Source organism: Leguminivora glycinivorella, chromosome 9 (genome assembly GCF_023078275.1).
Source record: "Leguminivora glycinivorella isolate SPB_JAAS2020 chromosome 9, LegGlyc_1.1, whole genome shotgun sequence".
Lineage (NCBI taxonomy): Eukaryota > Metazoa > Arthropoda > Insecta > Lepidoptera > Tortricidae > Leguminivora > Leguminivora glycinivorella.
Window position 1 is genome coordinate 21,193,740 of NC_062979.1, and position 72,089 is coordinate 21,265,828.

The 72,089-nt window shown below is 37.8% G+C and overlaps 2 protein-coding genes across 3 annotated transcripts; one reads left to right on the forward strand and one right to left on the reverse strand.

Annotated features, from left to right (window-relative positions):
• Positions 1–25,242: 25,242 nt before the first annotated feature.
• LOC125229660 lies at positions 25,243–27,924 on the reverse strand. Of its 2 annotated transcripts, XM_048134551.1 has the most exons (3): positions 27,862–27,924; positions 26,926–27,652; positions 25,243–25,671 (listed from the first exon to the last, which is right to left on the reverse strand). In XM_048134551.1, coding segments are annotated over exons 2-3 (723 nt in total). In that variant the 5' UTR covers positions 27,647–27,652; positions 27,862–27,924; the 3' UTR covers positions 25,243–25,669. The 2 variants fall into 2 exon arrangements, with proteins under 2 accessions (XP_047990508.1, XP_047990507.1); XM_048134550.1 differs by having other exon boundaries at positions 26,926–27,896.
• A 1,187-nt stretch (positions 27,925–29,111) lies between these two features.
• On the forward strand, positions 29,112–45,489 carry LOC125229344. The gene is made up of 3 exons (XM_048134163.1): positions 29,112–29,119; positions 29,652–30,841; positions 45,311–45,489. The coding sequence occupies exons 1-3, from the start codon at positions 29,112–29,114 to the stop codon at positions 45,487–45,489; spliced, it is 1,377 nt and encodes a 458-aa protein (XP_047990120.1).
• The last annotated feature ends 26,600 nt before the right edge of the window (positions 45,490–72,089 follow it).

A 72,089-nucleotide genomic window follows, 5' to 3' on the forward strand; every position in this document is an offset into this window, starting at 1 on the left:
GACTATAAGTCGTATAAAATAGGAGTTCCTTCGGAAATGTACGACAGATGCATGTCTGCGGAATGTTGGCCCGATAACGCTCGAGTTAAGGCGTGGTTATTTCGGGGGCCACAGCAAAACCAGAAAGCAGGGTATAAAGCGGGCGCCTAAACCTTTTTCCCTCAATATATATTACCAAAACGTAAGATGGCTAAAGACAAAACTGCAATCCTGGCGTAATAATCTCATGTCTTCTGACGAGATAAACCTGGTGGCCGTTACTGAGTCTAATTTAGACGAGTCGGTGTATGATGCAGAAGTGTGCGGCGCAGGTTCAGATTGGAACATGCTTCGGCGGGACCGTATTGGACGAGGAGGCGGCGGGGTTCTACTGATATCGCGTGCGCCATTGTGTCTAGAAAGGTTGACATCCTATGAAACCGATCAGGGCGAAGACCTATGGGTGAGATTTTCTGTATCCGGACAATATATGTATGTGTGTGTAGTGTACATACCTCCTGGATCTAATGACGAAGTGTACTTTCAATGGTTTGATTCGGTAGAGAGAGTGTGTTCGATTCACGGCAGTTCAAAAGTTATGGTACTGGGAGACCTAAATCTGTACAGTGCTAGTGCAAGTGTAGAAAGATATTTCAACTGTTTCACTAATATTTGTAATATGTATCAGTACAACACAGTAACCAATGTAAATGGCCGAATGTTGGATGTAGTGTTAGCAAGCAAGGAGGTGAGGGGTGCGTTGCGTGTGCGGCAGGCAGATTCTCATGAAGTGCTATCTAAAATCGACGGGCACCATCCGCCCATCATAATCCAAGCCCAATATGTGCTGGTATCCGGTGGGGTATTAGTGGAACCGTCCAATATAGCTTCTACCAATTATATTGTGAAATTAGAGATGCTAATTGGGAGCAACTATACAGTTATGGTTGCACCGATGATGCTGTCCAGTTCTTTAAAGAGACCTTGTATAATGCCTTCCAACACTGCGTCCCAAAGAAAATAAGAAGGCGCGTATGTAGCCGTACCTATCCAGTGTTCTATACGACAACAATCATTAGGGACATAGAACGTAAAGCACGCCTTCACAAACAATGGAAACGTTCAAGAAATAAAGTATTTTATGAACAGTTTAGTCAGCTTCGTTCAAAAATAAAAAATGAGATAGTCGAAGCCCAACGTGATTATATGGAGCAAGTGTCTGAGCGCGTATATCGTAACCCAACTCAATTCTGGTCCCACGTCAATTCCTTGCGTTGCAAAGGCGGCGTGGAGCCGAGAGTTACGCGTGGCGATGTAGAGCACTCGGGCGCTGACGCGGCCGCGGCGTTTGCATCTCACTTCGCCTCCGTTTTTCTACGCGAGGAACCAGTTCTGGATCCAAAGGTCGCCAGTGAAAGCCTACCTGTCGATGCTAGGAGCATTGACATTCGAGGCTTTACAGAGAGCGACGTGAGGAGAGCAGTAAAGAAATTAAAACCTAGATCGGCGCCTGGACCTGATGCGATACCGGCTTATGTGATAAAGGGGTGTATCGATAGTCTTGTGGGTCCGATAGAGTTTATTTTCAACCTCATTCTTCATTCGGGGGTGTACCCAACAGACTGGAAAGAATCTAGAGTGACGCCGATCCCGAAGAAGGGATCTAGACTTAAGGTTGAGAACTATCGTCCCGTTGCAATTCTGAACGTCTTGGCTAAAGTCTTTGAGTCGGCGACACATTGCAAACTACTACCGCAATGTCAGTCGTACATCACCAGTACACAGCATGCATTTCTTCCCAGAAGATCAGTAGCTACAAACCTGCTAACTTTGACCCACACTCTGTCAAGAGAGCTAGACGGGAAAGCTCAGGTGGACGTAGTTTACCTGGACTTTCAAAAAGCATTCGATCGGGTAGATAATGACGTTCTGCTGTTAAAACTTGGAGCCATGGGGTTCACACCCAGGCTCCTAAATCTTTTCGTGAATTATCTATCCGGTCGGAAGCAGTACGTAAAGTATGGTCCGTACGTTTCTGAAAGTTACTCCACGAGATCTGGCATTAGTCAAGGATCTAACTTGGGGCCTTTTCTTTTCGTGCTGCTGATAAATGATCTTCCGGATGACGTGCATCACTGCACAGTACTAATGTTCGCGGATGATGTAAAGCTGATTAAATCGATTCGGAGGCGGGGGGATTGTGAAGAGCTGCAACGGGACTTAGAGGCAGTCCATCGCTGGAGTGTTGAAAATAAGCTCTATTTTAATGCCAGTAAATGCGAAATGATGTCATTCACCCGGGCTCGCACAGTACAAATGTTTAATTATACCATAGGCGGCGTTGACGTGTCGCGTTCAGAACAGGTACGCGATTTAGGGGTTCTTTTTGACTATCACGTTTATCACGTTTCGTGAGCATGTCCAGGCCGTGACCAACACTGCGTACAGAAGATTGGGCTTCGTCCTGCGCAATTCCGCGCCTCTGACAGTGGAAGCCACACGCGTGTTATATGCGGCACTCGTGCGTAGTATACTCGAAACGAACGCAGTGGTGTGGAGTCCGCATGAGAGTAAATATATCCTCATGCTGGAACAAGTTCAAAAGGCGTATCTCAGAGCATTATACAAAAAAATACACACGTGCTATCCGTATATGTACCCCACGTTGTTTTTGCAGGGACATCTGGGATACGACTCGCTTCAGTTACGGAGGTTACTCTCTCTGGCGAAATTTACGATCGGGGTTATAAGAAGCACAATAGATAGCGTGGATCTGGTCGAAGCCTTCATGCGCTTATTTGTGCCTAACCAGTACACTCGCGCGCGGCGCCATCCGCTGCTGGCGGAGGGCGCCACGCGCACACGGGCGCACGCGCAGGCGCCGGTCGCGCGCGCGCACGCACTGCTCAACTCCGTGCTAGAAGCATACCCGGAGTGTGATTTGTTCGCTAGTGCAATTGGACGATTGATGATTGAATGTAAGAAGGTGATTGAGAGAGAGATGCCTGTAAGTAGTATCACTATTAATTAAGATAATTTTGTAAAATATACTTGTGTACTGGATGTATAAGTATTATCGATAACAATTTGTGCCGCTGTGGCCTTAGCTGTTAAGGTACAATTGTATACTGTAAGTAAATAAATAAATAAATAAATGTCAGAGTGAAAACGACGTTTTGGTTTATAGAAACTTTTTAGCATTTATAAAGCACAAGCTTTTGCCCGCGGCTTCGCTCGCGTTAGAAAGAGACAAAAAGTAGCCTATATCACTCTCCACCCCATCAATTATCTCCAATTAAAAAATCACGTCAATTCGTCGCTCCGTTTTGCAGTGAAAGACGGACAAAAAAACAGACACACACACTTTCCCGTTTATAATATTAGTATGGATGTATATTTTTAACTAATTACACGTAACCAGATTTCATGTAACATAATGAGCTGAAAACAAACGGCAGCATGTCGGTTAATTAAAAACTGAGCTGATTATGTTGGATCAACGTTTATCTGACGGACGCAGAACATACGTACCAAATGACTGACATAATTAACTTGATTTTGTGCAATGTTGCCTGAAACCGAATTAAATTTAAATTAAACGACTGCTTAATAAAAAAAAAGATATTTTAACACATTCGACGAAGCATCTTTCCTGATTTTTCACGTTTTGGAACCAATACGTAGGATAGGTTCGTTAGCTTATTTAGATAAATAAAATAACGAAGCATAGAGAAATAGAAGCCCCGCGTAGAGGGGCTCCTTTGACTCCGGTAACGTTCTATACAATGATTTTCACAATTCACGTTATGCTTAGGAATGTCATGATCTTATGATCTTCTTGATTTTATGATTTTACCTTCACAGTACATTATTTGAGAAGTAGTCGAATTTTCCCTGAGTTTAAAACTATATCTATAGATCCATAATACCCAACCTCTTCATAATCGCTTCAATGGTTTGAGCGGATTCAGCGGATAAATATGCTTAGGAAATTACAAAATATCTTTTTTTAAATAATTTTAGAGTACCTACAAAGGAAGATTATTTTCCTAACCAGAAAACAAAAATATTATTTCAAACGTGTCTCAAGAGTCACGGCGCTGCCTCGTCAACCGATACAATACATATTTTACGAGAGAACATTAAAAAGGCTCTAAATTTTGATTTACGGCTGCCAAAGTGATTGCAGCATCCGATTTTCGAGCTAAAATTGTAGTGCCATTCAATAAACAGTGGTTCATTTGTTAATTTCGTCCGCGACCCGATATTTACGGCTGACTTTAAACTTTAGCAGTAAAATATTCTTGGCTTCTTGGCTCCCGAGTTTTATCTTAAGAGCTTCAATATGGCCCTTAAATCATCGGTTGATGAACTATGACGTTTGCAGGGTGGCATTAAACGCAATTTCTTGTTTTGAAGTGGAACATTCACAACATTCGAACATCATCGTTCAGATGCGCGTGATTAAGACATTGAGACTTGTGACTGGACAATGATGAACCAATGCAGCTAAACATCGTGCTACGAGTAGGCTGACCAGCCGTATCGTGGTCGTGTTTTGGTCACTTGTCATATCATGCGTCACTTTCGCACTTATATACTTGTTAGAAAGTGACAGATATTGTGACAAATGATAGACATCCGACCGTCTTTGCTCTGCTGGCGCTGTAGACCTAGATAGACTATTTACAATATGGAGTAATGATCCTAAGAATATGATAAAAAGGCTGCAATATACTAAATATAGAAATAAGTGTACAAAAGCAATAACTAAATCTAAAAATGAATACGATAGAGAGTCAATAATAAGTTGTAATAATAATATTAAAAAAATATGGGATAGGTTAAATAGTATGATGGGTAAGGAAAAACAGTCACTAGATAATATTATATTAAGTAATATGGAGGAAAATAATGATAAAGATATCTGTGATAATTTCGCAACTACTTTTAAGACAGAAATTGATAACATAAAACATTCCTGTAATGACAAATGGCTTGTGAGAGAAAATTATGTACAAGGGTCGGACAGATGCATGAGATGGCAACCGGTCTCAAATGATTACGTAAGACGCGTTATTATTAAAATGAACAGTAATAAATCCCCGGGTAGCGACCTCATCCGCATGTCCGACCTGAAACTAGTCGTTAACCAAGTAAGCCCTGTCATAGCAAAAATAATCAACTTATCAGTCAGGCACCATACATTTCCCGAAAAACTTAAAGAAGCTATAGTACGACCTGTATATAAGAAAGGTGACCGAAAATCATACTTAAATTATAGGCCCATATCTATTTTATCCAGCATAGACAAAGTTGTAGAGAAATGTATAGTCAACCAACTAGGAAATTACCTCCAAAAAAATCAGGTGTTAAATTGTCGTCAACATGGATTTCAGAAAGAGAAGAGCACTAATACACTTCTGTCGGAATTTACCAATGAAATAAATACCTACTTATCCGAGAAGAAATTTGTAGTAGCCATATTTTTTGATTTTAAAAAAGCATTCGATACGCTCGAGACTTGCACACTTTTAAGAGCCATGGAGGAGTGCGGAGTGGGGCGGCCATTGAACCAGTGGTTCAGTGACTACCTCACGGCGCGATCCTTCCGCGTGAAGGTCGGCGCTGGCTTAAGCGACGAACAGGCCGTCTCCTGCGGCGTGCCACAGGGCTCGGGCTGCGGGCCCGTATGCTACCTGATGCACGTAAACAGCCTGTGCGGCGTGCTGCGACACTGTTCCCCGCATATGTTCGCGGACGACCTGTGCGCGCTGCGCTCCGGCACCGACCTTAATGAAACATGTCGGATGGTTCAGGAGGATGTTGATGCCGTAGTCAAGTGGTCACATGATAATGGAATTGTTCTGAACGCTGAAAAGACCAAACTTATGATAATCCATTCTCCCTACCTGGTACCTACTAATGTCACTCCATCCATTTTCACTCACAGTTTTCATTGCTTACATATTAATAATAATAACTTAGTAAATTGCAACTGTCAGCCCATAGAAACAGTTAAAAGTGTTATGTATCTTGGCATGAAAATAGATCAACACTTCTCCTGGACCAGCCATGTAGACTTTATATGTAGTAAGCTTAGGATTCTATTAAGTAAATTCTATCATCTAAGTTTTAAAGTTCCTATCCGAACGCTAAAATGTATATACAATTCTCTAATAGACTCTATTATCAGCTATGGTCTTGACTGCTATGGCCTCACTTTTAAAACTAATATAGATAAGCTAGAAAATTTACAAACCCGTTTTTTAAAATTGCTAGTCAGTAAAAAAGTTAAAAACAGTTGCAATAAAGACTACAAACAATTATTTAAAATATGTAAAATTCTACCCATATCATCCAAACTTAAATATATGTTGGCCTTGAAAAACCATGGCAGACAGTACCATCTTGAACTAGTCAACCATAGCCACAACACCAGGACGATATCTGCGGGCAAATATGTAGTACCCAGAGTGTCAAATTATTATGGCGACAGAACGCTTCAAAAACGAATACCTTATCTCTTGAACTCTTTGCCCGGAGATATAGTACTGGAATCCAAAAAAAGTACTTTTAAAAGGCTCTTAAAAAAACATCTCTTGGATACTCTATAATAAGCGATCCTGCCTACTTCAAACTGAGTACATAACATGTTTAGAAGTTATATATATTAATTTGTATATTTAATTATATTTAATAAGAAAACTGTATAAAAGAGACTGAAACGACTCCACAGTCAAACTAATTGTAGTTTTGTGGAGCATTGTATTTAAGTTATGTTTTGTAATTCTGAGTATAATAAATAAATAAATAAATAAATAAATTATCAAGATGAAAATCGTTCGTTGAAAAATGCCAATCGAAATTCAAACGATTTTTTATATGTCTTCCCGACAATCCCGATACCATTTTTCGTTTAGCGGCTGTCTATGTACAGTCAACCAATTGGAACCCTAGGCCACTGTAGAACTAAGTCATAGTGACGTTATGAATCAGATTATAATAAATCTCTTACTGCTTGTCATTTTGACATGGTTGTAGAGTGGCCTAGGGTTCCAATTTTTTGACTGTACGATTGGCATACCTAAATAGACAATCATATAAAAATAATTTCGTGATATATTGTAGTAAATAAAGGTGTTATTTTATTGGCCGGTATTGTTGATATCCCTCCGATATAGCGAGCGACAATGGACTAGAAATTCGAGCCAATTCGTTAAGTGAAGGAATGTGTCGCTATTGTCTGGCGACACTAAGAATATTATTCCAATGGTTCATCCACGTTGGCGAGTTGGTCTGTTGAGGGAAACTGAATAAGAAGCTCTTTGAAGACTCACATAAATAATATCACAATTGAAAAATTTCCCCTTACTGCAAATACCGACTATGTGCAAAAAAGTGATTTTGAGATAATGCGATTTTAATGTTTGAAGGTACGATTTCTTATGAAAACATGAAAAAAATTACTATTTGTATACAGCATTCTACAGCCCGTACTGTCTTGTTTAATACTTAATCGTAAAAAATATCCAGGCTGTGTTTGATTGCCGATAAAACTACGATTTAAAAAAAATAGTAGCAAACTTAGTTGGTTTTTCCTGTAGAAATAAAAATGTGTATATTTCTTTTATTAATATATGTAAGGCAGTGTTTCCCTTTGATTAAGCTTTGCTTTTCATACACTTTACTAATGATTTGCAAATAAAGAAAAAATATACAAAAGTTTTGAACTTATTTCAAAATATATTAAATATTCTCAATGATATAGGTGGTTTTAGCTGCAGGAAGTATAGCTGCTCTAATTTTATGTTACAAAACTTCACTTATCATTGTTAACTAAAGTGGTACATTTGTAATAAAAAGTTTTTTAACATTACTAACCATTAATAATACTTTATTTGAGGTTTTGAAGGATTATTCTCAAAAAAAAATTTTTGAAAAAAATCCTCTTCAACCGGTTTTAGGAGATTTTTCACAAAATACTTTAACCGATTTCAGTAAAATTTAACAAGAAGTAACGCAATAGCATTCTCTTGAAATCACAAAAAGAATTTTACAAATCGGTTAATGCGTTTTTGGGTAATAGCATAATATGCATAGGTACTTACTACATACTAGTTCACTGTCTCAGCAATCCGAAGTCCGCCATAATTTATGTTCAAAATTTCACTATCTACACTGTTACATTTAATGTGTAACGGTAATCACATAGGTTTCTGGGGCGATTTAAAGCAATCATGTTTGCAATATTCTTACACCCCCAGTTACACGCAGTGTTTTTCATCACACTTGCAATAAAAAGATAAAAAAGTATTTATGGTAGTCCAAAATACAAATTTAAACACTCTCTTGGGAAAAAGTTTTTTCTTTTACTCCTGATACGCCTGCGTGCGATTGCACACTTACTGCGCAAGAGTGATAAAAAGTTATTAAACAACATCTTCATCGCTGGTGGAATTCGATACAAACACATCCGTAACACGGCTGACAATGCTAGACTAACTAGGTATTAAGTGATTGGAAGCACTCATGGTACTATTTAGTTATGATACCTTTGTCAAAACGTCTGCATAAGTCCATTTTCTGGAACGCAGAGATAGCTAGTTGTTTATCGAGCTTTAGACCGAGATAGAAATATGGTATGATACGTTACGAGGTTTGAGGTGGTTCTACTGAACTGGAGTTCAATTTGTGGCATTGATTTCCTTGCCTTGTGCTACATCCAGATCTCGACATGAACTTAACCGCCTTCTGAATTTCTTATAAAACTACGTCCATTAGCGACGCGTCGAATCGGATTCACCGTTCATTGTAAATGTATGCAGGGCTCGATTCGACGCTCACCTGGTAAGGCGTTAAAAATAGATGCTAGATGTCGCTGTATGGGAATCAACAGCGATGAAGATGACGTTTAATAACTTTATTACTATTTTATTAATAATAAGAATATCATCTACCTACGTCTACAATACAGGGACTTTGGCGCAGTGAATTTAGTTTCGTAGGCCAATTCCACTTCGAGTTGTTAAAACAACTATACATGTTATGCGATTACTCACAGACGTCTGAACCGATTTGTATTATTTATCGTAATTCAAAGGTTAATTTAAGGTTATTTGCCAACCAGCTTAGGTTACCAAATTAAAATTAGTATGAAATAACCTTGCACTAATGCAAACCACAAGATTTTGTCGATAAGATGCAACTCTCTCGTCCGTTTTCGAAGAACTAAGAGAGCATTTACCAGTCGGTGAAGTGGCAAAAAAGATTTGATTTAAATGTAACACTGAAATTAGTAACGGTCATCGAAGTTATGAAACATAAAATTACACTAAATTCGATTCCTTCAGCTTAAACCGTTTGTGTTAGTGTATTTTTAACCGATTTAAAAAAAACGGAGGAGGTTCTCAACGCACTTTTTGCTAATCACGAAAACATCATATAAAAAACGAAGCTTAATTTAAGACAAACAATGGGTTATATGTATAAAGAAGAGAAATATGCAAACATTTATTTCTACAGGAAAAACCAACTAAGTAGGTATTCGACTGTTTCATTAAATCGTATTTTATCGTCAACTAAATACATTCTGAATATATATACGACAAAGTAATAAACAAAAAAATATAGGTTTTAAAATGCCATACACATAACGTACATTTCTTCATGTTTTCATATAAAACGTACCTTCAAACTTTAAAACCGCATTATCTCAAAATCGCCTATTTACACATAGTCGGTATTTGCAGTAATAGACCGTTATCCTTTCCTTCGTCACATCACATGCAAAACCAATTATAGTCCCTATACAACTTTTTGGTAGTATGACATTGCTGATGTTTGTAAACAAACATCTTCTGGAAAAACATCTTAAAGACATTTGGTGTATTTAGCCTGGCTTAAAATAAATAATTTTGTTGATAGTTTTATTTGCAAAAATCAAATATGTACACATTAAACTTTTTTGTAGAACATAAGATGGCTTCTTTAACAAAATGTTTAAATGCAAAAAAACACTATACACCATTAAAATGTTCTACTTGGCGGATAAAGCATAAAAGTTTATATTAAATATTCATATCACATTCTGGCAGTTTATAATGCAAAAAATTGACCATTAAGTAACTTTATGCGACAGCTATCTTTTGAATGCAGCGTCGTATCAATACATGGGTTTTAACATATTGTAGCCCTTGAAAACCTTATTCTATAGGTGCTAAAAACTCGATTTCGTCAAAAAGTCACTTAGTCGGTATTTGCATTAATGGGACGATTAATATCAACTGAAACGTAGACTCCGGGGATAAACATAGGCAAATTTGTTTATCATCATGCTTGATTTATACCATCTTATCATTAATTCCCTTATTTATGCCATTGCCTTACTTAAGCTTACTTAACTGCCAAAATGTTTCCCAAGTTTTTGGAATATAATATCGTGAATAAGCCAGGAGAAACTTATACAGTTGCAGGTTGTCATATCCACTTCTGATTGTATACACATCACCTATCATCATGCATTTCTGATTCCAGATTCCACCAAATATGTTAGTGCGAAAAAGACAAGTATAGCCTAGAGTAAGTGCAATAGGGACGGGCTATAAACGATAAAATATCAGGCCGTCCTTATCGCACTTACAAATGCGAAAGGGACGGCTTGATATTTTATCGTTTATCGCGCGACCATGCTATCGGCGCAGAAGGAAACAATATTTATCTCCTTGATGTCCAGCGCATTACGGAGGTATAGTGATAACTTGATAAGTGATCAAAATACCCCACTGATTACCACAGGTCGTATTCTGGTTTGTTAGGAACTGGACTATCATGCGCCAGCGTGCAGCGCTTGCGCAATGATAACCCTGAGCCAGGATCGCGCGCGCAGATTTCTGCTCGGGATAAACGGACGATCTGTCGTGCTTTGTACTAGCCCTGCGGATCTGTCCTAACTTATGAAGTGTTCGCACAATTAGGGTGTATTGTTTTGTATAATATTTCTTTTTTTACACAGTTTCTTTTGCGGTTTCTGGCCAGTTGTTATGGAAGACTCGCAGGTCGCCATGCATAGGTACCAGTGGCGTAGCGTCGATACAACTCGATTCCCAACGGGTTCCCTAAAATTCTGCAGTGTCTGTAGAAGTCCATACAAAACAGATCCCAAAAACCCCTTCGGCTTTACCAACTAAAATCTTCACGCGTCGCCACTGATAGGTACTTCTGTTATCGAGGGTTTATCTTCTTCTATTGCCATTGGAGTAGTGTCTGCGTCTAGTCTACCCTATGTATCATATGTATGGCTACTACTCGATGCTGCGTTGGCGCGATTTGGGGCGTAATTAAGATGATAATCATATATTTATCTTTTTATTGCACTAACATGGAAGATCTAGGCTGAACCCTTTTGTGTTCCGTTTTTTCTACCACCAAAATCCTACTACCGCGTCGTCATATATTTCCTACAACCAGAAATATATGACCACGCGCCATGTTGCGGATATTTATTAGAACTATTTTCTTCATACTAAACTGAACTGTCATTCCATACATCAGAATAACAGCGCCCTCCTGACAATAATCACATATGTTTGGTCAGGATTTACCTACCTACTTCTTAATAAACGAGTTGTATTAATAACCTAACCACAAAATTAAAATTTTTAAAAAACCCCCGACCGCGACATAGTAGACCGATTTTCATGAAACATGGCTAAGAACACTCCCGACTAACTCAGCTTTTAGACAAAAAAAACTAAATCTAAATCGGTTCATCCGTTCGGGAGCTACGATGCCACAGACAGACACACACACACAGACAGACAGACAGATAGACAGACGGACAGACACACACACAGACAGACACGTCGTTTTTGCGTCGGGGGTTAAAAATATTGAATAAAACGCGTTTGAAATTGACATCCTCAATAAATGTTATCTCAATAATTGAATCTTCAAAACTTAAAAACAATAAATATAAAGCTGACAAAACACCTCGAACTCACCGCAAACTAATATCCGTCTTCACAGCTAACCGTGCAATAATTACGCAGTTCACACTGTCGCGAGTTGAAGGAACTCATCAGATTGAATTTATGAGATGCGGTATCACTAGATCACCACTCTTCTTGCGGTTATCAATGAATGTTTGTCAACTAGTTTGGAAGTTTAAAATTATTGGGTAGGAACACGCTGGACTAGAGTAAACTGGATTTTTGCAAGACTGTGTGCCTAACTTACACTGTTTTTAGGTATTAGAGGAAATTATAAATAAATAAATATTATAGGACATTCTTACACAGATTGACTGAGGCCCACGGTAAGCTCAAGAAGGCTTGTGTTGTGGGTACTCAGATAACGATATATATAATATGTAAATACTTATATGTAAACATAGAAAACATCCATGAATCAGGAACAAATATCTGTACTCATCACACAAATAAATACCCTTACCGGGATTCGAACCCGGGACCGCGGCGTAGCAGGCAGGGTCACTACCGACTGCGCCAGACCGGTCGTCAAAATCACAATCGGTCGGTAATTATGACAATTAATATTGAATTACTAATTTAACTCTTTTGGTGTAAAGTAAGTAGTTTCTACAAAATATGTGGGTGTGTTTGGTAAAACGTTTCACTTTGTCGCTTACCATTAAGACGAGATTTGCTTTTTTTATATGAATAAACTGACAAAGCGGCTTTACAGCAATCGACAAAGTGGGACGTTTTACTAAAAAAATCACTCTCATAAGTCTGGGGTATGTAAACTGGAGATAAATTTGCGCTTTGTGTTGCAAGACTAAAAGTTTGATGCTATGGGGGGTTAATATAAATAATATAGAAACTATAAATATACATAGATAAGTATTGAGTCGTAAAATCAATAAAATAACACAATAAAATATATAAAAAAAACCAACAGACTTGAACTTAACTTTTTTTGAGGCATGAATGTTAAAAGTGTTAAAACATGCACTCAAGTACAGCGAATGCATTGTAATAAAAGGGATCGAATAAGATTTTAAAATTTAGGTGATTTCTGCTGCATGTAGCGACCGCGTGTAGGCGTAAATTGTGTCCGATTCTCAAACGACTAAGATATGCGCAAGAGCAACAAAAAGTGATCACGTTGTATATAAACTAGTGTATAAATTGACCCGTTTTGTCGGGTATTTAGTGTACAATGGGGAATAAGAAAGCTTTGTTTGAGATCTAGTATTGGATTGAATAACAGGAGGATTTTGGCTTATTTTATGTTTGTAATTATTTTGAACATTGGAAAATGGCGCTCGCTTTTATATCTTATGAACAGATTTGAATATACGTACGTTATATGAACCAAATAGTAATTAATTTAAATAAAAATACATTCATAAGTTCTTATTAATCAATTTTAATTAATTTTAATGAGTACGTACGTATGTACAGTCAGCTGCAGAGTAAAGTAGACCCCCTTGCATACAAATTGGTATGCAAGGCGGTCTACTTTTCTCTGTAGCTGACTGTACTTCAAAGATTTCGAAAATCCTGAAATTAAATGTTATGTAATTTATGTGAAAAATGTTGTATTTAATTAATGTACATACATACATACAATACATACAATCACGCCTGTATCCCATAAAGGGCTAGGCAGAGCACATGAAACTACTAAAGTCTCAGTGCCACTCTTGGCAATTAAGGGGTTGAAAGAAAACGAAAATTGTGACATATGTGGTTGTGTTAATTAATGTATTTTTAACTATTTAGAGTACGATGGTAATAATTACTTGACATTTGTATATTATGCGTCAATTCTGCTTGTTTGTTTTCTATAGCAATCATAAAAAATCACCGTGTCTTTTGCGCGTTGCTGGACTGGTATGAAATACCTTAGCTTTTTGTACGTATTTCTTTTATTTGTTTAAGATCAAATAATATAATACATATTTCAATCTAGATAAACGCCCCGGTAGGTGTAAATCCTTGTACTACAAACCGTTTATGCTCGCAGAAGTCACTAATGCCATTATACAAAAATGCCAGAGTCGTGGGCGTAATGTCAAAATACATCGTTTTGTTCCATAATAGCCTATAAATCAGATCAGCGTGCGCAAGAGTGCTAAAAAGACAAAGTTTACATAAGGCGGACATTATTCATATGGTAATAGTGTCTTCATGTAAATTAAATGTTGGCTACCTGCCTCGATGAGTGTTTGTGTAGCTTGGCTAGTTTTGGTAGAAGAAATAAAAGAGAACTAAGATTATAGTGTGGTTATGAGTTTTGCAGTACTCTACCAATAAGTGTTACAAAAAAATCAAGTCCATAAAAAAAAAAATATTCGCGGCTATTCACCTTTTTGTGGACATCACGAAATCGGCTTTATGCCTAATTAATAATTTCTTGCCAGGCACTTAAACTTTTGTCTAATAGCTGTAATTATTTATCAATATTAGTTTCAGTTTAGTGTTAGTTTAGTTGGGTTAAATTGTGGTGTAGGCGAGAGGCTGGCAACCTTTCACTGCAATGCCACAGTTTCGTTTTCTTCTAACCCCTTATTTGCCAAGAGTGGCCCTGAAGCTTTAGTGGTTTCATGTGTTCTGCCTACCCCTTTACGGGATACAGGCGTGATTGTATGTATGTATGTATGTAATATTAGTTTCAGTAAAATCTACCCAAATCGTGAACTTCCGCACTTTCCACAGAAAAGATGTCAATTATTATAGACTGTTAAATTTATTATATTTGTAATCAGAACCATCAGTTGCTTTTGAACGTTGTTGCAACGTTATAATGTCAATACAAACATTTGGGAAGGCGAGTAGGTACAGATGTAGTACGAAAGGGGTTTCCTTCGGAAACGTTCGTATTTGTCATGCTAGTTCAGTCAATGTCAGTACATCTTTTAACTTCTGATTAGCAGAAACGTCTGCAAACGATGCCACTAGGCTTAGAATAAATGTAAAAGTGGAAAAATGTCTGCCTTGGGTGAGACTTGAACGCACGGCATCTGGATCAATATTCCAGCGCTCTGCCAACTGAGCCACCAAGACTTCAACCAAGCCAGCGAAATTTTCCACTACTAAGGTCAATGGGACCCGTACATCTTGTACTGAGACTGACTGAAATAGCATGACACGTTCGCACGTTTCCGTAACAATACGAAGGCAAATCTTTTCTCACTACATCTGTACCTACTTCTCACATTACTCTAAATTATGAAGGGTTTTGCTACTGACCAATAAATAATAAAATTATCATGATATTACCAGACATTCCAGATTGCAAAGTGACTACTGTCACTACAGAATCCAAATTAAGAATAACTAAAATAGTACATTACATCAGAGGCCGGGAAAATGAGGATTTCCGGCCAAGTGGGTATATACGACCGAGCGAGCGTGCGAGCGAGGCCGGATAGGGATACGAGGCCGGGAATCCGTTTTCACGCCGAGGCATGTATAGTGCTTTTCTCAAACATACAATGAAATAAAAAAAATGCTCTAAAGGACAATATTTTATAAAAAAAAGTTACTTTGCAGGCCTAGGCCTAAAAAAAATATGAAATCCCTTTACAGTCCTCTCGAGTTGTTGCGCCCAAAAAGCGATAGTTCCCAGCCCATTTTAAGGAACGTAAAGACAATATTTCATTGCATGTTTGAGAGAAAGTAATATATGTATGTACTCGTAAGGAAACATTTTTTCTGTGCCATAAGTTAAAATATCTTTGGCTGCTCGGCTACTTGTAAGAGAATTTTACTAGTCAAGAGATTGGAATAACATAGACAGACGGTTTTTAGCGGCCCCCAACCGAGTCGGCGAAATAATTTGTCAAAACTAGTCTCGTTTAATTATTAGACTTGCAGATGCTTATCTGATTCTGTTTTGTACTATTATACCTGTATTCTTAATGTTTGCATAAAAAGTGGTTGGTTTGAAATCCTAGTAAAATTAAATTTCACAAGAGCTTTTTAGTTTCTGCATTTATAAGTGAATTAGCTTATGCTAATGCTACCTGTTTTTTTCTCATTAGAAATAATGTCAAGTAATTTTATAGAATAATATCTTTTTGTATCTATTTAGTTTTAGTGCATGAAGGCTCGTTGAACAAATAAACTACTTGTTTTGAAAACGGCAGCTCGAAATAGGCAAGCCAATAGATACCAACTTACCAAGTCCCTTCTATGAACGTTGGTGTATGGTAAGAACCAAATCATTAGTCATATTGAATTTTTCCTTGAGACAACCATGATGAAACTACTTAAACCTATAAATAAATAAAGTGGCCTAAATCGCCGGCAATGGACATGTAGAAGGCTGGCAACATTGACGATTAAGTTTGAGATTTAGTTTCCTGCTATACAAGATTTGACAGAGACACACACAATTTTTGACTACCTCACACAGAAAGGCGAACGAACTAATATATTTAGACCAATTTGTTACTCAACTCGTATTCATTAGAAAATAATGCCAAAAATGCACAACACTGTTTGAATAACAGACTATTCCGGAATGCAGAGCATCCCATCAGCTGTTTCACAAAAACCATTAACATTATTTACGTCCTCTTACGTGTTCCAGAACGTTTCAAATAAGTCCTTCCGTTAACGTTAACGGTTGCTTTACGACTTTTGCTTATCGAAAACCTTAAATAAGTTTTAAGTACCCACTAGAGTCGATTAAAGGAAAAACCATTAGTTTTAAAATAAAAGTTTACGGTAAACGCACAATCTATCTTGACTTTTTATTTATAATGTTGTCTCAAGCAGTATTAAAAGGACTTGAACTTGGCCGCTATAAAAGTCTATAATGAGGTTATTGTAATAACTTGTTATACTGTTTTAAATAATGATGTTGGGAACAGGAGGTTATCTGTACAACAACTTACAAGTCGTAATTGGCGTTTTTTAGATAAACAAGAATGTGATATGATGACAAGTGGTAAAGGTCATGGTGACTAGACCGACAAAAACACACTCTTTTTTAGGCTGTCGTGTAAAAAATACTAAAGCATCACGTAAATTTCGTTTAAGAACAGTTGAGGTAGACGATACATAACTACTTACTTATAAAATATATCGAATAGGCCCAAAAAGTGATGCATAGATCGTCTGAATGAAGATATTCGTTCTAGACACGTAGCAAACTAAGAACAAACGGGACGCTCGCTCGTTTTTGCCCAGAAAATGCAAGTTGTGGAATGAGCACAGCTACCTTCTGAGGTGTTCCCTTTGCGCTATGACATGGGGTTCTTCAAAAATCAGGTATTTAGGGTTCTCAAAGGTCGGCAACGCATAACTGTCTCCCCTGATGTTGCTTATGTTTATAGGGGGAAGGAAAAGGAATGAATGCTGAAAAATATTGGAGAATGAAAAAGAAGAACATGTGCCAATCCCGACAACGTGGGATAAAGGTAAAACGAAGAAGAAGAATATTCATCTCAACAAAAGGTAAAGTTGCTGGTGGTTTGAAAGGTAGCCACGTCCAAAATCTAGTGCATACCGAAGAGTTTTATGGAGTTCGTTTTACCGGCCACTTTTTCGGCGGAGGAATAACCTCATTTTATAATCCTGCTGTCATTATATATAAATGGGTTAAATATGTCACTTCATATATCATAAATATCACACAAATATACTCAACTCCCTATCAACCTTTAAGATTGACCTTATACTATTTATCTTCATTGTTTGGTGCTTATTTTATTATTGTTTCTGTCATACGACAATTCTGAATTGCAAATTATCGACATTTCATTTTATGTATGTAATTCTGAATATTACATAAGATTCGAAGAATCAGAATTCGACGAGGCATTATTTAACAGATACTGTTGAAATACTAGTATACATTTTCGTTTAATTTATGAATGTGAATGGCACTTGAAAAGAATAGACAATGCCTCAATAAAGACTAACTAACATCCTCAATCCTTTTAATATTTTGCAAAATCTATAGAGTAATCCATAAACCTTTTGTTCATTTCACACTGACAACTTGAAAAACAAGAAGTCTGGTTGGGTTGATACAATCGAATAACTATGTATCAATCTCTAGCCATAATAATATATGTATTTAAAGGTCTAGAAATTAATTTAATTTACAATATGTAATTCTTATTTGTCTTTATCAAATTTAGACGAGTGGCTAGAGATGATGATCAACTGTTTATATCACTAGCTCGTCTTTGATCTCATGCAATAAACATCTGAATATCAAAACCTTATGATTGCGGCTCGGGATCAATTTTGAATAATAAATATCGACATTAATGTATCACTCGACATTGCGAGGACAATGCGAAATTACATATCAGAGTGACCGAACTGACATTTTATTTTTTATGTCGCTAAGACAAAGGCGATTCCCACCCACCGAAAGTTGGACGAAATTACCCGAACATTCCCGAGCTAATGATTTTGAGAGATACCCTCCCCTTGAATGTAAAGTGACCCCGCCCCTTAAATGAATTGAAACACTGCCGGCTCTTTTTGTATTTATTTATTAATTGTTGTTTTTCGGTGGCCCGGTTAGGGCAAAAACTTTTTTAGGTTAGATGGGATATATGAGTTATTGCCAATCGTAAATTTTCGGTAGGCGGGGTTGCATTGAAACTAAATATAAATGTGGATTTAATTTATACGAATAATCTAAGTTTATCGAGTCTGATTCATAATGGTTCGCCTACGCTTTATAATACAAATAAATTGACACTAGTTACAACCAAAAAAGGAATAAGTGCCAATAAATTTCCTAGTATTTGTGCCCTTTATCGAAAGTAACTAAATAATTTAATAACATCATTAAATGATGCATTGGCTATGGCTGCCAATAGATACACAATGATTGTATTAATTAGCTTATTCGTGACTGGATGCCGGAATGAATTTCCGCAATGATATTATTGATGGGAAAGAGTACTGTGCTGTAAAGATGGATATTACGTAGTAGATGCATTCTGTTTTATCGTGGACCCGTAGATAATAAGGACTGGTAGTTTCCATTAACGCAATGTTCACAAATATACAGCAAAATTACCAGCTCATTATGTTTTTGTTAAAGTGACACTCTTGACTAATTGATCTGATCAATAAAATCCAAACGCAATTTTATTTCTAAAGCTATGTATTCTATAATATGTCAGTGAGTGAACATATAATTATTAAAGTGAAGATAAAGTTTTATTAAAAATGGAAAGAACTTTGTTGTCAACCGAAGGGGACTCACGTGGTTGGTCAGTTTTGTGTTAGTTTCAGTCACAGTTAGGAACCTAGTTTAAGCGAGAGCTAATACTTCTAGAGATGACACATTTTTTTAAGATACACGTATGGATAAAGATATAGGTACGCTACAATTGACAATCCATATTATTAGTTTGTCTATGGTTTAATATACGATATCCTATTCTCAGGTGCGTCATCCACTGCTTTATTACCGAACTCCCAGCAATATGTCTAAGAGAATGGATTGCCAAATCTGAATAACCCTTGCTTCGAGCATTGGGTTAGCTTGGTTTCCATCCTCAAAGGAAAATTTCTATTTTGTCTGTGTATTCTATATGATTTGACTTTGGTCAGTGTGACGTGAATCATTCTATTCGAGAATAGCTTTTGTACTTGCAACCCAAGCCCACTAAAGAATATTGAGTTTAGTTCAGTTTCTTTCACTGAGAAAATTTACCTATGTATGTATAGCTGTAAAAGTGCATGGCGAATTTAATCATTTTCCTTCATAATATCTCCATGCAATTTCACAGCTCATTGTACATATATCTAATCAATAAGTTCCGAAAAGCTCATTGGTACGTACTGGGGTTTTGTTTGTGTCGCAAAATGTCCATTTGGTATAATTCTGATAATTTTCTTATTTCTGTTTTATTCTGCCATTTGTCAACAGGCCTTTGTTCTCTAACCTATAACCAATTGTGACATAGTATTTAAGATAATATACATTGTGTTCATATTATAAAAAACTTGTAGATTGCCTAATTATAACACAAAACGCTAATCAACTGACCCCTGCATGTCTTACACCACACGTAAAAAAAGGGAACACAAAAACTTTTTAACAAAAAATAAAACCGCCTTCAAAAATAAGCGCGTTACAAAACACGGAGAAACTAAAAAGCCAAAAATAATAAACCTTTCAATTCAGATTTCTTATCGTATTGCAATAAGCTAAACATCCAAATTATAAACAAATCAATTATTTTTGTAGTCGGTACCAGACCTGTTCGTCGCCTTGCTATTGCCTGTTTGCCCCACCCAACCATACACAGGCTGGTACCGACTCCAAAAATAATTGATTTGTTTATAATTTGGATGTTTAGCTTATTGCAATACGATAAGAAATCTGAATTGAAAGGTTTATTATTTTTGGCTTTTTAGTTTCTCCGTGTTTTGTAACGCGCTTATTTTTGAAGGCGGTTTTATTTTTTGTTAAAAAGTTTATTTATTTGTTGATTTTTAGTAGTTCCTAGTGATATTATATATATCAGTCCGAATACATGTACAGTAGTGAAAGAATTATCCTTTAACTCCTAACCATTGAGGAGTTGACCTTCCATCATCAGCTCAGCCACATAAAATTATTTACCATCAGACGTAAATACTGGTGTACCTTTGAAAAATAGACTAAAAACATTACATGTGCCTATAACATTTGAAGAGTTCCCTCGATTTCTCCAGGATCCCATCATCAGACCCTGACTTGGTGCCAATGGGACCATCTCGGGGTTATACCGGTTCGATCAAAAAAAAAATTTTGAAAATCGGTCCACGATTCTCGGAGATATCGAATAACATACATACAAAAAAAAATAAATAAAAAAAATAAAAAACATTCAGTCGAATTGAGAACCTCCTCCTTTTTTGAAGTCGGTTAAAAATGCTTGCAACTTCGGATGCATGTCGGTCAATCATGCCAAAGGTCGTTCCGCATTACATTACTTATATATTACACAATGTACAGAATTCACGCCTTTGGTTACGATATCTGTGAGAAAGCTAATCTTAGATTTGCGTAATCAAATCAACCTTTCATATTGTCTTGCTTAGACAAAAAGTCGCAACTTTCTATGAATCCCATAGTGTTATAAGTTATAAGACTTTTTGATCTGGTCGGATTAAATTGTACCTACAATGAGTTTAGAATCAGATAATCAAAACATGGACAAATTAAGATCGGTCAGACAATAGCTGGTAAATAATGATTCCTGTTTGCGATTCTGATTTCATACGACAATTAATCATGCGATTTCTGCGGCGACCGGTTTTATTAATCGTGTGTAATCGCGACGCCTACGGTGTAAGTGTTGAAGTGATTAATGCACGTGCGAAATTTGATTATCTGGTAAAGGGCGGTCGCGCGGTTGCGATTCGGCGATGCGATTTGCGATTGCGCGACTTGCATTAAGCGTTAATGCGATATATCACGCGATCGTGAAATTATAAGATTTATAAGTAGCTTTTGTAAAACATTAAAAATTACAAACATTGGTAAGTACTATGAAAATGTCTTTGTAGTTTTTTAGTAGGTACTCGTACCCAAGTGTAAAAGTAGATATGGATGACATCTTATCCAAAAATATGTCAGTAACTAATAAGCATCTTGATCCGGTGTGCGTGGTAAGAAGAAGGTACGGAAGGTACCTATGTAAGTATTCCATATATTTTTATGGAGACGATTTTTCGATACATATTTCTTCACTCGACTGAACAAGTGTATTTATAATTTACAACGCCTATCTCAGTTTATGCCATCATTTTATACTAGCTTTGCCCGTGACTTCGCTCGCGTTAAATTCGAAAATTGCGGAATGCTCCATACAAACTTCCACCCCCCTTTCATGGAAGTGGGGGATTAGAAAGAGACAAAAAGTAGCCTATGTCACTCTCCATTCCTTCAACTACCTCCACTTAAAATATCACGTCAATTCGTCGCTCCGTTTTGCCGTGAAAGACGGACATACATACTATCCCATTTATAATATTAAGTAGGTACGGATTTCCTAATATGTCGTTCGTGTACACACAGCCTAACCCTCACGCAGCGATGCGTCTGCGCATGCGAAATACAATAATCGCGAATATGAGCCCGCATTGTAATGAACATGTCAGGGAAGACAGGCTTTATTAACTTTTGACTGACTTGGGACTTCTCAATCAAGGGCCCTTAAAAAAGTTCCGAAAATAAATCTAAATGTTCAGTAAAAAAAAAAAGTTGTGTATGTAGGTATGTAGTTGTCATGTGTGCAACATGGGAATGTTGATTATAAGTTGTGGCAGGGGCGGCTCACTCCACGATTCTTTCGGCAAGCTACTAGTACATACCGGCGGCCACGCATTCGCGGCCAATTCAGTGGTGACGACCTTCGCGCGATGTAATAGAACTCGATGTCGGCTGCTCGCGTGCGGTCCGTTTGTTAATGTAGGTAAGAATTTATGGAAGTCGGCATTTTGTTGACATCAAAGCAGTGAGCCTTCTGTACTTGTACTATTATATATTCTAAGCTTGTGTTTCCGTAACGTCTAAGGACACAGAGGTAATACAGACAAAGACACAGAACACACAGACACAGAGACAAAAGTGACACAGAGTTGTAAGGTCACAGAAGGACTGCAACCAAACTGTAAATTGTATTGGAACTTGGAATTCCACGAAAATGTCCCTTAGAAAACACAATTCTTCTATTACTTCTAAAAATGCTAAACAAGGGTTTTCTTGTCTGACAATATTTTATGACTTGGCTTACAAATTTGCAGTATTTTCTCCAGCTTTACAGATTTGATTTTAGTAGCGGCATTGCATTTCGTAAAAAAAAATCTGGTGGAATGCACCAAAGGTGGTGGCTTGGCAGATGGTATGGGACTTTGACATTGACTTAGTTTTGACGGCTGCCAATGTTACTCAACGGGAAATTCAGGGGAAATAAACCTTTTTATAATGCCAAATTGCCAATGTTGTTCAAATTTTTATTATTCTTCAGCTGTTTAACAGAAATTCAAAATGCTTTGCTTTCGTCTACTTAACAAGAAACAACTGTTTAATAAATAAATCTTACACTCAGTAGTAATAAATGCAACTTATTTCAAAATTACACGTGTATTCTAACGGTAAGCATAATTACACTGATAATAGAGACATGTTCTGTCTATAACCCTATTAAAACAAAAAAAGCCGTAAGTTTGTTTAACTTCTCAGATTCAAACCTCTTTAAGTGTTCTCTTACTTTATTGTCCTAATCAAAAGGGAATTTATTATTGTTATAAATACATTAACGCTTTTCATTTCATCTTTTCTCATGACGCCCTAACTAAGCAGTCAATGTATGACTAGCACTGAAGATATTGAGCTAGGTGTAACGGTAAGTGGACTCCGGCGTTCCGGGATTATAGTTCGGACGGAAACGAAGGAAAAAATAATAATTACATAGAGTTGGGAGCAATAATAACCGCTCATTATGATCATTTACCGGCCGGACTCTACTAATGAGGGCGTGCTTTGGAGTAATGTGGATCTTCCGTTAATGTACTGACTTATTAGTTCTGAAATATTTTATGGATATGGAGAATGATAATTACTATATAGATAAAATCATATACTGTAAATAAAATTATGTGCGCTCGTACATACAAGTATTTCATTTGATCGTCATTTGAATATCATTTAATAACCCTGCAGGTTTAACCTCGTGGCTTCATAGAAGTGTTGTAAATTGTTACTGTAAAATTAAATAATTTTGCATCATATTTAATATAGTCCTGTTATGCATATTACGTAGGTAGAAAAATTCAAAGATATACAGCCTTAAATTATTGAAAGAAGAAAGAGTTGTTAGAGCCTTTCTTAAAAAACTCCACATTTTGTTGTAATACTCCAGTCAGCGCATAGTTAGCTTAGACAGACCCTATATGTCGTCTAACTTTGGATGTATCAACGTTAATATTTTCTAAACCACAATTACCGCAAGCACACATTACACCAATCAGTAGCCTGATTATAACCAATAAACCCAAATACCAAACTTAATGACAGCTGCGTCGGAACCAAAAATTATCAAAAGGAAGCCTACAAAAACTATTGCGTTTCACATGCAACTTAAATCTCCTAATTGTACTAAATCCAATTCAAGAAGGCTAGCAGAGGAGAAACTTCTTTTCCAGATGAGGGAGCAACAAAAAGACCGCATCCACAAATAGTAATCGTATAACGAGACCGAAACAACTAATAACAAATAATAATTTAATGCGGGGTACTTCGTGTTTTGGGGGTCCGTATAGACAAAGTTGTTCAGTAATGAAGTTGAGAATTTTTCCCTGGAAGTATTGTCAACATCGAACTTAAAATATGGAAGATACGATGGTCTCATCGGAAGACCAGTGCTGGAAATCGTCAGCAATATGCTGAGGTGAGGCCATTTCGTGGCCACATATTGCTTAAATAATTGCCTACATTGCATACTTGCCTAGGTAGTATAAGCAGGGCTCCTAGGTAGATAATTAAGGCAAAAATAAAAGTCAAAAATTTAAACAATTGCTAGAATTTAAAACGTTGAATTAGGTACCTATCTTTTACTGCTAGTCTTACAAACGCAAACATGTACCTTATATTAAATTACCCATATTATAGGTTATCTCTGCCATAATCGGCTAATTTTAGGCGTGAGCTCTGAAAATACATTATATAAATACTTTAAGGTGCAATGCCTACAAATGATAAATACAAAAATCATTGTCAAGTCTAGCATGATCAATCGACTTCATTAAGTATTTTTCTAACTTTTTGTATCTACCACTTAAGTATGCTAAGTTGCTAAGTTATGCCTTTGTGCAGAACCCAACTCGTTTAGACCCATTCCCATCTATTTAACCACTTTTTTAGAGCATAAAACAACATATGGATGTCGTCATATTTCTCAAACCTTATTATAATCAGTGTCAGGTAAGATCTGTTCTGTCTATTGTTAATTTTTTTTCGGAAATACAAACAGTTTTAAAATTCGATAGCTACCTGAGCATAAGGGCGGATTTTCGGAATTTTGGTTTTGAAAAAAAAAGTTGATCCTCACCGCAAACATTGTTTTTATACAGTTACAAACTTTGAAGTAGAAGCGCGCAGGGGTTGGAAACCTTAAGACAGAAATCTCTTTAAAATAAATTAAACCAATTTTTTTTTCTCTCTGCTCCCATATTCGCGAATATCAGTTTTGCTTGTATTTGACTGGTAGATAATGCTTTCAAACATTAAGTCTGCCATTTGTACTTTCTATTTCATAATTACCGTAAAATGGTCCTACTTTGCTCCAAAATTGGCTCCACTTTTACGAATCGCATCGCATCTTTTATAAATATGGAGTTATTGTACTTTCAATGGTTTTCTGGGAAATATGTACTCTTTATCTACCCTTTAGGTTGAAATTTGTTCCAGTTTAGTTGATACATTCGATATTTTAAAACTTTGTTTTTGGAGCAAAGTAATCTGTATGAAGCAGGATACTTTGCTCCAAGGCAAGATTACTTTGGATTCGGAGCTATTTCTGGCGTGGAGCATTAAATAACGTGCTTTATTCATCAATGCTCCATTGGATGATAGTTGGGGTAGCAGAAAAACACAAATTTCGCTCAGAATCACAGTTTTTTTTATTGAGATCAATCAAAATATACCTTGTAGCTCCATTAGAATCAGTCTTAAACTTGAATAATTCTTATTATTACACATAAAGTTTCTCATAAATCAACGTTTATAAACATTTCGCAAGTTATTGCTTTTAATTGCAACCATTAAATGTAAAGAGATCTGGTAGCCTACGTATAAAAACAAAACAAAATATCAGGTAACATTCACCTATGTAAACAAAACAAAAAGGTTGTTTCAACAACACGAAATATTAGTTAGGTAAGGAATAGGTAAGAAATCAAACAGCCCACAAATAATCTAGTTCAGGAATGGAATAAAACTCTCGCCTTCCTACTTTTTTGGGAACGTTTATGCCTCCTAGGACGTCCGCCCATTTGTACATAATCTCATCTTTGGGTTTTGGCCATTTCCAATTTTTGAGGGATCTCTGCATGGCCGATATTGTCGGGCCTTTGCCAGATATCTTCGTTATTACACCAGGGAAGATTTCACCTTCAAACATGAAGACCACATACTGTCCCACCTTTTTCACTAAAGGTTGGAAACTTTGGTTTTGGTCTTTGGCAACTGGAGGCTCATTTTCCAAATCACTCAGAGGCCCCTCGGAAGAGTCTCTCAACGAAATTTGGGCACTGGCCTCGCTGTCACTGCTTTTATCTCGACGAGTTTTTCTTGAGCTTGTGCTGGGCATCGTGACGTTTATGAATTCCCCCGTTGTCTCCGATAGAAGCTGTTCTGCTACACTCTTCCCAGGAATTATTTTCAATTTCTTGCGTCCTTTATTAGTGATTCCTTGTGTCCATTCTACCCTTTTATTTTCAAGACTCTCAATGAAAGATTGGTTGATGGCCTCCTTATCCACATTCTGCGGAATTCTTTCCAAAAGTGGTTGGACGTCTGTTGGATAAATGCCACTTTTTTTAAACCCCGCCTGTATGTTTTTCGAACTGTTTGGTGTAATTACCTCCATTAGCCGTTTTAGCATGAGAGGGAACATACCCTTTGACAAAGTAGTGTCCTTATGTCCAATTTGACTGGACTTCCAGTCACTCAGCACAGACCTCCATCCCACTTTCTCTAACGGTTGCGTTAGGTGTGTGCTGTTGGGTGGTAGGCACAAAAACTCTATATCATTGTCCTTGCATTGCTGGAGAATGTCCAAGGATATGTGAGAAGATAGATTGTCACATATAATGACCTTTTTCCCTGATTGTTTTTTCAGTCGGGGTAGAAATAAAGATTGAAACCAATCCGTAAAAATATTCAAATCGAACCATCCACTAGGACTGCAATTATAGCGGGTATTCGGTGGTCCTCCTTCTGTCCATGTGGTCCAGAGACAAGTCGATTTATAAACAACATACAACGGCAGCAGCTCACCTTCAGCATTGCCACAAAACATCAGGGAAATTGAACTTTTTGATGCATTGCGGATAAGTTCGGGATACTTGGTTCCCCTTTTTACGACCACTTTTTTATTACCAGGGTCATCTGTGAGGTTGGTTTCGTCAAAATTCCAAATGTTACTTGCAGGCACTCCTTCAACTGCTACCTTGATATTGTCAACAAATTGGGTTAAAGCATCGACATCGACAGCAGCTCTTGCTCGTTTAATATTGGCTGCAAATCTCTTGGACAAGCTTGTATGACGACGCAGGAATGAGGAAACCCATTCTGTCCCTGGCATATTACTTTTAAATCTTTTGACATTTCGGCCAATTTTGTCAAGGTACGCTTTAACAATCATGCGTAAATCCAACTCCGACAGTGGAAATCCGTACTGGCCCATTCTTTCAACGCAGTCGCAGAAATGTAATTCTTCTTCATCATTAAATATGGGTGGAAATCCGGGTCCACCAACCTTTTTGCGGTCTTTTCTAGCCTTAATTCTGTTGATGAGTGTTCTTCTTGGAATATTAAATTCTGCAGCTGCTTTTCTTTGGGTTAAAACTTTCGACTCTATAGCCCGCAGACATTCTTCCAACGCATCTTCAGTGTAGGCTTTATAACGCCGTGCGTCAATCCTTCTAACGTATTTTCTGGGCATGATTATCTAAAAAAAACAATACCAGAAAAATTATTAACTGAAAACATTCTTTAAAAGGGATACATTGCTCCTAGAGCAAAATATCCCCAAAACCATGTGCATAGTAAACCCGTTCGTGAAAAAAATTACTAATTTGGAAACTATCAAAGCAATCACTTAAATATGATGTTTCCAGATAGGTAATGAAATGTTAGATGAAACAATAAAACACTCACCAAATTTCATCCAGAGATGTTGGAGATTAGAACAGATTTTTTAGTTATACTTCCGTGGGTTGCATACACGTGTCTTGAAGTTTTGACAGTTACTGACATGACGTTTAAACTTTTGACAGTCAATCATACCGGTGTTGCCAGGTGAAATCTTGTATTACCCGACAAAAACATAAAAATTTACCCAGCTAACAACCACTTTCGTCTGGAACGGAACTTAACTTTTTTTTTTCTTGGAGCAAAGTTACCACCCAAGGAGCAAAGTAGGACCGTTTTACGGTATGCAATAAAGTTTGAATAAATAAAAAAAATAGTAAAAATAAAAATCAGGTCGGAAATAAATAAATAACCATTTAAAACCATTTAAATATCATTTCATTAATGCTACTTAATGAATATGAATCTAGAAGTAAAGAATTCTGTATTAAATTAAATTAAATTAAAATTAAAATTTATTTATTTCAAGTAACACAACTTGTATTAACTGCCCATTGTCATAATATTTATGTATTTGAATAACATATAAATTGTCATTCCAGACATGTGACAAGCCCACCGAAGAAAAATAAATAAGCATGAGAATATAATTACTTTAAATACCGGCAACTTGTGTCTCGGAAATAATTACTGGTAGACTATAATTGATAAACAGTAATTAAATACAGGACAATTCTATTATGAAAATCACCGGAATCACACAGAAATGAATTCATTAATCGCTCTGTTATACCACACCTTGGACACTGGCGATCAGATATATATGAAAGAGGCGCGTTCCTAGCATACAGTCTAAGCTCGTGTAGGTGAACGCGTATTATGCTTGTATTAGTGAAATATGACAGGTGGACTGTGTGCGTTTTTGGAATTCGATAAAAATAGGGTGGTATATATTTTATTATAAATAGGCTAATATTGAGTAAAGTAAGTATGCTAACTTGTCAAAATATTATGGTAAGCGCTCTGTTTGAGCAACATAATATTAAAATTGACTGCGGTGCGAAATTGTTCTCAAACTAGTCGTTTATTCACGTCTTAATTCAACATTGAATTCGAAAGCAAATTAATATTGCTTACAAAGGTCTAGTTCAGCGATTTGCCGCAATAAATTGTGGACTGTAGGAACTTCGTGTACACAGTGTAGGAAATGTAATGGATCATTAAATGCTGATTGGATGTTAATAGCGTTATTGGAATTAATTTGTAATGTTGTAAATTAATGGCGGAATATTTGCACGTTTTAGACGTATCGTGGTATGGCCAGGTAAAGTGTTATATTAAGAGTTTTGAATGATTCACGGTTATTTTCATTAGACTTATATTGACCAGGATATAGACCGTGAATCAAAAAGGTAATCACGGTCTATATCTCGGTCAATATAAGTCTAGTGTTATATTAGTTTTGAAGGTATTTTAATAGTCATTAGTGAGTTAAGACATGATTTGATGGTTTAATAACTTCATAAAATTGCAATCATTCAATCATTGACCTTGATCAATCACAGTTGGATTAAGCTTCGTAGCGAATTATTAGCACAATTTGTGAGTGTTATTTTTAACGTCATAATTTTACAGACATTTTATTGAATAAATAAATAAAATAAATAAATATTGGGGACACCTTACACAGATCAACTTACTACTAAGCAAAGCTTGTACTATGGGTGCTAAGCGACGATATACATACTTAAATAGATAAATATATACTTAAGAGTTTTGAATGATTCACGGTTATTTTCATTAGACTTATATTGACCGGGATATAGACCGTGATTATCTTTTTGATTTTTGTCGAGCTCCCGAGCTGAGTTGACAGAGCCTACACTTAATGTATTAAAGAAGGGTCTGAATTTTGCTCCTACTCCGAAGCGTATACCTTTTGAAGAGGTGATAGGAAGTACTGAAGAGGTAATTAGGCGTAATAAGATCCCAACTCATGATGCTGACGCATTGCGACAAGATGTTGCTGTAGTCCTGAGGCACGCAAAATTACCTCGGAGTAATATAAGTAAGGAGGAATGGGAAGCTCTGAACGACCTGCGGTCTAATCCTGACATTTTGACCTTGAAGGCAGACAAGGGCAATGCCACAGTAGTTATAGATGTTAGCGATTATGAGAGCAAGATAAATGGACTGCTGAGTGATGAAGCAACCTATAAAAAGGTAAATTACGATCCTACAGCCCGGTACAATCGTGCCACATTGACACTGGTCAAGGAGTGTGAACAGGTATTAACTGAGGATACGGTGAAGTTTCTATTGCGACCCAGAAATGTTCTATCGCCTAAAATATATGGTTTGCCGAAAATACACAAAGTTAATTCTCCCTTACGGCCCATTGTAAGTCAGATTGATTCACCCACGTACGATTTGGCAAAACACGTCGCGAAGGTGCTGCAACAGTTGGTTGGGCGGACGGAATCGTATGTGAAGGACTCTCGCCATTTTATTGAGATTGTACAGGACATTAGGATTGAACCAGATGAAGTGATGGTCAGTTTTGACGTAGAGTCACTGTTCACTAATGTACCTGTAACTGACAGCATTGAGGTAGTACGAAATATGATGCAGGAGAATGGCATCCCATCAGAATACGTGAAGCTTCTCGAACACTGCCTCACTACAAATTATTTTCTGTTTCGCGGGCAATATTACATACAGGCAGAGGGAGTAGCGATGGGCAGTCCAGTGGCACCAGTTGTGGCTAACATCTGGATGGAACATTTTGAGCACAAAGCCCTCGCTGCGCCCCCAGTTCCCGTTAAAATTTGGAAGAGGTACGTGGATGACGTGTTCTGCGTAATAAAGGGTAGCAAGGAGGAAGCTGTTCTGTTGTTACGACACCTGAACAGCGTGCATCGATCCATGTCGTTCACATTGGAAATGGAAAAAGATAGGGGTATTGCATTTCTTGATGTGAGCTTGAAGGTTGGAGCCGAGGGCATGCTGGGACACTCTGTCTATAGGAAACCGACGCATACAGATCGTTACTTGCATGCGAGCTCACACCATCATCCCAGACAGTTAAACTCGGTCGTAACATCACTAACCAATCGAGCACACGCTTTGTGTGACTCCTCTCATCTTGTACAGGAGTTGAACCATGTTCAGAGAGTCCTGAGGAGAAATGGTTACCGAGTTAACGTTAATAAACGGGATGCGAAACCCAAGCACCTCACTCATCGCGTAGAGAGACAACCAGCGTTTATGCCGTACGTAAAGGGAGTGACAGATAAGATCTCTAAAATACTAAACAATTACTCTGTAGAAACTATCTTCACCCCACACAGGAAAATTGCACAGTTCTTGCGGTCACCTAAGGACAATTTTCCTCTGGAAAAACCTGGGGTGTACAAAGTTGAGTGCAGTTGTGGCAGTTCTTACATAGGGCAGACCAAGCGCACTATTGCCTGCAGAATTAAAGAACACATTGCTGCAGTCAAAAAGAACGATACTCGCAAGTCTGCTATTGCTCAACATCTCATTGAGTCGGGTGCAAATCATTGGATCGAGTTGCATAGTCCTAAGGTAATTTCGACGGAACGCCACTACATACCGAGATTGGTAAGAGAAGCCATTGAGATTCACAAATATAAAAATTTCAATCGTGAGGATGGCTTCAAACTATCTAATGTATGGAATCCAGTGATTTGTTTGTGTAAAAAACCGGTGAAGTCAGAATTGAACAAACGTAGTGACACTGTGAGTGTAGTGTGTTTGGACAGACCATCGAGTGTGAACGCGACCAGTGGTAACGCTGAAAGTGAACGCAGCCGACGCGCGCGAAGGAGGGTAGATCGCGCGCTGTCTATACAACTTTAACATCCACCCGCCTTCGTCAGTTTTCCGTGATCATGATGCATGCAACTGCGTCGAAATATCGGGAGCTCGACAAAAATCAAAAAGGTAATCACGGTCTATATCCCGGTCAATATAAGTCTAATGAAATATATACTTATATATTTACATAGAAAGCATCCATGACTCAGGAACAAATATCTGTGCTCATCACACAAATAAATGCCCTTACCGGGATTCGAACCCAGGACCGTGCGGTTATTTTTTTTATTGTTATCAAATTCACTGCAAACTAACAAACTAAGTTTGGACTAACAACCGTGATAATTTTTTTCTATAAACCTGTAATAAGACTTCCTTAAATAAGTTCCCCTTTTGTACAAATGATGTGTTTTTTTTTTCTGTTACTACTACTACTACTCCTAAGACTTATTGTTACTGACTTTTTAAAGTTGCCTTTTTAATGACACCAAAAAAGGTTTCCGACCCCACCGGCGCTGCGGGGAACCACACAAATAATAAAATGTGCAGATCCTCCCTGTATGGTGCAACCAATAACAATCACATATGTTTCCCGCCGATTTAGATTTTGAACAATTTCGGGTACAAAAGTGAGCCGACGAGGAGTTTTCGGGCATGTATTTTGTGGGCGGTAGCGGCACTGACCTTAGTTTTAAGAATACACGGTGTAATAAGGGTAAACCGAATAATTTTAACAGCGCGTTTCAAGACTAGAATTTCAAATGAATTTACCCTAGTGTCCGAATTAAAACCATAAAAAAAAACTGCTTCTTCTCTTCTTTGTTCAGCCCATTTCCTAGTTCAGCTGGGGTCGGGCCTCCTCGTACGTCGGCGCCAGGCCTCTATCTTGGGTTGTCTTTGTGGTCAGGTTTTGTGTCCGCATATCTCTCTCGACATTGGACCACCAGGTTGCCGGTCTTCTGCCTGGTCCTGTCGGGTTGGGATGTTCAGAGCCTTCCTCACTGTGTTGTTTAAAAAAAAACTGCTTATTGTTTTTTATTAGGGTTCCGTAGTCAACTAGGAACCCTTATAGTTTCGCCATGTCTGTCTGTCCGTCCGTCCGTCTGTCCGTCCGTCCGTCCGTCCGTCCGTCCGTCCGTCCGCGGATAATCTCAGTAACCGTAAGCACTAGAAAGCTGAAATTTGGTACCAATATGTATATCAATCACGCCAACAAAGTGCAAAAATAAAAAATGGAAAAAAATGTTTTATTAGGGTACCCCCCCTACATGTAAAGTGGGGGCTGATATTTTTTTTCATTCCAACCCCAACGTGTGATATATTGTTGGATAGGTATTTAAAAATGAATAAGGGTTTACTAAGATCGTTTTTTGATAATATTAATATTTTCGGAAATAATCGCTCCTAAAGGAAAAAAAAGTGCGTCCCCCCCCTCTAACTTTTGAACCATATGTTTAAAAAATATGAAAAAATCATAAAAGTAGAACTTTATAAAGACTTTCTAGGAAAATTGTTTTGAACTTGATAGGTTCAGTAGTTTTTGAGAAAAATACGAAAAACTACGGAACCCTACACTGAGCGTGGCCCGACACGCTCTTGGCCGGTTTTTTTATAATGCTTTATTAATGGCGATGGTGCTGTTATGCGACATAATCTAACAAATGTCAAACGGTGACAAGGAACACAATGCAAGAAGTAGTTTTTAAGAAAAAATAACTATTAAAACAACTGTAGGTAAGTACCAGTGTTTAACAAATAACATTTTTATTTTTTAAGTAAAAATACATTAAAAAAAAACTAAAAAAAATTCGTAATTGGTTAAAATTGTTCGCTTTCCTTATGTTACACAGTGTATAAACAGTAAGAATGTTTTAAACCCCTGTTTATAAGCTGTTTTGATATTGAAAAGATACTAAGGCGCCATATGGTGCTTTACCAATTTTACTTTGTTTTTGCGTGGCCGAAATTACCGCTTTTTTGCACTGTAGCATTGTTTACTTTTTATTAGGGAATGATGCATGCCTAATGGTGGGGTAGATGACAATGACTTGGGTAATTTATGGGTTCTGTGGCGAAGTATCGACGACCTCAAAACAAGGTATTGAGAAAACATTTCGATTTCATACTGTGTTCTTGAATGTAATGTGGGTGCCAGTATTTATTGGTTTAGTCCAAAATACAAAGTGAAATAGAAAGGAACGCTTAAACTTTGCATAGTGGACTTTTGAGCTCATAATGAACTAGATTTACTATGGGACTAATGCTGAAAACCCTTCTTTTCCTTGAACCCTCCTTGGAAGTTGTGCACTCCTTTTTGCCGTGTATTTAACACAGCAAAAGGGAATGTACAAGTTTCTAATGGGGTGGCAATGCGCATGTGATACTCTTTGAGTTGCAGGCGTCCATAGGTTACGGTGACCGCTTTCCATCAGGCGGGCCGTACGCTTGTTTGCCACCGATGTAGTATTAAAAAAAAAAGAAAAAAAGAAAGAGAATTGTCTGTTTCATATACATTTCGACTATTATGATACAGCTCATTTCTATGTAACAACTAATTTCTCTTTCGTTCGCGTTCGAATGCTAAAATCAGCATTCGCTCCATTATAAAAGTTGTTCATTATGACTTCAAAAGTCACTATGCAATGTTTAAACGGTCTTTATTTCAGGCAAATGGAAAAAAATGCTTTGATTCGGAGACAGCAGAGAAGAGTATAATATTGTTATGTCAAAAGATGGTAACGTATTATAACAGGTGCCCATAGGCGACGGTTGTAGCTTACCATCAGTTAATTCGTCTGCTCGTTTACTATAAAAAAAACTTTTCAAAAATTTCAATCATACTGGCACAATAAATGTGCAATGATACGCAGGCGGAGCGAGAGTTATAGAAAAATAATTCTCCCAAAGGGAGTTATGTTTCCAATGGGTATACCCCAAGAGCTATCCGGTCTTGCTACTACTGGGAAAATAACTTAATTCTATAACAGTACTTTTTATCTCACCAAAAATTAAGTTTGGTAATTTGGTACAGTTTTTTTAGTTAAGCCACCAAAATTTGTGACAAGAAACGTATAATATAATAAAAAAAAGATTATTTTAATTCACTAAAAATCAGGCGAAAATGGTATCAGGACTTTTGTTTTAAATTCGACTACTTTAATTTATGATCTTTATAACACATTAAGAAACCACCTATTTTTGTGAATGATACTTCGTAGTAGCAAAAAGCGGAGTAATTAAATTAGTTATGACGCAAGCAATAATAGGACAAGTGAAGTTATGGTTGTTTTGTATCTACATTATGTGTTGAAACACTATTTCTACTGAAACCACCCTAAAAACAAAACGGAAGTTCAGTATTTTACTAGCTCAGAATAACATTCAGGGCAAAAATTATATCAGCAAAAAAATTGGAACAGACTTTTCGTTAAGATCAAAATAAAGAAGTATAAAAAATAATCCACCTTTAAATGCACGCCAAGAAGCGCTAAAATCTGTACTGAAAGAAGTATTTTCATATTTTTCATTTACCTACAAACTCTACTATTGACGATGTCATTTTCTGCATTATTTCGAAAGTTAGTTATTCATTCGTATTTTCATTACATCGCGGTATAATAATATATTTCGCCACCTTCACTATCGCTTAAATAGCTCAGTTATAGTAGCGTAAGACGATGGGCGCGCTCCTGACCTGACGTCGTGGGTTCGATCCTCGGCAGTGGAAATCTTTTTTTCTTGTTATTTTTTTATCTTTTACACCCTTTTAAACTCTCTCTTTTTAAATATTTATTTTTTAGTATTAGATTTACAACCCATTTCATTGAAATTTTGTTAGACACATGTAATGCAATAAGTTTAAAAATTGTCTTTCAGTATTAGTATTGATTGAAGGTAACCTAAGGTTCAACATCGTGCGTCGTTCCTACTAACCGCAATACTCTGTCTTAGCTAACCATCGCTAGACGTTATGCCCTTGTAATAAGGATTACAACTGTACAGTGACAGTTGTCCGGTATGACTAATAGATTTATATATCATTAAGCTAGATTGAGTTGTTAGGCCAAAAAGTGTGTCCACATGAGAGGGTAAAGTTGGGGCTGGTGATCTCGCACTTATTGCCACTGTCAAAATTATTTGAATGACGTCATCACTGTCATTATTTGGGGATACCAGTCAATATTCAAAGTTACTACCAAATCTACTAATACCGAATTAAAGGTTTTTTTTAATTGCGCAAATCTTTGGTTTTATGGCTTCATAATAATGACTTACCAATTCATTACAAGGTATTAATATCCTTGCCTCGATATAATACAAAAATAATTTAAGAAGTTTATAAACTTAGTTATCATACAGGTAAAAATACTACTACTGTAGTAATCTCTTTAACACTGGTCACAGGTGCGAGAGGGACACCAGCCCCAACTTTGACCCTCTCATGTGGACACACTTTTACTAGTCTGATAAGAACGCCTTTCTGCACCGGTGATAAAGTTCAATTTAGTATGGCAAAAAAAGTGTGAGCTCAGTCCCTATTGAAAGTCCATGGTATGAGTCAATGAAAAATTGGCTAAATAGTAATCAGAAAACAAGCAAAAAGGGTAGAATATATTTCTTATAAGTTATTTCTTTGGATTACATTACAAAATGAATGTATTATACATTATAATACTCGTTGTAATTGTATAGATTTCAATGAATAATTTTATTTGTTCAAATTAATGACTTTCAAGGAACAAAAACTATTGAGTCGCTATTAGACCGTTTTCACATTATCCGATTCGATAACGGATGTCGGAAGGATATCAATAGAAGAATCCAAGATTCCGCCTGTAATGTATGGAATATCGGTCCGACATCCGATATCGGATCGGATAATGGAAAAACGTACTACATTTTACTCTTTTTAATACCAAGATTAATTAGAGTCAGTTGTATGGTCGGTACGTAGTGTAAATAAAAAGTCGAAAAGTAGGTCCTTTCTATACTTTTTGCTATGTATTTTATATTTCAATAGGCAGGCTTTTGTACCCATATTACAGTACTTTCAATATGTGCTATCCTATAATTAAATTCGAACACTCGCGTATTAGACACTTCTAATATTATTTGAATGGCATTACCAACATTAAATCTCCTTTTGAAAATAAATTTTAAAGAATATCCCACACTATCAGATCAGAACCACTGGTATTTAATTTAAAACAAATGCCTATAATAAATAAATCCGATAAACCTTTGGGTTGTCTGCTGTCGAATTTAATTGTTTTCATAGAAAATATTTTAATTTGTATCCTTCCAGCTCGAGATTCTTGGAAGCCTTGTAAATTTTTCTTTGTGACAACAAGATATGACATTTATTTCAGGAAATTTACACATACATACATTACATACATTTATTGTAATAAACGGAGTACAAGTGACCAAGATAAAGATGATACAGTAGGGTATTTTTAAAGTTTATGTAATGAAGAAGTAAAATTGCGGCCTTTTTTAGGTATTTATATTTATGGAATAAATTGGAAATATCTAATACCTACATACTTATTATATATTGGTAGCGGCTCCATTCGTTCAATATTCGTTCGCAATTCATTTTGACATATAAGTCATTTGAGCATATTATGACAAAAGGTATTTTGATAAAGAGTTTTTAGTGTGTGGCAGTTCCATTTGCAATTTTGATACTTAGGTCTTTATACACTATGTTGGTTATGACATGAACGATTTTTTTCCTAAGCAGATAAGAAGTTAACGTTATTAGCATCAACAAGAATGTTATAAATGCAATTTAGACCCAGATTTTTAAAACATTTTTGTTATGAATTGTGCGTCCTTGTATTTAATGTCATTGCAGTAGCTTGTACTCATCAACTTATAATATAAATAAAACCTTAAAAAATTAATTAAAAAAGCTGTAAAAACGTATGCGACGACTGAGATTTGAACTTGTGACCTGTGGCTTGTAAGTCTAACGATAATCGCCGGGGCTATACCTGGCCGTGACATATGGGTCGAAATTAGACTTTGCATAGCTTTCGCGTGTTTGTAACAAGCGTTGCTTCAACGATTCTGAAGAATGGAAGAATACATTTCACAAGATGACGGAGATCTGTCAAATGGTAGAAGAGAAAAACGTGAGATAGATGTATGTACTGACAAATATATACTCTTTTCGACGACTGTCAAATCGCATGCCTAAAATAAATGTGTAATTTTTTTAATTACTTTGGACTTTATTATCGGTGGGAAACGTCTGTTTTTAATCTACTTAAAATATTACTTATGTAGAAACAGGCATGTAATGAGGAGGAACACTCAAAGGATATGACAGATGGCGCCACCCTATTAGTCCGTGAGACGTGAGAGCGAGAAGCTGATAATTATGTTTTTCTCTCTCTCACATATGAATGACAGTGACATGCATAGGCGCCGCCTGGCGGGGTAAAATGTCAGTGTGCCTCCTCATTTACGTTAATGTGTAATAGAAGAACAGAATAAAAAGCATGCGACACGGCTCATCACCTACCCTCGGCTCAGCTCCACCGGCGTGGTGGTTTGCCATATGGATTCCTAAATGTAAGACACTAAGGTCCAAACCAAACCACGCAAAAAATGTAAATATATTAAAGTATTAAATAAAGGTCAAACTTATTGGGTGGATTATCATGCTGTTAATATTGTTAAATAGGGACAATAAAAGTCAACCTCGTACTATTATCTGTTTCGAATTTGCCCGGTCAAATATTTAGATTTTTTTATTTCCATATAAATATATTGGTGGTTTTTATATGTTAAATATCTGAAAAATTATGTGCTATTGATTTCTGGTTAAAAATATCTGTTATTATATCAGCTCTAGAGCACGTTAGACAAAATTCAAAAATTCTATATCAATAAAAATAGTCTTATTTCCCGTCATATATTTAGGTGGCTTCGGGTTGTAAACCTTAAAACTGATTTTTTTCTACATGTTTCTACCATTAAATTACTGTGAGGTATTTTGCTGAAAGAAAACGCTTATTTTCTAGGCGTAGTTTTTTTTAATATCTTCCATTCCAAACTATTGGTGGATTCGAAAATATAGGTTTTTTAAATTGCGATTAAGCGCTGTATATGAAATAAAACTACTGTTATAGAATTATTTTCAAAAATATCGTACCGGTCTTAGGCTAGTACCCAAAGTACATAGGTACCTATTTTTACCTTTTTAAATATTTTTATATTGCAGTGCAATTTGCAGTAGTGTGATAAATAAATAAAATAAATAAATAAATATTATAAATATTAATAAGACATTCTTACACAGATTGACTGAGACCCACGGTAAGCTCAAGAAGGCTTGTGTGGAAAACATTATGCGTAACTCGGGGCGTAAGCATTTTGCAAACTTGAGTTTTTACTCTCGTTTGCAATATTTTACTTCAGCCCCACGTGGCACAATGTAGTATTTAAATTAGTATAGTCGACTACAAAGAGATGTATCCACATTTTCACCTTATTGCGACGGACTGTACATAAAAGTATATCGTGGCGCGGTAAAACTTAAAATAAGGATAATCATAATAAGGAAATCAGTAATTAAATGAAAGATGAGTAATTATCAAGTGCTCGATAAATGCATATATTCGATCAATATTTAATCTTATCGACACGGACCGCCATCGATCTCTTTCCGACGTGAACATGTTATACATTTATCCTGTAATCTGTTACGACTCCTTTTGGATAATTAATAAATTCGTTATGATTTTTGTTGATTTATTTAACCTTTTATGCACAGAAGAAAACGTGGGTGTCGTAGAAGGCGACTATGGGATATGAGCCACGAGCCACGAGCCTTCGGAAATGTCATATACTTAGAAATTTCGACCCTAGCTTTCGTGGACCGATAGCCGAGTGGTTCTGGCATTCGCCCGGTAAGCGGAGTACGCTGGTTCGATTCCAGCTCTGAGCACTGGAGGCTTTGGTCACTTTTTCTTTGTATATGACATTTATTTAATGTTTAGAACATAATAGTAGTGTTACTACTTAAAAATAACAAGTTAAAATATTTTCTATGAAAGTATTTTAATTTGTTCTTAGAGTGTATGGGATATGGGTTAAATTGTGGCGTAGGCGAGAGGCTGGCAACCTGTCACTGCAATGTCACAGTTTCGTTTTCTTTCAACCCCTTATTTGCCAAGAGTGGCACTGAAGCTTTAGTAGTTTCATGTGTTCTGCCTACCCCATTATGGGATACAGGCGTGATTGTATGTATGTATGTAAGAAAACGTTAAAGAACAATAGATGGACTTAATGCCATAAGGCTTTCTAAACCAGTCAACCATACGGCAAAGCAGAGAGGATGTAAGTACTGTGGTATAGGGATAGCTTCAAACGTGGGAAAAATTATTTATTTTGGATGCAAAAAAAATAATAGTTTTAACCGACTTCTAAATATCAAAAGGACTATGACATCAATTCGATTATTTTATTTTTGTTTTTAATGTTCGTTACTCCATATACCCATGCTTTGTATACTTATTATATTACCTATTGTTTCCTGTATTGAGGTGTGTAATAAAGTACTGTATTGTACTTTATTTTATTTTTTTGTATACTAGCTTTTGCCCGCGGCTTCGCTCACGTTAGAAAGAGACAAAAAGTAGCCTATGTCACTCTCCATCCCTTCAACTATCTCCACTTAAAAAATCTCGTCAATTCGTCTCTCCGTTCTGCCGTGAAAGACGGACAAACAAACAGACACACACACTTTCCCATTTATAATATTAGTATGGATTATTTCCTGTATTGAGGTGTGTAATAAAGTACTGTATTTCATTTTATTGTATATACATATATACTCATCATAAATATTAGTATCCGAAAACGGTCAAAATGTTAGTATTTTGCTTATATAAATATAGCTTGAATAATTTAGGATTATTTACATTATTTCACAACTTTCACAAGTAATTCGACAGTCATTTTGAAGATTAGCTTACGTTTAGTCAAATGGGCCCCTTGAACACCTGTTGCGTTGCGCTGCGCCCTTTTTTGAAAGCCAATTTTGCTATCAACGTAAATTTGGGATACCAATAATCAACATTTTGATTTATTGTGAAATTGTGAAATTTAGCAATAATACAGGGTGTATTTTCAATCCTTAAATAGTTGAAAGATAAGAGGCAATCAACAGTAACTAATTACTACTTAAGTTTTATTTGTAGAGCCTAAATGAACTTATTAACAAAGAATTTCCTGTATACCTGTGTGTTTTATGATTCGTAGCTGTAAACTGAGCAGCTTTTACTAGGTACAGGGTGTCCCTAAAATTGCCAGAAAGTATTAACGGTATGACATACATTTTTTATTTCTAAAGTGTCAATGTGTTTTGGGGAAGAAACAAATTTTTTCAAGTTCTCCAGGTTGAATCAAAAGCAAATGGTTTTGATGCAAGTTCAGCCCCTTTAGCACAACTTGCACTGTCGCGCGCGAGTCCATACATCAAGCGCGACTTCAAGTATGGACTCGCGCGCGACAAGGAGTTGTGCTAAGGGGGAAGATCCACACAACATTAACAATATTTTCCAATAAGTAAAAGTTAGAACTTAACATCTCAAGTTGTTAATATTTATCTTAATTTTGCCGTTAATACTTCAGCTTAAAGCCTCCGTGGGTAATCCGGGGGCGGGTGGGACTGAGGATAAGATCACGTGCCGCGTACATGTAAATCTACTCACACCGTGCTGAGACTGCTAACTACTGACGAGTTACGACTTGAAAAACTTACAGAATACACCGGTCAAATCTTACATGAAAATCGGCTAAAAAAACAAAGTGTGATGTAAAGCTGGATTTTTGGTATGTTATTTGGAGTCCTTGGGGGAATGTAAGACTATATTTTGCAAGCAAAAAAAAAGTGTGCTAACTTCGTAATTTAAAAAGAAAGTAAAAAAATCTGACTTTTTTTGGTTTTTATTTTTTTATTAAAAAACTATGCGTTTTTGGTCAAAAGTTGCTTTGTAATGTTGAAAGCGCATTAAATTTGAAACAGTTTGACATCTTTTTTATCAATGTCTGTCTAATAGTTTTCGAGATATGAAGCGTCAAAAAAGGTTAATTATTGACGCATTTATAAAATGTAGCGTTTAGCCAATATTTTTAGACAAATATCTGCAATACTTCATGATATGATATATATTGCAATATGACATTGTATAAAATTTATTTTGCTTTAGTTTTAGTGCAAATAAAGGTCAGTAAGACGAATAGTTACTTTGGTAAACAAAAAAAAAATCTATAAATAGAGAAGCCAAGAGTCTGGCAGATTGGTTAAGGTAAAATAGTTTACGCTAAAAGTTTTAGGTTGAAAGTGCTATCTATTCGATCTTACTTTCTTTGATATCCGTTTATCTGAAAAAATTGTCTAAGCTAACTTTGCATCGATTTGACTATTACTAATGAAGAAATAAAATACAGTAAAATTTTGAAGTTTAGTAAATTAGAAAAATAAAACAGAATTAGTTACATTTTACTTTTTCCTTTTTGAGGGTCCTGGTTCTGTATTTGACCACCAATTTCTGTGGAATAAACTACGGGACGGAAAACGCCCACGCCAAATATTAAGATACTGGAGAAGTGGTATTCCCAGCAGAAGAACGTAGTAAGATGGAAGTCAACTCTGTCCACAGCCAGCGGGCTAAACTGTGGCGTGAGACAAGGAGAAAGTATGTCTCCGGCTCTCTTCAGCGTGTACATGGATGGGCTGTCGCAGGCTTTGACCAGTACCGAGGTTGGCTGCTCCATCAATGGGCAAATGATAAATCACATCGCATATGCAGACGATATGGTCCTACTAGCACCATCTGTGGGAGCTATGCGTAAGTTACTTGCAGAATGCGAGAGATACGCCAGCCAGCATAACATGAGATACAATCCGGACAAGTCTGAATTTATGCTCATGGAGGCAGCAGATATGCCCACACATGTACCACCTCTTTTGCTTGATGGAGTTCAATTGCGGAGAGTACACGAAGTCAAATATCTTGGCCACATCTTGTTGTCCAGTTTAAAAGACCGGGAGGACATATAAAGGCAGAGGCGAGCCACCGCAGTAAGGGCAAACATGTTGGCTAGAAGATTCGCCAAATGTAGTGACAGCGTAAAAAGACAGCTGTTCCTCAGTTTTTGTACAAGCGTTTATACTGTCGAGTTATGGTCCGACTACACCTGCGCGGTGGTGAGAGACCTGCGCGTGCAATACATCACATACTATGTACTGATATTTCGTTAAACGGAGAATACTATGATTCGGGCACGTCCACGACAACGCTCGTGAGATTGCATCGATGTTATTGACCCTCAGTGATATGCTTTAAAAACCAGTCCATACAAGAACAATTTCGGAACAATCTGATTCAATTAATGAGAGTTTTCTACTAGTAAATATTTTTTTCCGCCAAGCGGCGATGCTGAGGTCTTTCTGACCGTAAACTTAACTTACTAAATAAATGTTGATTTGATATACGCAAATATGTGTCTGAGTAATACTTGAACAGCCCCCAAATAATAATAATTCGTTCTCCGCTACGCCTCCTGTAAATATATGTAAACTATCCCATTTGGCCATTACCATCCACCGATTATTTCTGATCCAGTTATACTAGACTTATGATATAATCCTATTTTTTTTATAACTGGCACTCTTTTGTTTTTAAATGAAAGCTAGTGAAATTTTCTACATTTTTATTTTACAATTGATGTAATAGCCTAAGTTGTTTTGCTGATATCTGTCTCAAAATATTAGCAAACCGAATATTTTCATAGAAAGGGGAAAAATGCTCTTTTTTTGACGCTTCATATCTCAAAAAATATTTGACGGACATTGATAAAAAATATGTCAAACTGTTTGGAATTTAATGCGCTTTCAACATTACACAGCAACTTTTGACCAAAAATGCATAGTTTTTTAATAAAACGGCAAAAACCAAAAAAAAGTCTGATTTTTTTACTTTTTTTTTAAATTACGAAGTTAGCACACCATTTATTTGCTTGCAAAATATAGTCCTACATTCCCCCAAGGACCCCAAATAACATACCAAAAATGCAGCTTTACATCACACTTTGTTTTTTTATTTCTCTTTTTGACCAGTGTAGAACTGGTATTTAGTTTCTTAGAAAATAAATGTTTTATCATAAAGGAGTATGTTTTAGCATTAACTATGAGATGATTTAATAATAAATTATATGAAACTGTTTTAATCGGGTCATATCTATAAGTATTTAATATTATAAGGCCCACTTGCACCAACCACTTAACTCAGGGTTAGCGGTCTGTCATCTGTCAAATTCCATATAAAATGGAGGATCTCCCTCCATTTTTGTTGGTGCAAGTGGCCCTAATTATTATAGCTCAGCGGGGCTTCTACAATATTCGTCTCGTCGAGAAAAAAAAGTGCAGCAAGTTTTGCAAGTTATCCAACTTTTTAATTGGAAAAATCATTCTCATATTTTTTTATGTGCAAAATCCTAAAGTAGCACAAACTATTAATTTATAGGTCATCATCCTCCTTGCGTTATCCCGGCATTCGCCACGGCTCATGGAAGCTTTGACAACTAATCCCAAGATTTGGCGTAGGCACTAGTTTTTTACGAAAGCGACTGTCATCTGACCTTCCAACCCGAAGGCTAAACTAGACCTTATTGGAATTAGTCCAGTTTCCTTACGATGTTTTCCTTCACTGAAAAGCGACTGGCAAATATCAAATGACATTTCGCACATAAATTCCGAAAAACTCATTGGTGCTAGCCGGGGGAGCCGAACCTTCGGAACGAAAGTCGCAGGTACTTACCGCTAGGCTACCAGCGCTTTAAATACTATTTATAGGTAATATACATCTAAAATAAAATACAAGGTATACGTAAAAAGGTACTACAAGTTTAGTACAGTAAGTACCCGCAAATAACCGCTCATTCACAGTCATGACACGTACATAAATAAAAGTAAGTGAATGTCATTTTAACTATAAAACTCCCGTGAGACTCACACATATTTAAAAATATTTTAAGCGGGTTACTCACGTATTAAGTCGATATAGCGTTCGACATGTTTCGATCCAATTTTCGAGGATCTTTCTCAAGAGTAGCGACCCCGCCTTTACATGTCGAGAGCGCGACGCATACTTATATTTTTAAATATAAGTGATGAATGTACTTTTTTGCGCTTGGTGTCTATCTAATTGTTAGAGACTCTATGGTTACCTCTACTTCAAAACGTATTATAAGATGAAACTTCTCATAACTTGTCTCATTTAAAACTTAACCTTAAAACTAAAGTTGTTTTGTTAATTAATAAATAAGATAAATGGCCAAAAGGGCGGTTTCTAGGAAAGTAATTTTATTAATACTTTTTCAAGCGATAACATCTCGCAAACGATTTAAACTATTAATCATTTTAAACTGCCGGGCAGCTATTTTCATAATCAAACAAATATATGGCATACATTATTAATATTCATAGAAGCCCATTTGTTAATATACGCGGCTGACAGCTCAATTTGACTCGCGATATATAATGAATTTACTAGTCATATAGTCCCGAACGATTCCAACCAATTAGAGAGATACGACGGAGATGGTTAAAATTTTACCCCCAATTTAATATTAAATTACTCGAAGCGTTAATTAGTGGCAGAGCGGAAGATCTTCAGAAAGATTTTAGGCCTTACGAGACGAGAGGATGGCTCTTGGAGAGTCAGGAAGAACTTGGAGGTGGAAGAGCTAGTGGGCGAGCCCAACGTCATCGGCGAGAGCAAGGCTTCGCGTCTGCGATGGTTCGGCCAATTGGAAAGGATAGGGGCCAAGTGAAAAGAGCTCACTTGTGGCGATCTACTGAAAAACGGCCGGTCGGAAGGCCCAGGTACCGATGGATCGATGAGGTTCATAACCTGACCTGTGTGACCTTCAGGTTACTGAGTGGCATCAGATCGCCCAGGATAGGAGCGAATGGCGGAATCTAGTGTCGGAGGCCAAGATCCACTTTGGGTCATGGCCATCGCAGTAAGTAAGTTAATAATGAATACCTTTTTGGTTATTTTATGGAGAGTTGCTTAGTTTTAGTTGAATAATTGTCACAGGTCGAAGAAATACTCATTCAAGGACGAAAACAACATGGGCTATTTCTAAAGTTCAGCTGTTTGAGGCAGAGAGTTTGTGGAGAAACCTATGGTTCCTCATCAGCACTTTGTCGCCCACTGCTGAGCATAGGTCTCTATTCTAGTACGCCACTTCTCCAGGTCCTGAGCTAGTCTCATCCAGTGTGACTCGCAATTTTCCGGATGTCGTCCACCCAACGAGCCAATGGTTGCCAGGCATTTCCATTTTTAAGCGGCCGCCATTTAGATGTCAACCATCTAAATGGTGAGGATACTAGAAGAATCTGCAAAGATTATTCCGTGCAAAATTCTGGGTAAGTAAAACTTATACAATCTATAGTAAGTATGTGTTTGTTAAATATTGTACATTTTTCACTGAAATTATAACCAAATGTCGTTAGCTCGTACGTAAATGGTTTTGATTGGATTATGTTGGATGATGTGGAAACAAGTAGTCAAGTGGTTCCCCCCACTATGTCCATTACGCCCACTTCTCATATTACGAAAAAGGATACAATTTATGATAGCCAAATGTTGATGATGGATGATTATGAGAGTTGTCAATTTAATGTCTAATAAGCTGACGATTTATTCGCATAAATATAGTAATCTTTTTGTGTCACTGCTACTTAAGATGAATCTCACACCTCCTACGTAAAACCATTAAAACACATGTTATAGATAAACATTACTGTTCTTCGTTGTATACGTATATGTGTAGAGGTTCATTGTAGATATTTGGAGCCGCATAAGCGCAAGCGATAAGCGATTTTATTTTGACAGCCCCGCCAGTGTAAATGTTAAAATTCTATGAAGGTATGACGATGACGTTAGCTTAACCATTGCATTTGGGTTATCAATATTGTTGCTACCTTAGCTTGTTCTTACTCTAGTTAAAGTAGGTACAGCGGGTCAAATCTCGACTGGAGGGCAATTGTAACTAATCAATTTTTTCCATTATTACACTATGATGTTTAGTTCTACATGTATCCACTGAACACGCCTATCAAATACAACCGGTGGACACTATTTAATAAATATTCTAAAACATGGAGAAAATGGACCAGTTACATTTGCCCCCCAGTCGAGATTTGACCCGCTGTACCTTATACTAAAAGTTATATGATTACATAGGTACTTACTTATTATTTATTAGTTGTTAGCGCACATAAAATGGGGTGATATATTATTACATTATTTTTGATGTTCGTTTATCATTTTAAGATTAATTTCATTTTATTACTGTCCAAGACAGCCGGCAGACCTAAAAACAATTAAAATTTGCCAAATATTTCCCAAATCGCCATTTATTTGCTTAAAATATTACAGCACAAGAAAAGGCGTAAATAATAGCCGAGGGACAAGTTGATGGAATCATTATAATTATACGGCAACGGTGACCGCCCGCTGGCCGGTCGGTTATTGTTACCAAAAAACCAATTAAAAAACTGACCTAGCCAACATTACAATCGATTACGATACGTAGCTAGCTCTCCCTATTGCTCTTCTGTAGTGGCGCGACCATAGAAGTAGGATGACAAAGAAGAATTGTCCAAAAGTGAGACCAAAACTGGAACAATTTCAAGTGTCATTGGGAGTACTAAATTCAGAAATTATATATAATAAGGCTTCGCTCGCGTTAGAAAGAGACAAAAAGTAGCCTATGTCACTCTCCATCCCTTCAACTATCTCCACTTCAAAAATCAATTCAATACGTCGCTCCGTTTTGCCGTGAAAGACGGACAAACAAACAGACACACACACTTTCCCATTTATAATATTAGTATGTTTTATTGATTATGTGAATAACTTGCTTTTCTGTTTAATCTAAAAATAAATCACCCACTGTCCCACTGTATCCTCTAAATCAACTTTTTATACAGAAAAGTCGGACGCTGCCTGTCCTCAAAAATGTCACATGTTTCATTTGTAGTCTGCCTCTTTTGTACTCATCTCATAGGATGACCATATACGCGATAGCTTCTCTTTTGCACACTTCAGCAGTATTTAAGAGTTAACGAAATGAAAGGTCTGTGGGCGCGACAGAGTCAGACTGCGTTTGAAATGACAAATGACAATCGTCTACGCTAGACGCCGATCTAAACGCAGTCTAACTCTGTCGAGCCAATACTGAAGAGCGATAGAGATTGCTAGCTACGATAACGATATTATTAAGCGTTTGTGCATTTGGCTAAGTACCCTGCTATCCCGTCTGGACAAGTTCGATTGGGAGTTGTACTGAGGATTCCGTGTGACATACATGGCAAGTCAAGAGGAATGTTATACAATGTTGCTTTGAAGGAGCGCGTAATGTGCGATTGTGTTTTATTATTATGGTGCTGTAGGTGTATTTTTATTTCCAGTTTAAGAATACAGACCTAGCCGCTATCATAAAGTCAAACTGTTGTTGTTTTAAAAAGGTATTTTGAAATAAATAAGAAGCATGAAACATGAGTACCTACCTGTACATTTAATTAGCATAAGGGCCATTACGGGGTCAAAGGAATTTTGGCCAAGATGGGACACGCCGACAACACTGATTGTCGCATGTGTGGCGAAGAGGAAGAGACCGTCAGACATTTAATGTGTGAATGTCACGCCCTCGCCAGACAAAGAATGAAGAACTTCGGAGCAGGCTACCTGGCACCGAAGGACTTCAGAGAGCTACCCATATTATGAGCCTCATCATCCGATACGTGGAGATGGTCGAGAAGCTCCTGAATAGCTGAAGGATCTTAGGATCGTAGGGGGTAATTGCACAAAAGATCCCGATGGGTCGAAGTGTATCCGTAAGGGCTCCCGCAGATTTAAGATAAGATAAGATAAGCATAAGGGCCGGTTGCATCCAAACACTGTTCGTAAATTTTTTCGTCTGCTGCGTGAAATGTGGTTGATGCAACTGGCCCTAAGTCTGGTATTAGCTTTTGTTGCTAATTTACATTTTATTTATGTACATTTTGTCTAATAGAGTACGAAGTTTCCAAGTTCATATGTTACAAAAATCGATGACGACGATCTACGATAAATAGAACAAAATAAACTACATACTTAGTGACGGAATACAACAAGGTTATTTTTATTTATGATTATAATTGAGAGCTGGAAAACAGTTTTTATAAGTCACATTCCGAAAACGGAACCCTAAAACTGAACCAGTGAGAAATTGCTTCAGATTATAAAGGAAACGTTCTCCATTTTTAATATTCCTAACTCTGATGAGCTTTCCATTCACAATTTGTAAATTGTCGATAAATAAAACGATAAAACGACAAAAAACGCGTCAATTGAAAACGTGTCGCGATTTCTTGTCGGATGTAAAAACTTACAATGGAGCAGCAAAACATATTAAAGTTCGCTACGGTCACGATTAGAGAAAATATGTATGGCTATCTATAAAGCATTAACAGACGCAGTGTTTCTGAGTATTTTTCTCTACTAGACAATTACTATTGTGCCCCATGAAACAAAACTATGGAAACGGATTATGTCGTATAATTAATTTACAATACATCCCGACGTTTCGAATACTTACAGCGTTCGTGGTCAACGGGTGACAATCCTTGTGCCTATTTTGCATAAAAAACGGTGCTGCAGGGTAGCTATTAACACAGAATATATAATAGTACAAGTACAGAAGGCTCACTCCTTTGAAGTTCACAAAATGCCGCCATTCTAAATTCTTACCTACATTAACAAACGGACCGCACGCGAGCATCCGACATTGAATTCTAATGCGCCGCGCGAAGGTCGTCACCACTGAATGGACCGCGAACTCGCGGCCGCCGGCATGTACTTGTAGCGCGGCGATAGAATCGCGGAGTGAGCCGCCCCTGCTATTAATAAACTCTAACTACCTTAGCTTCTCCACGAAATCTAACAAAATCTTCAGTGTACGTAGCCAAATCAATCAATCAATCAATCAATCAAAATATTCTTTATTCAAATAGGCTTACAATAAGCACTTTTAAATTGTCGTAAAATGTTGTAAAATGCACAAACGCTTACCATAATATCGTTATCGTAGCTAGCTGTCTATATTATTCTTCTTTATTAGCTCGACAGACACCGGCTCGTACCAATGAGTTTTTCAGAACTTATGTTCGAAATGTCATTTGATATTTGCCAGTCGCTTACCTAAATACCTAATAATAATACCAACATGGAAAATACAAAGCGAATGCATAGCGCGATATATCATTAAAATGATTTAATTAATGATCTAAATCATCTACTAGAACTGGTCAATAATTGTAATGGTATCGAAAGTTACACGATTGTTCAGTTCATTATTTATGTTTAGTTAGTGAAAGTATTTCGTTCGCCCAAGGGGAGCTTTGTTATGCAAGATTGTATGCTCGTGTTTGTGTATATAAATATCTTTCATCGTATCATAATATTCCTCTTCTTCTTTGTCCTACCCATGTTCCCAGTTTATCTGGGGTCGGGTCTCCCTGTACACTTGCGCCAGAGAACTCGTTTCTGGGTTGTCTGAGTACTTAGGTTGTCCCGGTCCATCTCTTTCTTGATGTTGTTCCACCAAGTGGCAGGCGGCTTTCCTCTTCTTTCGTATCATAATATTCCTATTCCTTGCTTATATTACAAGAAATAAAGTATCTATTAGATAATTATATGAAAAACTTAGACGTAAGTAGGAAAGAAAAATAAAAATTAAAAAGTAAATCAGCTGAACGTGACGTCACTCAACTCGATTTCATATTAATTAAATTTTAGCATAATTCGTTTTGTCAGTTCTTCAAAAGAAGCTGATTTTGCAAGAAGTAGCCTATAAAAAAAATGAAATGAGAAATGAGATTTTTATTGATAAAATTATAAGTAATTTTACATATCACTCCAATAATATATATAATCTGTACTTTACGTTGGTTCCTTCGCCAGATCTCTTTCCGCCATTTATCAGATCTTTAACATTCACTGTTGAGGCTTACCTTACCGTGAAAATCAAAATGCGAAAATTGCGGACATAATTTTCTTGAAAAAGATGTCCACAGTTTGTTAAATTAGGTGACTGGTTTGCGGTCGGCCCTCAGAGCTATAATCTCATCCAGAAACGATCTAGAATCTTCGAAATGCTTACCTAACGAGCCAATGGATGTCAGATAATCCTTTCATTGAAAAGCGATCGTTCCGTTAACATTTTGGTCCACCTGCCGTCACTGCCTAGCAACGTGTCCCGCCCAATTCCTTTTTAGTCCAGTATTGACGGAGATTTCATTGTGTAGGTACCTAATAGTGTAGATTTGATAATGACATGGTTCTACCTTTTTTGTACCTTAATAAGGTATATGCATGTCAAGTTTCGTTCCTTTGCTGGGAGATACCATACATTAAAGTAAGAACCCGAACTAATATTTGAAGAGGTTTTTGTGTGTATAAAGTCGATAAATCTGATTTTATGAGAATAAACACGCAATTAGCAGATGGAATTGCAGTTGCATAAAATTATGTTTTTACTTAATATGTCCTCTATTGTCCACTTATCTTACAACAAAATGTTTTGGGATGTGATAGGACTTTTTAATAATCGCTGTAATATAGGTACAGTCAATATGAACTTTAGTATTATTGTATATAAACTTTTATGGAAGAACATTTTTATATACTAGCGACCCGCCCCGGCTTCGCATGGGTACTATACCTACATGTAAACCTTCCTCTAGAATCACTCTATCTATTAAAAAAAACCGCATCAAAATCCGTTGCGTAGTTTTAAAGATTTAAGCATACATAGGGACATAGGGACAGAAAAAGCGACTTTGTTTTATACTATGTAGTGATAGTGATAGTGATAGTGATAGTGATAGTGATAGTGATAGTGATAGTGATAGTGATAGTGATAGTGATAGTGATAGTGATGATATCTGATTGCATCATCATCCTCCTTGCGTTATCCCGGCATTTGCCACGGCTCATCTGACCTTTCATCCCGAAGGGTAACTAGGCCTTATTGGAATTAGTACGATTTCCTCACGAATCTCACGATGTTTTCCTTCACCGAAAAGCGACTGGCAAATATCAAATGACATTTCGCACATACGTTCCGAAAAACTCATTGGTACGAGCCGGGGTGCGAACCCCGCGAACGCTATATCTGACTGCATGTAATTATTATTATAATACTCGAATGTAAAATTATAACACAAAGCAGATAACCAAATCAATCAAAAATCGACTCACCATGATCCAAATAAAGTAATCGATTTTCGCAACAGCGCGAAATTCATAATTCAATCACATCTGACAGCTACTCAAAACTCGATCGATAAAATAAAACTTCTTTTGTCAAATTCCTCACTCGATTCCGATAAAGGATTGACATTCGATTCTGAGGCCGACGTGTTGGAATCGAATACAAATATCGATCGGGGAGATAGCCTTAGCGATATTGACATGGAGTTTTGATTACTCGATTCTATCGGTTGGATGGGCTTGAATTGATCGATATTGTGTACAAGCGAGTTAGATGAATTGTTTTGACAGATGCAAATAAAGGTTTGCATTATGGCCCATAGAATAGATATAAATATTATTGTAGTTATAAGACATTCTTACATAAATTGAAGTCCTACGGTTAGCTTACGGAGGCCTGAGATGGGAAGATTTGAAGTGAATTGATAAAAATCAATGGACTCTTGGACATCAGACGCAGCTCGCAGATCGATCTAGCTCTAAAGAAAGTCCTTGAAGCTTAGACGAGTACGAAGTGTCTCAGTAAGCAACGAGAATGAGTAGTACCTGTATAATATAAAAGTACACACATAGAAAACACCAATATTTGTGCTGATCACACAAATACATGCTTTTACTGAGATTGCAACCCAGCAACGACCATAGTTTTCATAGGCAGAGTCACTACCCACTAGACCAAACTGGTCGTCAAACCTTTAAACATACACAATTTAAGTAACAGTAAGTATACCCTCCTAAGTAACCTAAGTCCCCGTGTACAATTTTTTGTTCGTATTCCAAAATCTATTTTGAACTCTTCTACATTCCTTGAGAGTTCCAATTTCAAAAATAAAACAAGTGCTGCTGGGACTCAGGTGGATGTACCTACTTGTGAAAGTGTGCCCTTTACAGCTAATAACCGAATTCCGGAATAAACAATTGACGTACGAGTGACTAGCCGCAACCCCTGTCGGGCCACGGAGCGTGTCGCCGTAATGCCCGATACCTATCTTTGTCTGACCTGCTGCACTTACTAGTAAAAGGTCTTATAACCATTGCACCTATACAGAGTGGTTCATGAGACGTCAGAAGTTACGATTTACCTAATGAATTTGATTAAACATGTATCATCCCGCTTGACACGCTGTTCAACATTCCATAATGGCCATAATAATGTGATACGTTTCACGTTTATAATGCTTTACGTCCCATCGAATGAAATTTACACTCGAGGTAAACGACTAAGGCAAACGTTATTAGATATAATATCACATGTATTGGAAACCAGTAGCATTTTTTTCGAATGTTTCTTTCGAATTTTTGACAAGGTCAAATTTCATTATGCAGATAAACACCCTACAACGTTTGTTAACAAAGATGAAAGTGACCAAGCTCTGATGACATTCTATGTAACATTTGTCAAGGACATGGACACAACAAAGAGTTCCTAATTATTTGCTTTGGTAATATTCCTTTTTTGACATTAAATGGCTGAAAGGATTTAGCCTTAATGTCCTAAATATGGGTGTGAAACTATTGTTTGTGACTTACTAAAAGAGCAGGCTTGATTCTGCACGTTTCTGGAATCACCCCGTATACCTCTACAGGCCTTTCTCGGTTTAGAACACTTCTAATATCAAAAGGTCGCCTAGGTGTTAGAGTGATAAGCCTTCATACGTCTATTCCATGTAAGTTAGAGTTGCTCAATCCAAAAGTTACGTAAATAGACTGGGCAAATGTTATCAACGGTGTATCAAACATATTCACTAATTGGCTACATTCGCTGTGTGTTCTGCGAAAAGCTGTTTGACGTTGAGGCGATTTCGAAGTCGAGGAGTATAGAGAAATGTGAAACATACAAATATATGTAGCGGAAAGATGTATAAGTGTATCTTTCTTAGTGTATAAGAATTCTACAGCACTGGGTTTGATCTGCAAATTTGTGTAAGCCTGTAGAGATATTAAAATAAAATCTGTTTGTGTTCTACTACTTAATATTTCCTGCCAATCATCATCAATATCTGTCCTGTATTAGTAGAAAAGTAGCGTGCAAACATGTAGAGTTATACAAATATATAATAAACTAGCTTTTGCCTGCGGCTTCGCTCGCGTTAGAAACAGACAAAAAGAAGCCTATGTCGCACTCCTCCATCCCTTCAACTATCTTCACTTAAAAAATCACGTCAATTCGTCGGTCCGTTTTGCCGTGAAGGACGGACAAACAAACAGACACACACACTTTCCCATTTATAATATTAGTATGGATTTTATTGATAATTTCCAACACACAAATTTGGTATGCTAGAAAAACTATTTAGTCACAATTTTAGAATTCATTATAAGGATTAAGTCCTTCAGTTTAACTTACTTGTACTATTATATATTCTGTGCTTATGTGCATTCTATATTATCGGCAAGCTTCCATATTTAACAGCATTGTCTTTAAGTTAATCCCAGACGCCAGCAAAAGTTTTTTGTCGGACAATTGCCTAAGCCGTAAATGCCTGCGATAAGAGCAGGGAGTGTAGACAAGAAGTCAATCGCTAAGGCAAACGATATGCGACTGGCTTTGTCGTCGAATACAGGAAAGTGATAAAGAGAGGTAGCTAAGGAGCGTGATCGATTGGCCACCTGTCTAAGGTTTTAGTTTTCTGTAATACCTTTTGCTCAATCCTTTACCCATTTTTAATACTGCACCCATAAAGTGCATTCCTCTGTTATCGCTTCTTTTGTATTCAATTAGCGTTGCATTTAGATTACTGATGCCTTTCACGCTGTAACGAGCGTGGTCAGCTGTCAAAACGTCCAAACAATCAGCCGTGGTACCTTCACTAAGAATAAAAAGATAACAGACTTTTTTAAAGCTTCTACCGCTGTTGGCATTATCCATTGCGCGCTTTAAATGAGGTGTAGGTAAAGACGCTTGAGTTTGACGCGCAATGGATGGTTTAAGAAGTGATTTGTCGTAGAATTCGGGGGTTCACAATACAACGATTGTTGCACAGCCCCGGGACGGGTTCAAGTCGGTTACATTGTTCAGTCTATTAAACTCTTTCAAAGCTGGGTCAATTTGGGCAGGCGTGATCAAGTTACGCAATTTATATCATTGCGTATCCATAACATGTGATTGTGATTTAAAAGTATTCACGGTGACACTGGCCTTTAACGATATGGCCGCTCGTTATCGCTTGCGACATCTTGTGGCCGATCTTGGGACTTATGTCGCATTGTTTGGGAGTCTGCGATTCATGCGAATCACCAGTTTAACTGAGGGCCTACCGCGGATGCCGACGTAAGCTGGTCTTTCTCTTTTTCTCCTATCAGAGCATAATTTGTGAGACAGAGAAAGATGTCCGAGCTTTGATGTTCGCGGTAAGCCCCAGGTCATCTTGCCAACAGTACTTCGACCAGGGAAAAATCTTGGAAAGTGGCAATTATAGGTTTGGAAAACAGTAACTACTTAGCTTTAACAAGACAGTGACGTTGGTGACACTGTTCTCAGATAGTTATTAGTTGTTAGTGTAGGAAGCCAAGAGGCAATCTGAAGTAAGGTCAATACGGGTAATTGTGGCTGATGGTTGAGTGTGTCCTTTGGCCTTCACTTCAGTTTGCTGACATCGATTAGAAGGATTACATTAATGTTTATCGCGAGTTCATATATTTTCGCCTTCTTAGCAGACCTCTCTCTCGCCAGCATCCTTGGCACACTGCCTCAGGGGCCTATTATAGATTTTAAGCAGTTTGACCCTGGTAAGGCAGTCGTGGTACTGATGGTACTAGTAAGAATCCGTTGATAATGGTAGTATCGACCTATAAGGTAGGTTAAAGAGTTAAAAACTAGGCCTAGCTATTTGCGGCTGAGATAATGGTCACTAACCACAGACCCTCGACCATCGGATGAGTCACCTTTTTGCTAATCCGGAGAACTGGGCCCGTAGCCAAGATAATCTTCCGCTGCTTAGCAAACGAAGCCGTTACCCTTCATAATGACTCTTCCAGATCGAGGAGATTTTATACCACGTCGGTAGCAAACAGGCATACGGCCCGCCTGATGGAAAGCCGTCATCGTAACCTATGGACGACAACTCGTGGGGTGTCACATGCGCGTTGCCGACCCATTAGAAACTTCTACACACCTTTTTTGAAGAACCCCATATACACGAATTGTTGGCAACGGAGAGCAAAGTTGGATTCTTGGCTAAGCAGTTGATGTATCTTGAGGTTAGATGATTGCAGAAAGAGTTGCTAGGAGGAAACGGGGATAACTTTTTCTAATGGGAGGAAATTATTATCCTACACTGAGAGAAATTTGCATTGTGAAGTTAACAAGTTCGACTTGTTGCGGTTTATCCGTTTGAATCAGCCAAACGTATCTTTAAAACAATATGTGTCAGGTTGTTTTATAAAATCGACTTGTTGATTCAAATATATTGCCGATTCAAATGACAAGTAGCATGTTGTTTAAACCAAAGAGCACGTAGGCGCTATTTTAACCAAAAAACTTGTTGAACGAACATGAAAACTGGTTGTATTTTCTCTCAGTGAAGGAAATTATTATCCTAACCATCTTTACAATGTTTCTTTCCTTCATAATTTCATATATAAATTCTCGTCTGTATTCATCAAAAGGGGTAGACAGAGAAAATGAAACTCAAGTTTCAGTGCCACTGTTAGCAATATAACGGGTTGACAAAGACAAAGTTGTTATGTTGAAGAGACAGGTTGCCGATCTTCGTCCTCATCAAGGCATCATAGACATAGACATGGAATAGATACGATACAAGTGCGAAAAAAAGGAAGTTCGAAACGAGTGGCGATAAATTAAAACGGAGTTACGAATTTCCTTTTCACACGTGTATCGTACGACGTTTTTCAGTACAGATGAGCCTCCGAAGTTTCGACCTGGCATATAATGAACCACTTCTCGCACTAGTGCGTAAAAAAACACCATCTGTACTGAAAATGTTTTATTATATGTCACATTACAACATACAATCTTAAAATCATCACAATTAAACCCATATCTCACAGTCGACTTCTACGACACCCACGGAATGAATTAGGCGTCGCGAAATTGCCAGCCCGCCACCAAACGGTGGTGTAGCTGATAAGCTACAAATTCACAATAGTACATTACGATACAAGTGCGTAAAAAAGGGAGTTCGAAACGAGTGGCGATAAATTAAAACACGACCGAAGGGAGTGTTTTAAATCGACACAAGTTACGACGTTTTTCAGTACAGATGAGCCTCCGAAGTTTCGACCTGGCGTATAATGAACCACTTCTCGCACTAGTGCGTGAAAAAAACACCATCTGTACTGAAAAATAATTATTATCGTACAAGTCGTTCTCAGTACCAAGGATGTGATAACACCACCCAGTCTGTACAGACGCATGTTCATAGTTCAATGACACATAGTTTTTAACGAGCGTGTTGTCTGTGCGCCGAACCCAAAACGAATCATTGTTTCATTACAACGCCATATCTTATCACATCCTAGAACGCATGAGCGGTGCGGCGTACCTACTTTCGTTTTTTAAGGTTCCGTGGTCAATGGATAATAATTTAAGTCCCGATTTTAAAAATAATTATGTGTAATAATCGTGAAAGTTTAAATCAGGATAATGATATGATTGGAATGGATACTATCAGGAAATAATGCCGCACCTCTTAATTTCAATCGTTATTTGTTTGTCGTAATACGTCGAATTGCTTTGAATTTCTTATATTATTATCTCTCTTTCAATGGTGTTGTGTTTATAGGTACAATATTCGTATATTTAAACGCCAAATTACCTACAATATATTAAGCTGCTCTATTTCCTTATGGATATTATTTGAAATTATTGCTGAATAGGATGGTAAGACCTCAAGTTTTACTATATCACCAGCCTTCAAGTAATTATTATTTAAGTTCAGAAATAAAATAAATGCTTTCGCATAAAATATAAAAGAAAAATTTTAAATGTTCGTAAAATGCCCCTCAGACTCATTATTTATTATTATTATTAGCCCACATTGTCCCACTGCTGGGCAAAGGCCTCCCCTTACTCTTCCCCGTATCCCTATCCTCGCGAGTCTCCCACCAGTCTGTCTCAAAGGCATCGAGTTCGTCCCGCCATCTCTGACGTGGTCTACCTCTTGCCCATGCAATTTGTGGCAACCAACGGGTGGCTGTTTTTGACCACAGGTCATCCGGCATACGGCAAACGTGTCTTGTCTAATCCCATTTGAGCCTGGCGGCAGTGCCTAGTTGCCTACGTCTGTAATCCCAGTTTTGGAGCGTAGTTCGATTAACTTTACGTTCAGAATACTACGCTCCATGGCTCGCTGACAAACCTTGAGTTTGGATTTTTGAATCTTTGTCAAAGATCAAATCTGTGCTCCGTAGGTAAGGATGGGGAGAATACACATATCTATGAGCTTTCTTTTAAGTGATATGGGTAGGTTTCCTTTCATATGTTCCTTCATGGACCAAAAGCTCCTCTCAGACTCATTATTCCACATAAATTATTAAACAATATTATTAAGTAAACTTTGATGAGTCGACTCGCGCTTGACAGCTTTTTATTTAAATATCAATTTGTTTAGGATGGCATCAAGCGGTTCGGCCGAGAAAGTACACACGTTGAGATTTGAGATCTGACTGTGAGATATGTTGTGTGATCCGCGAATGGTAAACGCTACTCTCACTGTGGTCTAAGTTGTTTAATCTTTTTTATAGTCATTATATGATTTTTTATTATTATTATACGTAGATTTGCATCGTAATACGTAATTTAAGCTTCTCATGAAAGGCTTGTAATTGTAATTTAGCATAATTGTGTGTATGTTGTTCTTTTTTTATGTTTCCTGACACATATGATACATACCCTAAGGTATGTAGCCGAATGGCACAAACTCTCACGAAACGCTCAGGAAACGAAACGCTCGTAGATATCTATCTCTATCGCTCTTGCGTATTGGCGCGACAGAGCCAGACTACCTTTCGCGGTGTTTCGTTTTCGTTATACATATACTGACACGATGCTTTAAACGAAAATATTTCTACACCATACACTAAAGAAAAAGCGACACAATCCACCGATAGCCCAGCCCAGCCGGGATAAATACTAGATGACTATTTGAATAATTACAAACAAAAACATAATTTATAAAACAATTTGATTTATTTCATACAATGCTTGATCCTTTGCTTTAGCTTCATATATCCCATTGAAGATGTTCAGTCGTTGTCGTTTCCTGATATTAGTTTTGCCATGAGATGCTTAAATATTTTTACTTATTTATTGTTTTATTTCATTCTTAAAACCAAAACAAACTTTTAAATCTAAAACAAAAACTAAAGTAACCCACAAATTTATTTCACGTTAAAAGTACTTAAATCTAAAACTAATTTAACAAAAATGTGGAGGGACATATCAGAAAAGCCAATTACAGCTGGTTTCCACAAATAATATTTGTACATATTATGTAGGACTCCCCCCATGTACCCCAAACATGCTTATTGCTTAATAAGGTCAAATGGGCCATATTGTAAAAGCCAATTGGTTGTAACAGTTATAAAATATGAAATACATCTTCCAAGAAAACATTTACTTAAGAAGCAGAGCTGTTGTATGCATAATGACCTCTGTACAACTATACACAAGTGTACAATATTGTGTTCAGTTCGTCCCCTGCCTTCTAAGCGATCACATCTCAAAAAAACATTTTTTTTTAGAAATCGTGTGTCAAAGTTTTGTGACATGTTTGTGCAATACGACCACAATTCAAAAATAATTATCGAATTATGACAGGATATTTTGGCTGTATTGCCGGAAAATCCCTAACGTAAGGACGACCCAATCGAGAGACTCTCCCTTTCGAACTGCAAGCCCATTCATTTGACTAGCCCTTACAAAAAACTTAGCAAAACAATAAAGCTAGCCCTGTGCATTGGCTTACCGCTATCCGATACGGCTTGCAAGCCTTTAATAAGGGTTACCCTTATTTTAAGCGCTATTTATAAGGCTTTCCCTTTTGTTGAAGCGTAGTCGAGCCTTGCGTGAAAGAGACAGGATTATGAATCTAAGCTAGTGTAAGAACAGGAAGGAAAATGCGCTGTTGCCACTCCGCACTATGCGCCCCATTTTTAATTTTGCAACGAAACATGTATTCGTTGGATAGAAGTAGAACACGGCTAGAAATTATTTTTAATGAACTGGGAGACAAGGGACTGATGGATCGCCTGATGGTAAATGATCATCGTCGCCCATAGATCAATATGTATGTTCGTACGTATGAATGTATGTAGGTATGTATGAATGTATGTAGGTATGTATGTATGAATATAAATATATAAATATGTAAATATGTATGTATGCATGTAAATATACAGTGTTGGCCGAAAATCAATACAATTAACCATTATCATTACACATTTATTTAAAAATATTTTAAGCGGGTTACTCACGTATTAAGTCGATATAGCGTTCGAATTGAGCCGAAACATGTCGAACGCTATATCGACTTAATACGTGAGTAACCCGCTTAAAATATTTTTAAATATGTATGAGTCTCACGGGAGTTTTATAGTTAAAATTATCATTACACATTGAAAACGTTAATTGCCAACATAAAAATAAGCCGTTTTCGTCATCCAACTCGCCTTGATGAGTTAATTGGGTGAGCAGTTCCTAAGATAGAGCTGATGCTGAACCCTGGCTTTTCCCAGGGGAACGCGGGTTTGGTTTAACATAGGCAAGCGCTGTTTTCGTCATCGGACTTGTCTTGATGAGTACTTGTGTGAGCAGTAACCAAGGTAGAGCTGATGCTGAACCCTGGCTATTCCTAAGGGAACTCGGGTTTCGTGCAACATAGGCAAACGCTGTTTTCGTCATCGGACTTGTATTGATGAGTACTTGAGTGAGCAGTAACCAAGGTAGAGCTGATGCTGAACCCTGGCTTTTCCCAGGGGAACGCGGGTTTGGAGTAACATAGGCAAGCGCTGTTTTCGTCATCGGACTTGTCTTGATGAGTACTTGTGTGAGCAGTAACCAAGGTAGAGCTGATCCTGAACCCTGGCTATTCCTAGGGGAACGCGGGTTTGGAGTAACATAGGCAAGCGCTGTTTTCGTCATCGGACTTGTTTTGGTGAGTACTTGAGTGAGGAGTAACCAGGGCAGAGCTGATGCTGAACCCTGGCTATTCCTAGGGGAACTCGGGTTTCGTGCAACATAGGCAAACGCTGTTTTCGTCATCGGATTTGTATTGATGAGTACTTGAGTGAGCAGTAACCAAGGTAGAGCTGATGCTGAACCCTGGCTATTCCTAAGGGAACTCGGGTTTCGTGCAACATAGGCAAACGCTGTTTTCGTCATCGGACTTGTCTTGATGAGTACTTGAGTGAGCAGTAACCAAGGTAGAGCTGATGCTGAACCCTGGCTTTTCCCAGGGGAACGCGGGTTTGGAGTAACATAGGCAAGCGCTGTTTTCGTCATCGGACTTGTCTTGATGAGTACTTGTGTGAGCAGTAACCAAGGTAGAGCTGATGCTGAACCCTGGCTTTTCCCAGGGGAACGCGGGTTTGGAGTAACATAAGCAAGCGCTGTTTTCGTCATCGGACTTGTCTTGATGAGTACTTGTGTGAGCAGTAACCAAGGTAGAGCTGATGCTGAACCCTGGCTATTCCTAAGGGAACTCGGGTTTCGTGCAACATAGGCAAACGCTGTTTTCATCATCGGACTTGTATTGATGAGTACTTGAGTAAGCAGTAACCAAGGTAGAGCTGATGCTGAACCCTGGCTATTCCTAAGGGAACTCGGGTTTCGTGCAACATAGGCAAACGCTGTTTTCGTCATCGGACTTGTCTTGATGAGTACTTGAGTGACCAGTAACCAAGGTAGAGCTGATGCTGAACCCTGGCTTTTCCCAGGGGAACGCGGGTTTGGTGTAACATAGGCAAGCGCTGTTTTCGTCATCGGACTTGTTTTGGTGAGTACTTGAGTGAGCAGTAACCAGGGCAGAGCTGATGCTGAACCCTGGCTATTCCTAGGGGAACTCGGGTTTCGTGCAACATAGGCAAACGCTGTTTTCGTCATCGGATTTGTATTGATGAGTACTTGAGTGAGCAGTAACTAAGGTAGAGAGCTGATGCTGAACCCTGGCTATTCCTAAGGGAACTTGGGTTTCGTGCAACATATGCAAACGCTGTTTTGTCATCGGACTTGTATTGATGAGTACTTGAGTGAGCAGTAACCAAGGTAGAGCTGATGCTGAACTCGGGCTATTCCTAGAGGAACTCGGGTTTCGTGCAACATAGGTAAAGCTGTTTTTGTCATCGTGAAATATCTGAGACTCGTCTTTATTACTGGTACTTGGTTGAGTTGAGTAGTACCATAGAATCTGTCAAACTATTTCTGTTGATTGTTGTGAATTCTATGAAGATCGTTTGAAACAGAAATACTTTTCTGGTGGAAATCAAGCATACAGCGCGTCTGATAGTAAGTAGTTACCGCAGTCTATGGACGCTTGGAACTCCAGTATTCTCTTTATTCCCTGTGTTACTATTAGTGAAATCGACTGTACTTAATTTTGATATTCAAATGGATATACATACGTATTTTTTTAGACACAAATAAAGTATTTCATGTATGGCAAATTAATAAATGTGTTCTAACTACTTGATGTTAATATTCACTTCTGGTAAGATTTTTGTTCAGTTAATATTATGTTTTTATGCCTAACTTGAGATTGCATGAAATATTTCTATATTATAATGTACCGAAACCAGAGTTGCCCTAGATACCGCCAGGGCTCAGCTATAGCGCTGTCTTGGCTACTGCGCACCCAAGTCCTCGTCAAGACATGTCCGATGACGCAAACAGCGTTTGCCTATGTTACACCAAACCCGAGTTCCCCTAGGTACAGCTAGGTTTCAGCATCAGCTCTATCTTGGGTACAGCTCACCCAAATACTCATTAAGACAAGTCCGATGACGAAAACAGCGTTTGCCTGTGTTACACTAAACCCGAGTTCCCCTAGGTGCAAACAGAGTTCAGCATCAGCTGGACGTTGGGTACTGCTCACTCGAGTACTCAAGACAAGTCCGATAACGAAAACAGCGTTTGCCTGTGTTGTGTTACACTAAACCCGAGTTCAACTAGGTGCAGCCAGAGTTCAGCATCAGCTGGACTTAGGGTACTGCTCACTCGAGTACTCATCAAGACAAGTCCGATGACGAAAACAGCGTTTGCCTGTGTTACACTAAACCCGAGTTCCTCTAGATGCAGCCAGGGTTCAGCATCAGCTGGACTTCGGGTACTGCTCACTTGAGTACTCATCAAGACAAGTCCGATAACGAAAACAGCGTTTGCCTGTGTTACACTAAACCCGAGTTCCCCTAGGTGCAGCCAGAGTTCAGCATCAGCTGGACTTTGGGTACTGCTTGCTCGAGTACTCATCAAGACAAGTCCGATGACGAAAACAGCGTTTGCCTGGGTTACACTAAACCCGAGTTCCCCTAGCTGCAACCAGGGTTTAGCATCAGCTGGATTTCGGGTACTGCTCACTCGAGTACTCATCAAGACAAGTCCGATGACGAAAACAGCGTTTGCCTGTGTAACACTAAACCCGAGTTCCCCTAGGTGCAGCCAGGGTTCAGCATCAACTGCACTTCGGGTACTGCTCACTTGAGGACTCATCAAGACAAGTCCGATGACGAAAACAGCGTTTGCCTGTGTTACACTAAACCCGAGTTCCCATAGGTGCAGCCAGGGTTCTGCATCAGCTGGACTTTGGGTACTGCTCACTCGAGTACTCATCAAGACAAGTCCGATGACGAAAACAGCGTTTGCCTGTGTTACACTAAACCCGAGTTCTCCTAGATGCAGCCAGGGTTCAGCATCAGCTGGACTTCGGGTACTGCTCACTCGAGTACTCATCAAGACAAGTCCGATGACGAAAACAGCGTTTGCCTGTGTTACACTAAACCCGAGTTCCCATAGGTGCAGCCAGAGTTCAGCATCAGCTGGACTTTGGGTACTGCTCGCTCGAGTACTCATCAAGACAAGTCCGATGACGAAAACAGCGTTTGCCTGGGTTACACTAAACCCGAGTTCCCCTAGCTGCAGCCAGGGTTTAGCATCAGCTGGATTTCGGGTACTGCTCACTCGAGTACTCATCAAGACAAGTCCGATGACGAAAACAGCGTTTGCCTGTGTAACACTAAACCCGAGTTCTCCTAGATGCAGCCAGGGTTCAGCATCAGCTGGATTTCGGGTACTGCTCACTCGAGTACTCATCAAGACAAGTCCGATGACGAAAACAGCGTTTGCCTGTGTTACACTAAACCCGAGTTCTCCTAGATGCAGCCTGGGTTCAGCATCAGCTGGACTTCGGGTACTGCTCACTCGAGTACTCATCAAGACAAGTCCGATGACGAAAACAGCGTTTGCCTGTGTTACACTAAACCCGAGTTCCCATAGGTGCAGCCAGAGTTCAGCATCAGCTGGACTTTGGGTACTGCTCGCTCGAGTACTCATCAAGACAAGTCCGATGACGAAAACAGCGTTTGCCTGGGTTACACTAAACCCGAGTTCCCCTAGCTGCAGCCAGGGTTTAGCATCAGCTGGATTTCGGGTACTGCTCACTCGAGTACTCATCAAGACAAGTCCGATGACGAAAACAGCGTTTGCCTGTGTAACACTAAACCCGAGTTCCCCTAGGTGCAGCCAGGCTTCAGCATCAACTGCACTTCGGGTACTGCTCACTCGAGTACTCATCAAGACAAGTCCGATAACGAAAACAGCTTTTGCCTGTGTTACACTAAACCCGAGTTCCCATAGGTGCAGCCAGGGTTCTGCATCAGCTGGACTTTGGGTACTGCTCACTCGAGTACTCATCAAGACAAGTCCGATGACGAAAACAGCGTTTGCCTGTGTTACACTAAACCCGAGTTCTCCTAGATGCAGCCAGGGTTCAGCATCAGCTGGACTTCGGGTACTGCTTACTCGAGTACTCATCAAGACAAGTCCGATGACGAAAACAGCGTTTGCCTGTGTTACACTAAACCCGAGTTCCCATAGGTGCAGCCAGAATTCAGCATCAGCTGGACTTTGGGTACTGCTCGCTCGAGTACTCATCAAGACAAGTCCGATGACGAAAACAGCGTTTGCCTGGGTTACACTAAACCCGAGTTCCCCTAGGTACAGCCAGGGTTCAGCATCAGCTGGACTTCGGGTACTGCTCACTCGAGTACTCATCAAGACAAGTCCGATGACGAAAACAGCGTTTGCCTGTGTAACACTAAACCCGAGTTCCCCTAGGTGCAGCCAGGGTTCAGCATCAACTGCACTTCGGGTACTGCTCACTCGAGTACTCATCAAGACAAGTCCGATGACGAAAACAGCGTTTGCCTGTGTTACACTAAACCCGAGTTCTCCTAGGTGCAGCCAGGGTTCAGCATCAGCTAGACTTCGGGTACTCATCAAGACAAGTCCGATAAAAAAAACCGGCCAAGAGCGTGTCGGGCCACGGTCAGTGTAGGGTTCCGAAGTTTTTCATATTTTTCTCAAAAACTACTGAACCTATCAAGTTCAAAACAATTTTCCTATAAAGTCGTTATAAAATTCTAGTTTTGTGATTTTTTCATATTTTTTAAACTTATGGTTCAAAAGTTAGAGGGGGGGGGGACGCACTTTTTTTTCCTTTAGGAGCGATTATTTCCGAAAATATCAATATTATCAAAAAACAATCTTAGTAAACCCTTATTCATTTTTAAATACCTATCCAACAATATATCACACGTTGTGGTTGGAATGAAAAAAAAATCAGCCCCCACTTTACATGGGGGGGTACCCTAATAAAACATTTTTGCCATTTTTTATTTTTGAACTTTGTTGGCGTGATTGATTTGATATACATATTGGGACCAAATTTCAGCTTTCTAGTGCTAACGGTTACTGAGATTATCCGCGGACGGACGGACGGACAGACAGACATGGCGAAACTATAAGGGTTCCTAGTTGACTACGGAACCCTAAAAAGCAGCGTTTGCCTGTGTTACACCCGAGCAAAGCAGGAGCCTATCATAACTAATAATAATAATAAAAATGTTTATTTATCAGCTCACAAAGGATTCCGAAACTATATGTATTTGGTATTGAAAATTGAACCTTATTTTATCTACAGCCGTTTCCATTAAACAGAAACGCGCAAATATCACACACAGTGCCGCCATAGGTAACGATCGTATGTTATTTCGTTCGGAGTAATGTGTGCTTTATGAGCGAGGTACAGGATTTAAACTCGCACGATATGATCTATAAGGGAAAGCAAATAAAACCCAATATAAGGCTCACCCTTATGGCGTTAGGCTGAGCCGATGATAAGGGTTTTGAAAGGGTATTGGGCTATTTTAGGTAAGTGCTTTCGTTAGGGCTTTAAAAGCAAAATGAAAGGGTATCGCGTCAAAAGGGTAGGGTAAGTTAAGCCTAACGAAATACCCATACAAAACCCCGTATAAGGGATAGCGGGCCGGTCCCTGGGCCTTATGCATCTTCCAAAAGGCTTGAGACTTTCATAAGTCGAATGATTCTGAACCCGAATCTGCAAAATTATTTTTTATTCTTAGTCGGTGGCAAACAAGCATACAGTCCGCCTGATGGAAAGTGGTCACCGTAACTAACCTAAAGATGCATGCATCTCAAGGGGTGTCAAATGCGCTTTGCCGGCCCATTAGAAACATGTACTCGTATACTCCCTTGCTGTGTTAAGCACAAAAATCATAATCTCAAAAATCCGAAATTTTGAGATGTGGCCGTTTAGCAGGCAGGGGACTTGTGTATAGTTATACAGTATGGACACAAAAGCAGGTAACGTTACACGGAGGACACTGGTGCAATATCTCGCTTCAAAAAGGCTCATCCTTGTACGGAGGGCTACTTGGCTGCGGCACTCAATGTTCATTTTGACTCTTAAATTTTTTTTTTATATTGATGTGATGATAGTAAAAACAATCGTTTAGTATGACGTATGAGGGATAAGTAATTGATATTATAAGGAGGTTAAAACTTTAAACTATCTAGAACAGATACATACATATACATAATTATTATCTTTTATCTTTATGTGGTTCAAATACTTGGTAACCGTATATTTGTATAAACAGTATGCTATTTTATTTAAAAGTTGAATAATTGACAAATAATTTTATTAATTAATGAGACTAGGTATAGAAAATAGACATTTCGATATTTTTTCAAAATATGGCGTCAAAAGATGAGTGCATATAAAAAACTAAATGATATTGATATATTATATTTTTTTAACAGAATGAATACCTACATTACCGCCCAGAGATTTCACCCAAGTGACAGAGAAAATACATATTTACTAAAAGGTGCTTTTGGGTGACAATGCCGCGAATCTATCTTGAACTTAGACGTCAACTAAATACTTATCAAATTAAAGAGGAGCGTTACCCGTATTTGCCCATTTCGATCCAAACTACATAGTCAATAGCCATACCCAGGTAATATACAACACGGTGTTTTCAGTCATAGGAAAATAGTAAATCCAATGCTCTTTGGATATGTTTAGGAAAGTCAACGATAGAGGGCGTAAAAACAATTATATGCCGTAGTGTAAGTTGTTCGCTAGATACTGTCACTGTTACACCCGCAAACTGGCTAACGACTTGTTGTCGTAAAATGTATAAGTACTCTGATCAGTTTTATTGATGTATTATCAGCAGCAAAAGTGCATGGAGAAATTATGAATGAATTCATTGATAAATTCGCCATCCACTTTTGCGGCTGATAGTACAAGTTTTCACTAGATGTCGCTATACCACCTGCAAACTAGCGAACGACATTCTACGGTAAATTATATGTAAATTCTAAATTGTCTCTGGTTGGTGAATCATTAGATCAAATCTACTTAATAATCCCGCCATAAATAAGGAACCTTTAGGCGTGGAAAGTAACATGAAAAGTTATCGTAACTTAATAATAGATGGCGCTGCATTCGAAAACTTTGACTGATAATACCATACACTCTATGATACGAGTATACAATACCAATGCCAGGATATCCCTTTCCCTTCTCGTCGCAGCTGCGTGGCCCACCGTACTCGGCGGTTCATATTTAATGACGTCATTAAGAGCAAGACACAGGAGTCCCGCGTGGCCCGCGGGCGGACGCCTTCTTTGTCACTCCTGACCCGCTACCATGGGTTGTTGACGAGTTGGAATAACTCACTCAATATCAAAAACAGAAAATGTTCGAATCCTTTTAGATGACGTAATGTTATTAACGTATTTTTTTTTATTATGGCAACAAACACTCATTACATCAAAAGATACAATCGATGGAATACATAAAAGACAAACAGTGCCGAAACTTTAACATTACCTATTTAGGTATTGTTCAATAATTATGAAAGTTGATACTGAGTGGTAAAAATAGATTTTTCGTGCAACCTAACCGGCAGCGCGACATTTTAACCGATAATCTTGTACCTACATATAATATTAAAAAAAAAAATTATAAACGCTGTCAGTACGAAATCCAATGATGGCCAGATTATCATTAGTTATAATTAGATTAAATAATTCTGAAATTATTAATTTTTCAGGGTTTTTATTAAGGTCATTGATAGATAGGTTACTTTAGGTTAGATTTGTTTTATGACAATCCTGAAAAGTTACGCGTTTCTGAGAAAAAAACAAATTATGACTAAAGAAAATGTGTACAAATGATACATTAGACATCAGACTTTATGGGAACCGATAGAGACCCGTTTCTAGTTCTGGTAAGTAATCAAAGTTGGCTCGGTTAAGAATTTCACCAATAACAGGCAGGCAAGTATGGTCGCGCGATAAATGATAAAACATCTGGCCGTCCCTATAGGACTTACAAATAGTGCGATAAGGACAGCCTGATGTTTTATCATTTATCGCGCGACCATACTTGCCTGCCAGGTGTCGTAGAAGTCGACTGACTGTGGTATGGTTCCATTGTGATGTGGGCGATGGGCTAGCAACTCGTCACTGTATCACAATATCGTTTTCTTTCAGCCTATTAAGAGCCAAGTGGTACTGAAACTTACAGTTTCATGTGCTCGTCCTATCCCGTTTTGAATAGAGACTTATTTATGTTATTTATATATGACTTAGGTGAGCAGTTCACAAAAAGTTTGTACATAGCCACGTCAGCAAATTTTAATTAATCCTATTTTGTTACCAACATTTAGTAATATAAGTAGACTTTCGTAAGATATACCTCTATACAGGATAATTGTTATAATTAAGAAAATATAGATACTAGAGAACCTTAATGACGATATAAACACAAAAAAATCAATCCATCAAATAAAATAAATCTTGGTAACAAAATAGGAATAAAAACAAATGATTTAACTTTTTCCTTAATTTTTGTACAAACTTTTTGAGAACAACTGCTGAGGTACGTAGTAAGTAACCACGTGGACGCGCTATTCCATTTCTCCATACAATGTCATTATCGAGCAACGTGATCTAAAACGTCAACCAGTAGAGGTTCTAGTTAACATTCTGCTCACGGTATTGTGATGAATAAGGAGGCCCTCAAACATTCGGGTTATGGGAATATGCAGGCTTTAGAAAGGAACTTAGAAATGAGTCATGAACTCGTGACGAAATAGAAGCGATGTTTTTGTATGTCTTTTTTGTCCCAACACAGCATTTCAGTTAAAATGGTTATTGAAAATACTAGGGATGTACCGACTAGTCGCCGACTAGTCGGGAAAGCCGACTATTCGGCCACTTTTGTAGTCGGCGATTAGTCGGCCACTAGTCGGCAAAAAGGCCGATTAGTCGGCACTTCATAAGTGATAGAAAAACAGTACAAAAATAAATCAACAGCTGATGTGGTTGTATTATGTACCTATTTTGTTATGCCTTTCTTAGTCAAAACAACAAATATCAGATATCAGAAAAAAAATGTCCTACTTAGGACTATCAATTTCATGGGCAGGATTACTAATCCACTACCTACTATGCCAAACCGGTTGTTGAAAATGGAAAATCTATCTAAATATTCTCATAGACATTTGAACCTGTAAAAAAATCATGAAAAGCGCAAACAAAGGACCAAAAACGACATTCAAAATGTGAACTTAGTTGAAAAAACTGTTTTGGGCGACTAGCCGACTAGTCGGCCGACTCATCGGCCACCCCAGCGCCGATTAGTCGGTAGTCGGCCTAGTCGGCCAAATCAATAGTCGGTACATCCCTAGAAAATACCCATAACTCCAGAACATAGGTTTTTATTGTCCTTATGTCATTAAGACGTGGTCTATGTCGCGGTGAGATACTGTCGCGCTAATCATGTTCTATTTCCGCTGGGGACTTCCGGTTGGGACGCCATCTTAGCGGTTTCGTGTCGTGAATAATTTATTTTTCTTTTACTCATGAATGTTGTTTAAAGTGTAATATTGATAGCTTATTATGCAGTAAACTAATGGTGTAGTGAGAAGCTGATGAAGAATTGTTCTCGAAACGCGTTTAGCCTCTTTTTTGTCGTAAACGGCCGGTAGTCCACGTGCTCTTGTAAAATCTAGCTATCAATTTACAAGTGCTAAGTCACCGTACAATGTCGTACTTACTGTACAAAAATTACTAATATTAGCTCATATCACCTTGACACTGGCGAAATAGTCCCAATGGACTGAAGCCATTTAATTTTAAAAACTGAACTGAACTGAACTGTTCTATTTCCGCAAAGATTTTATCACGTTTGAATAATAATGTCGTTTTCAGAATTTAGAATTTATCAATGGTTCTTTTTAATAAATAATCGGGCACATTTTTAAGCCAACTTCCAAAGATAAAGAAGTCCCATGTAAACGAAATACTATTATTTCGTTCTATCTGTATATAGCGTCGTATCTATATATTGTTCAGTTATTCATGTGGTGACGGGTGAAGAATTTTACCACCCCCTTTCTTCCCGTGGGTGTCGTAGAAGTCGACTGTGGGATAGGGGTTGAATTGTGGCGTAGGCGAGAGGCTGGCAACCTGTCACTGCAATGTCACAATTTCGTTTTCTTCAACCCTTATTTGCCAAGAGTGGCACTGAAACTTAGGTAGTTTCTTGTGCTCTGCCTACCCCACCCCACGCAGGCGTGATTGTATGTACTAGCAGCTGCAGAAGTACATGGAGAAATTATGAATGAATTCATTGATAAATTCGCCATCCACTTTTGCAGCTGATAGTACTTACATAGATTGAAATTGTTGCTTTAATAGGCTACTTGACCCTTTTTCAAAGTATGTCTTATATTATTAATTACTGTCTAATTAAACCAAAAAAAATAGTACCATATTTTATTACGACTTAAAAACCCGCAAAAAAATTATTTAAAGTTTACTTTTACGTGATCAGGCAAAAACAACATCAGCCATATTAATCTATAGAATATCTATGACATGACGTCAGTATATTTAGAAAAAAATATTTCACATTGTCACACCCGTCAACCACTATGAATTTTAATACAATAGAGGTTGCTTCTATGGAGATCAGATTACTACCTCTAATTTCCATAGTTGATCTGAATTATGTGACGTCACTCCATTGGCCAACACCGTTTTCGGAGTCCATAATTAAAAAAAAACATACACACATATTTAATTAAAAATACGCAGTCATCACGCATTTTTAATGCCCGCAAGCTATAAATATTGATTTCTTAAGTCAAATACTACAGAAAACAATAACTTGATGTGCTAAATTCGATACGAGTCTAGTAGCCTATTGCCGAATTTTCTCACGTCACGATGTCATACCGATCCTTGCATTAATTTCCCATGCAGCCCCGCCTATCCGTAAGTTGCACGTTTATTTACGAAGCTTCGGTAACATCGTAATAGCACTTAGCGTGGGTGGGTTTTTATCTAGCTTAGCTATTTATAGGCTAGGCTATCAGTGGCTTCCGTTTGCCCGTGTATGAAGTTACTGTGTTGACGTAAAAATGGGATCATAATTGATCACTTGATCAGCTACCTCAGCAACCTGTGATTAATTATTATCTAAGGAAGATAATGTTGTAAAACTTATTATAGATGAAGATACTCTACACAATTTTTAGTATGTTTTTTAA

Bases quoted from the DNA above. Each gene is read 5' to 3' on its own strand.
- LOC125229660 (XM_048134551.1), bottom strand. From the start codon at position 27,646: ATGCCCAGAAAATACGTTAGAAGGATTGACGCACGGCGTTATAAAGCC.
- LOC125229344 (XM_048134163.1), top strand. The intron at 30,842-45,310 runs GTTACTTGCATG...AGCGTTAATTAG, and splicing joins GAAACCGACGCATACAGATC to TGGCAGAGCGGAAGATCTTC.